Here is a 72,089-nt window from a genome sequence, read left to right on the forward strand (position 1 = left end):
TAATCATTACATCAGGTAATTCTATTAGTAAATCTTTTTACTTATTTTAAGTTTTCATATTTAGAAGCTTCACATATTTAGACTTAATTCTAGGAAGAAGATTTAGGGATTAAAAATTCAATCTAACCATCCAATTGATGAACCAGGGGTGTCTATAGCTCCGTATCATCGAATAGAATGTGTAGAGACAATCTGTTCGAGAATCAAAGGAGTATCGAAAGACACGTCTCTGCATCGAAATTTATTAATAATATTTTATTTTTCTTCATTTCAGGATACTGGAACATCGGGCTCTCATCTACCAACTACTGGAGAGGAGCAGGAGGACGATGAAGAGGATCAGACCTGATTTTCTTTTGTTTTGATATATTATATTTTTTTAATATTACTTGTAAAATTATATAATTTATATTTTTAATATAATATAATTAATTTTTTATTTGTGATTGTCATATTATCTTTGGATTTTAATTATAACGGGTGTTAAGAACCATAATTGATTGTGATTAATTAAAATAGGTTTAAAAAAATATGGTTACGAATTTTTTAAAAAAAATAAAATTAACTATTACCGACAGCATTAGTGGCAGCATTAGCGACAAAACAATCGTCGCTAATTTTTTTTTATTTTTTTAAAATTTAGTTTAAAAATAAAAAAAATAAATAGCGACGGAATTTGATCGTCACAAATACCGTCACTAATAGTTGTTATTAGTGATGGCTAACAAAAACCATCGCTAATAGTGATAATTAGTGACTAGGATTGTTCTGACCGTCAATTAACGATAGCGTCCCATCTCTAATAGTATTAGCGATACAAAATGACTATTAGCGACAGCGATTAATCATCGCTAATAGTAATCGCCATCGTTAATAGTCAGATTTTTTTATAGTATTCTCTCTTTGTTCTTCAATCACCTATTGATTTGAGCGTCAGAGAATCTTTATCGAAAATATTTTCAGTCAGAGATTTTTATTTGTAGGGTCACTCTTCATCCACATGAGACCAGTCATCCATCTCGACTCACTACAATCAAACCGACTTCAATGCCAGCTTGAAGATCGATATCAACAACCACCATTGCCACCATCTCCCCCTTCGACTTCGACTTCCCTGACCAACGCATCATCGAGATCGTGGGCTATGCCATCTCAAATTCGACGACAGCAATGACGAATTGGCCTCTTTTGGAGAGATCAACAGCAAGGCTAGGGATCAAGACGCTGACTATAATAATGAGGGCGGTGGTCAAAAGGCGACAGAGGAGTAAAGAGTAGAGAAGAATGACTTTGATTTGAAGGAGAGAGAGAAAAAAGAGAATTATCGCAACCGCTGCCTTCCCCTTCCACTTCGACTCTCTCGACCACCGCATCACTAAAGATCACGGGGTGCACCAACTAAAAGTCCGCAACAACAATGATGAATTGGCCTCTTTTGAAGATAAGGCAGTGGTTCCTAAGCTTTTTTTTATATTTATGCATAATTTTTTTACTATAACTTTCAAATATATCAATTTTTTTATATTTTTTTTTTATTTTTAAAAATTTAGGAGGGTACAAATTTCTTCCTTTTCCCTTTAATAGATATAGAAGCGGGGTGCGAGGGCCTCGGTTGAGAAAATCCAGCAGGCTACAAATTGCTTACACAGACATCACATACTACGTGGAGAGGGAAATCCAGACGTTCATTGATTTCCTCGTTGATCACATGAAAAATTTTGAGAAAAAAGAAAAGGAATCGCTGACGACCTAATCTCACTTTTAGAGTCCTGCTTGAAATCCTAATGATGAATAATCTCTTATTTGGAGTCTAATAAATATTCCTAGAAAACGAATGCTGCGTAATCCTACGAAATATCCTCTCTAGTCTTTTTAAAAATTTATATTTTTCAGAATAAGTAAAAATTATTAAACAAACAAGTTGTCACACTAATGTAGACACCCAGAGGACCGCAGGTAATGATTCTTTTCTTTGGTGCAACCAGAGTGGATTGTCACAGGCCGAAAGACCTGCGAGTTGTGGTTCATAATATTTACATAAAAAATATAGTATCAATACAATTAAATGATACAGAGAATATAATCAAAATCCAAAAATGATAATGCTACAAAAATTGAAGGTGATAAAACCTTCTGTTTGTTTGTTTTCAACCTGCTGCTAAGTTCTGCTTCCAATAAATGTTTCCCTCTCCCACTCAAACAAGCCACACTGTTCGACATCTTTATGTGAGAGAACTGGTAAATAAGATGGCCTCCCTCCAAGAGCATTTGAAAACAAAAGTAGAAGGTTCTGACAGGCCTGCTCTTCTTCCATCTGCTCCATCTCAGATTGCTCCAAGGAGAGGTCCTTCCATGGTTGATAAAATGACCTGTGAATTGAAGAGTGAAGTCACATGTTAACAAAGCTATAAAAACTACCTTGAGAGCCATAAGAAACTTTGGTCAACATCCACTAACTGCAGGAGTCTAAATCACTTTCCCAGTTATCTAACCAAGCAGTTTAAACATAAGACCGACCGTGCATGCTGGATCATCACCAGGTTCTACCAACTGATTTAGCTTTGTCAACATGATAAGAACAATAATATTTTTTTTATCTCAATCTTTTAAGCCATTGAGATATTGGAAGATTTACTCATTGCAGGGCCATTCAGATGCTTGAATTCGTTGGCTGGAAGTAGATTGTGCTGGATCAGAATTGAAGTCAAGAATTTAGAAGAACAGAGAGGGATCGTCAGATCCTACCAAGCTTCAAATCCCAGTTTTTAAGGATAATCTAATCCACCTGAGAGGTGGCTTTTCTTATCCTCAAACAAAACCCACCCACCACCCCCCCCCACCCCCCCCCCACCACCACCACCAAACCATCACCACAACCCACCCAAAACAAAAAGCCTGAACTTTAAACTCCCTCTTTCCCTTCCCTATGAAATGTAACAAATAGTCCACAGATAAACAGTTCAGGCATACAAACAGTCCCCCGCATCTGTTATAGATGTTAGCATATCAGCCAAAGAGTATAAAATATATTAAAAACAATTTACATAAGTATTCCTATAAAAATCAATTATTTTCAAAATCGCATTATCCAATAAAGAGCAAATAAATATACTGACCGAAATGAGACATTTTTTTCCGTAATCTAAGACTTAAATTGGAATTTCATGGATGCAATTAAAAAGTTATATACAACAATAATGTTATAAATCATTGATGTGAAGTAGCAGATTAAAATTTATCATATTAAAATAAGACTCTTTGATACTACTTAATCATCATCAATGGATACAAAGCTGCAAACATCACAAAATTATCTTATCGTCAAATGACAAAAATTTTCTGATATTATGTCAGTTTAACGATATGTATTTTATTTAACTTTCATGCTGAATATCATCATAAAATTTCTGATGTTTTATTAACTTTTGTACTGAATATAATAAATTATATCATTTTTCCTTTGTATTAGCTTAATTCTACTTAGGAATTTATTTATGCTTAATCATTCAATCTGTAGGAGTTGAGCATTGTAATAGAAATGAATGTTGAAAGATCAATTTATATACTATCAACATTGATTATCACTAGCTCAATCATCAACTATATGACAAGAAGTTGATTGGAGGGGCACACTGACTACACAGATGGTAATGTAAGGTTATATAGGCTGATTTCGTTGACAAAAAAGGGCCATAAATTAATTATGGTCCTAGCCATGGTATAGGATGTTGCAATGAACCAACCAGTTCAGTTGTTATTATAACATACCAACAATGAATCACAATTCATTGTCTTTGTATGGTATTTTGGTCTGAACAAGTGCGAGCCGGTCTTTACCAGGCTGAACCACTTGGTTTCAAGCAGTTCAGCCAAATAAGGGCCCTGTATTGGCTTGGTGCCTTAATAATTGGGAGGAGAAGAGTGTGGAAGAGTGAGCAAGAGGTCCAATCTAGGTATTCCCCTCTTCCTTTATCTTTTCTATAATATCTCACCAATGGGTGGAAATTGAAAAATATAAGAGATCCTGTAAAAAATTTATTATTTTGGCATGATTTTACGATATGTACCAGATCTTAATCAATAGGTGCAAGCACAATTGGTTGACCTTTGCATTGATCCATGGTGACCAGAGAAACCATGGATGGGATGAGACTAAATCATTGGTTTGTAGCACCACAACCCATGGTTGAGATTGAAATGCTTTGGTAAGAAGTTGATCTGAAGTATCGACCCTCTCTATAATGACTTTGTAAATGACAAGGAGGATCTTATGATAGGTTGGCTTGAAAGCCAGCAAGATCAGCCAGAGCTTGATAAGCCAAGATCACCCCCTAGGCTATGCAATCTCATAGCCTAGTAAACCAGGTTGAATGTAGAGGACTGGGTGAATTAACACATGCCACGACCAACCGATGTCCAGCGGCGGCGGCTGTACAAAATTCAGGGAGAAGACAGTCAGGTTCACAACCTGGTTTAGAGTTGGAGATCTCCAATTAGAGATTGAAGAAGGATGTTTGAAAAAGGTCAACACAACACAAGGGCCAGCCAAAGCAGCAAGGCCAACAAAGGACACAGCCAATCAAAAAGACAAAATCAGTTAAGGTAGTCTGCCTATTCAAACCAACCAGAAGAGTCAACAAGGTCGGTTAAGCAAGGGTAAGAAGCCAGTGCCCCAAAAATCCACTTAGGCAAAGCAAAAGAAAGGAAAGAAAGCAAATATATTGGAGAGAATGGATAAGGAGCCGCTTCACAGCGACTCCTGGGACTACCAAGTCCATTGATCATAGATTGCCATCTCGTAATACAAGCAACGATAACAATGACACTTTTGAGTAATGATGAGTTTGATGTAAGGGTGGAGGCAGTAGACAAAAAGGGGGTGACACAATTTCCTTCGCTTGCTCCATTCACTATTGAGTCTTAATTTGAGTATGCAATGTAGGATAGGGAAACAGGCCTAGGGCTTGGGAGGACACCATAGCATACAAGAAGAGGGGACCTAGAGATGTTGGATATGGTACCGATCTCATTGATGAGGTGGTGCATCAAGTGGGAATGTTGGACATATCAAGATCTTCTTGTACTCAGAATCATCATCCTATATTGGATCACATCCTCTTGTGCCAGGTTATGAGCCATAAAGATACATGCCCTCTAAGTCTCCATGTTCAAGTATCATCCTTCCCAAGGTTTGGCATACTGTACCACTCAAGGCATACCATTCCATACTAGCCTGTTACCACTATGCTCTATGGGAGGGTGTAGTGACACTCAATACTCCGAACCAGACCCATGCTGACACTAACAGATTTGCACCAGTACATAGCCCAATACTGAGACAGCAAACCTTAATCCTTCCCAACCTCACTCAAACTATGGATCATATGCTAGTCACTTGTTGGATTTTCACCAATATGCCTGACATAGTAGTACCACATGACCATCCAATACAAACAAGCTATCAAGATCCTACATGGATACAACACCAAGTCCCGAGTCCAATCCCAAGACATGATAAAAAACATGACCAAGATGTGCATAAGGGACATCAACACTCAACTTGGAACTGAAGATGCATGTATGCTGCATTTCAAATTTTTAATGCAAGTACTTTATATTTTCAATATGATACCAAAGTTAATTTAACATGTATTCTATAGTCACACCATTCTTTAGGAATGTAACATAAAAAGTTTAAGTATATTAGATTTAAACGTCAAAAGCAAACTTATAAAAACCTATTGTTCACCCAAAACTAAATAAAGAAAGCTTAAAACCTTTAAAAATAAAATATATATACTTACATATATATATATATATATATATATATATATATATATATATTGATGTACTAATACGATTTGATACAATAAGATACCAATATGTAGTCCTATACTGGCTTGGCAAACCTCTCTCTCGACAATCGTGAATCCTAAGAAGGCTGGACCAGGGATAGACCTAAGCTTGGATATTTTATTTTGCACAGAGTGGCTTACCCAAGACTCAGACCCATGCCCTTGTGTTAGCCCAAACTTTTACAATTACAACATGCAATGGCCCCTGAAAATAACAGGTAATTTAAGATTGCATAGATCTTGATAGGAGCTCTAGTTACAGTAACTCCTATCACTTGTGTAATGCTAATGAACACCCCTGATTGCCCTCAATAGTTGCCACTCAACCTATTAATATTTTGGTCATGGTTCAAGTTTGAGCATTAAGGCTTGCTTGTCAAAGCAGGAGCCACATGTGACTCTGTACCTAAAGCAAAACAAACATGGAAAATAGGGCAGTTATATAAGATTCGAATTGGCAGGCTGTCAAGACTCTAGATAGTTGCAACTAAACATTCCTCAGAACATCAACTTGCTTGTAAATAGAGCAATATAAGTAGCGAGCTTATGTACCATCTCCAAGCAGGATTAACTTCGAAAGGGCAACGTATCTTCGAGCAGAGCAATGATACTTGACCATGATTCACATCCAAATATTCCTTGTCTGCAGCACATACAGAGTCTTATCAAACTCATCAAATCTTTTTACAAATAACATAAGAGCAATTTTATGATTATTTAAAGATCCCATCATATTCATCTTAAATAGGTATGGGCCTACATAAATAGTAACTGAAGGCAGATTAAAGCTCGAAAACAAGACAAAATTGTACCCAACATGGTGAGGACTTTTCTAAACCAAACAATTTGTCTTTCAATCAAATTATTAGCCTTCATATAAATTAGAAATCTTCTGCATTACGCCTACTTTATGTAAAATCTGCAGTATTTAAGCCAAGTTCACTCCAAAATATGTAATTCATTTTCCAGCTTCCTTTCCTTGTTAGGAAAAAAAGAAAATACTCAATTATTGCATAGTGCTTTGCTCTATATTTTTTGTGATGAGAATGTGATATGTGTATTCTATTTCGCATACCAACTAAAAAATTTCTGTTCAAATTTCAAGATTCAGTATTGTTGATTTCAGAACTAAGAAAACGGAAAACTTATTACTGATATTACAAAAGTATATCATATGATTGCCATATCATAATACAGTCATATTTTGGCCCACATAACTCCCAAATATCTCCACTCAATTTAAGATTCTTTTAACATTATAAACATTAACATTTGATAAAACATAATAGAATTGGAACACATATTAAGGCCATCGATCTAAATAATGGAACATCTAAATTGGAACAACACATTAATTGAAATTTTAACTATATAAATTAGGTTTTTCCAAGCACAAAAAGGACATCTTAAAGAATGCTAGATGCATGTCAATGTTAACAGATGACCTAACAAGATGAAAGTACCAAACTAATAAAAATCATTTGTTTGCTAATTTTTTTGTTTAAAACTTATGCCACTATTGCATGGTTTGACAATTATTTTGTACTTTGCAGGACTTGAAATTTATGGTTTTTTTTATTACAGGCTGGTAGCACCATACCAAAGGGCACTAGCATCAAATGTAAATAATGGGTGGTAGCAATGTAGGATGGTAGGCAATGACCCAAGTTGAGGTAAATACACTACAAAGAGAAGATGAGTGGCAGGATGTCTCATTTGAAGCAACATTTGGTGGGCATAGTTGTCGATGTGGTACCACTACCATATTGATTGGTTCTTGCTGAAGTGAAGGACATTATGGGAAGAAAAGGGAAAAAGAAATCACATAGAAGCAAATGATTGAGTTGACAAATATGCCAAGACAAGCATAAGATGATAATGATGATGGTAGTGATGTTTCTAGTGAAGATAATTGTGACAGCTTAGATACATAGATGAATTTAGTAGGTTCACCAAGGCAGGTTCTCATAGCCTAGGGAGATACTAAAAAAATCCTTGCATCATTAGGGAAAGGGATGGTCAAGGCTTCAGATTGTATGCAAGGTCATCCGCTTCCACGGTGCCTCCTAATGCGAAAATAGAGCTTCAAGTCCACTGTCCCATTATGCCTATGGTGTAATGATCACAATAATTAAACCAATATCCAGTAATTCTTTTTTGTAAGTCTAATCATATAGGATGGTAAGCAAAAAAAAAATATAGAAACTGTAAGGAACAACCAGAGCATGTACCTGCTATGTTACACGCATTCGGGAGTAGCAGCAAACATAATGCTAGTATGACAGAGGAAAGACCACTAGAGTTTCTTCCGAGGAGCTGTTGGAGGTACAGTATTTCAATGGCTAATGCCTCATTAGCACCAGAATTATTTTGTTCAGTTTCACCTTCTTCTTTGATTACATCTTCCAGCAGACACTGCAGAGTTTTGCAGCTTGATCCCAAAGAAACATGTGTCTTCATTTCAGAAGTTCTGTTTGAAATGCTTCCTAGGATTACTGAAGCTGTTGCCCATCGTAACAGCTTTGAAATTTGAGATTCTTTTCCATGATCCTCACATGAAATTAGCATATCAGGGTCCGGTTCCTTGCCCAGATAACTCTGATCAGAGAATGACCGCAAAGCAGATGAAATGGTCCACATAAGAAGTTTTGATAATCTTGCCCTATCCTGTGATGGCCACATTGACAGCAAACTCAAAATTGTAGCATGTGCATGTATGGCTGCATATAAATGCATTGTGCTACATGAAAGAATGTAATGACAAGGAACATAAAATACTAAATAACATTCTAATAGCAATTCAGAATATAATATCATACACTTATTTACATACACATTTTTGGCTATGAAGAAAAATGTAGGTTAGATACACCTTAATTATCGAAAATGCATTATAACAAGACCAAGGACAGGTCCAAGGAATCAATTTTATGCCATTGTCTTTTCTATGGCCTGCCTGCAGGGTGCTGGCTTGTGAGGTATCATTTCCCTGCACACTCCCTTCTCTAAGGACCACTGATGAATTTGTTCATCAGGAGATATTCAACCCATCCCACCAGTACCATACAGTTCCGCATAAAGAAGGTCCTTCGGATGGGTGCAGACACTGGTTTCCATGAGAATTGGTATGTCCCGCTCACACCCCCACTGAAACCACTCAGGATAGGCTGATACCTGTACTAGATCCCTTTGTTTTGAAAAAACAATGAGCAAAACGTGGCCTACTGCTGCTCCCTTTTCTATTGTCTTCATTCACAGGTGAGGCTTAGGCTTAAAGCATGAAAGAGAGAGAGAAGAAAAGAGACGGGTAAAACTCAATATTGAATTAAAAACCACATTTAAAGACCTTAAAACAGTTGAACATTCAAATTTCATTTATGACAACAAGAGTTTAAAAAAAATAAAAACAATAAAAAAACATTCAATACTATATCGAGATATGAGTGCTAAAAAATTACTTGTGCGTGCAGGTTTTATATGCCAGTGTTGTGATATTGACACATGGCACTCGCTCCCCAAATATTACAACCATTGTATTTCTAGGTCAGATAAATTGGGCTACCAGTTAAGTGGTGTTCCATCTTGTTAATAGCTTTCAACATAAGCTAATCCAATTATTCTCATTGTGACTTCAATAAAGAAACTTAAATACAAGTTTTGCCATCTTGGTACAAGACCCCATACCAGTACCATCCCATTACAGTATTGGTATGTGGTATCGTACGAAACAGCAAGGCATACCAAATATTGGAATAAGACAAGACTACATACCAGTTCAATACCAGCATTATATAGTGCTAAATGGTATGGCCAACCTTGCTAGTATAATAATTTTATTTCTATCAAAAAAGTATATTTATATCTATTTAACTACAAAATCCTAGAATGAGTTGTCCTCTTTTGTTTTTATCCAAAAGGCCTTGCCACCATCACATACAATACAAAACATTCTTAAAATAATAGAACCTAATATTTTAATAATACCAATATTTTTAGATAGGAAACTTTCTAAAAAATCTTTCGCAACAAAAAATTATTATTTCGTTAAATTTTTTCAAAAAAGAACTTTCCCTAGAAAATGTCATTTACTAATAATAATGGAAACAGTAATTATTAGTAGACATAACAAATAATTTTTCTAAAGTTAATTTTTGTACAGTGAATGTAAATTCTTTACTGATACTTTAATAATTGAAATTTTACCTTGCTACAAAACATGTTACATAATAATATAAATAATCATTATCACATATTTTCTGTAAGTGAAATAAATATTTTTTAGATTCAAATTTACATGCTAACTGAAATTTATTTGATGACTAATAATTTGAAAAAATATGGAATCTTTTTTTTTTTTACAATTTCAATATTTTATTATAACAGCTAAGTATAATCTGATTGATACTTTATAAGCTAATTATCTAATAGAGGATAAGTATGTTTTTCTATCAAAAGATAAGAACAGTTAATATCTTAAATATGAAGTCCTTCATCATGGATTAAATTTTAAAGAGATAAAGCTGCTAGTTCTCTTAACCCCCTCACAACCAAATAGGATTGTGTTCTCAACCCATAGCTAGAGACACTTTGATCGAAAGCAAAGATGACTAAATACAGCATTAAATACGAGAAGCTAGTGTTATGTATCATTACCTCAACACATGTCAGCATGTTAGCCTACACCAATGAGTAACTCTAGCACTCATACCTAGATGCCAAACTGCTCCAAAAGTCAGGATGGTTGCATCCTGGAACAATACAGACCTAGGACTAGACCGTATACAGAGATTGATATTGCGATTTAAACCCTTCATTCAACCTCAAAAAAGCAGCCTTCTTGACCCACTACCTCCAATGATGCCTGCCCATGAAATTGGCGCAAACACAATAACTCGGTTCGCCTTTTGTAGAATCTAGCATTCCTTCAAAAGTTAACTGCAACTTAACTGAACCTAGATTCACGCTCTTATACAGAAAATGATGATTTTTTTCCTGCCATGTTGAGAAATCAGCCAATTTTCCTAGACTCTTATGGCTGAGATGCCAAAGAGTCAGCCCCTTCTTGAGGTGTTTCATGCTAATAAACATGTCAGCATCTTTATAAGCCGTCAATCATCTCCTCTGAAGAAGAAATAATTTGTGAAATTATGCAATGGTATAACCACAAATACAGGACTTACCTCTCTAGGGTTAGCTTAACAAATTCATTTTTCATCATTCAGTAGTATCAAAAACTAACATTCTTTTAAAAAGAAATCCAGTTCACAATTTCCCATTAAGATTATTTTATCTTCTATATTTTTAGCATGCTTGTAAACAAAATACAATAGGACAAAGAAGTCTTACAGTCTTCATCATGAATGACCATACCATCTCCATTTATTCCCACAACCATCCAAAAATAGTGCAAACTCTGGCATACTGATCCTTAAACTTATGCACCCTGGTTTGATCACTAGTAGTACCAAGCTCGTCTTTACGACGCCCACAATCATACCCACCCCATCCCTGCAATCTATCCTAGTATTTAAAGAAGCTAGCACCAAGGAAGGCCCAAGTCTAATAAGAAAACCAAATAATGGATATCAAAGGATTTGGCGCCAATGCTCAGGCATCTGAGTACTGCTAGCGTCCTAGAAAATTCAATCATAGCTTTTTGTTATTTTCTTTCCTAATTCATTTGATCACAAGTCCCTGTTCATTTAAAAATATAGGTCAATTTTTAGTTTTACTAGGAGTCAAACAGCAATCCAAGTTGTATTAGCTCAAAGGATTCTGTGATTAAACAAGGTTAAAGACTAGAGCTATAGGATAGCTTAAGCAAGCACAGGGCTGCTTGAATGGCTATAACTACAGCAACAAGTTCAAAGATTTGACCATTCACAACAACCTTGTGAATATTATACCTCCAGAAGATTGCAAGGGAATGTGTTGGATTCAGCCTAGATATCCACCAAGAAATTTTGATCACTAATCTTGAGACCCAAGATCGAGCTTATCAAGCCAAGGTGATATCCTCACATCAAATCATCAATCCTTCACCAAATCAAGTTTGCTATTATGCAAGTAGAATCAATGAGCTTGTGATCCAGCCAAGGGCAACTTACCGGTTTATGAAGAGGGTCTGAAGACTTATTTGTCCCTCACCACCCCCCCCCCCCCCCCACTCCCCTCCCCCCGCAACCCGCCCCAAAAAAAAAAAACCAAATGTGATCAAATGAGTTACCTCACCATCAACTCCCTCAGCAAGAATAATTTCAACTTTCAGCAATCCAAAATCCAAAGAAGAAATCATAAGAGAGTAATATCTAAATCAAGAAAGAACCATTTGAAAATTCTTCTACTGACAATGGTATGAAGATGCAAAGGAATGGGTCATACTTTCTTGGCAGTGATGAAGATCCAGTCATTCCTTCATCCAGCAGGAAATTAAAGTTGACGATACAAAAGGTTTAAGAGGTCATTTTAGTTGACTAAATGATAAGAGTCAACTATCATCTAATGATTCATTACAGGCCTAATTTTAGAAGCTCGAGGGTTTTAATAAATAGGATCCACTCCTTACCAGCTATCATCAGACATGGCCCTACCCGGCAGATAAGGATCTAGACGGGAAAAGGCTTGATGATTATGATTATGATACTACCATCTTACCAAACATCATTAATCTTTGTCTTGACTAAATCCTACTTTAATGCATCTTAGTTTTCTTAGTATAACTTCAATGTATCATTAAGCTTTATCTTGACTAAATCTTCCTCCAATGTATCTTTATTTCTTGAGTTTGTATTGCTCCCAGTTTCAAATCTAGGCTACATGCCTTTGTGAACCCTAAAATTGTACCTGCACCTTATTACCAAGCACTCAATTACTGAAAGCAAATATGGGGAACGAGGTCTCTTAAACAAAACAAAAGAGGAAGAAAACACTTAGAAAGCGGGTACATGGATAAAATTCCAAGGAGATTCTAGACTAGGTGTGCCACCATAAATGGAAGATTCCTGCTAAGAATTCAATTCATATAATACCATTCATATTAAGGGTCAAGTAAGTTCAGAAACTCTAGCAGAATGGTAAGAGTCATCAGCATTTCTTAGTCTGGACAAAGCATACCAAATTCCACTAGTCCATTAACAAATTATTTAAATTGTTTTGAAACAAACATTACACAAAAGAAGCCAATTGAGAGCATCCAATCTGTAAAAGCATAAAGTTCAGAGAGGGTATATGAAGTAGAGGTAGCTAGGTACATCAAGTAGCGGTAATTACCATGTGAGATACAACTGGAACAGGTGTGCTCATAAGGATGGTATCTATCGCAAGTTCAATGGTAAGATTAAACTCCATGTTATTGAATTCACTATAGATGACTTGGTATAATCGAAATAAGCTCTCCAGTGATAGGGTAAAATGTGGCTGGAATATCTTCCTTTTTTGTGATAACCGGAGTGTTGAAACTATCACATGTAACATAGAGTTTATTAATGAAACATTTTCTTTCAGCAACTTGAAAGCACCCACAAACACTCCGTATAAGTGCGTTGAAAATTCTGACAGCTGCTCAAGGGCACACTCTTGCAGCCACTCAGTGATTGTTCTCGAGGACACCACATCATTAATTACCTAAAGCCAACATAAAAACAGAGCTTACATAAAATTAAATCAAGTTACAAGAAAATTAATAAAGCAAATAAACGAGAATAGAAGGAGACAAAGATTATTTGACCTAAGTATTTTTGTCCAATAAACTTCCAACTATTTACCATTACATCAATCAAGCTATCTGAGACTAAAGAACTATTCACAAAGGGCCGAATTCTTAGAAGCTTTCTTGAAAACAAAAAGGTAACATGATAATCTCATTGAAAATCGTCCATCAAGCAATGATAGAATCAAGAAATGATATAAAGAAAATTGACAAGTTATACCCTTGCTATGGAACAATGTGAACCCTAGTATTAGTAACAATCAAATGTTTTGTGACTCAGCAAAAGAAATATGACAAGCTAAGCAGGAAAACAAATCGCTAAGCAGGGAAACAAATCGCTAAGCAAGGTTTCAAATATCAGTACCAGGCTCCCAGCCTTGTACAAGTCTTTTGCCAAAACAATATAGTACCAACTACCAAGTAGTGACATGGTATGGGGCTGGCTGTGTACTGGTGCTGAAAACCTGCAGAACAGTACCATTCGTGCCATCCCGTTCCAGCAATATTGGAACTTTGTCATTAAGTAAATACCATAATCAATTGATAGGACAATGAGTTAAATGTGTATCCACCTCTCACAAATGATATTGAAAATCAAAGATAGCAGAAGTTTGGAGTTGCTAAATTTCTATCTAGGTTTAGTTCTCATTGTGAGCATCTGAAGGGTAAGTTCGTGACTAACAGCGAGCTTCCTTCTTAGAACTGCATCTACACTAGTCTTCAGTAGTATATATCTCATCTGCTACTCAGCACATAATTGAAAAATCTGCATCTCTACTGGGTTGAGATACAGGTCAAGAACATGGTGGAAGAGATTGAGATGGGTGTGGTGGTCATCTAGGAGGCATAGTGATATCACAGTGGATTGTACCAAGTGGCGCGCTAGTCAGTGCAAAATGCTACTGGGATGTGATTGGAAGGCCAGGTAAATCAAGCATCTTCTTCTACTATTCTAAGCATGTATCTTCCAATTATGATTCATCGATGCTCTCTCTCTCAGGTGACATGGTCTCTTTCTAAGAAATATAATCAGTTTCATTTGTAGAAGTTTTCATCTGAAGACATTGTTAATTAATTATACATTTGCTCATCATGCATCTCATTGTTCACCCTGCTATTGATTCAGGGACATATGACTGGTGCTCTTAATTATTTTCTTCTCTTAACTTTGTAACATGTTACCTTTGCTAGTGATACCTTATCTCCTATTTTTGGACAAGTTTAGGTCCTATTATCAGTTTATATGTCCCTAAGTTTCTGTGCAACTTGTTATCTATGAGAATTCACAAAGTCTTTGAATTGTGCTGTTTTATTTTATCCTAAATTGAAATTCAAGATCTCCATACAAAGACAATGATCAGTTGATCACGTGAGGAAGGCTTATATATTTTCGATCCTAATGGCAGTTCACCTTTTAACCCTATTGAGCTATGAAGAGTCTTTATTTAGGTGGCATTGTCATTCAGGACATTTATCATTTCCTACTTTGCATCACAGTATTTGTAATGGCCCATACCAAAGTGCGTGAATGGTCCTGAACCACCAGATTTGGGGCTTATCAAACTAAACCAGTTGGTTATCGGGACGGAACGATTTATCAATTTGCTTTTGGTTCGGGCTTTCAAAATCCACACTCATCTTGACTAGAGTTTCATCACCACCACCAACAATGACAATGACGACCCAGTATGCATCCCTCTCTCTCTCCTCTCTTGCTTCTCTCTCTCTCCCTCTCCATTTGAGGAAGCCCTCTGCTCTCTCTTGCCTCAACTAGAGTTTCATCACCACCTCCACCACCGATGATCAGAATGATGACCCGATATGCATCCATCTCTCAGTCTCTCTCTTACCCTCTCCACTCTCTCCATTCTCTCTTTTTCACTTGCCTCTCTCCTCTCTCTCTTTTCCCACCTCCCTCCCCCTCTCTCTCTCCCTCTCCCTCTCCCTCCCTTAATTCTAGTATAGGTTGGGTCAGCATGGTACATACCAATACCATACGGATCATTAACCAGTATAATACCCGGTACCAGTTCGACGAACATTAATCCATAAGGAACCTTGTACAAGTCTTGTGAGTTTACTAAGCACCGTTAAGCTATATTTCCCCCATGTGCTAATAAAAATAGGGCTCCAATACACAAGGCTCCCACCATTGTGGGGCCCATGGAGGGTAAGATGTACGCAACCTTACCCCCACCTGTGAAGAGTCTAGTTCTGTGTTTTGAACTTATGACCGCCAAGTCATAATAGAGCAACCTTACTGTTATGCCAAGGATAAACCCTCTCCTCCATGAACTAAAGCATAATCAAAATTCTTTTACTCTTGTGCATAATGATGTTTGGACTTCTAATACTTCATTTTTGGATGGATTTAGTTATTGGTTATTTTATTGATAATTACTCGCAAATGACATGGCTACCTCCTAAAAACAAAGACGACAATGTTCTCTATGTTTAAAACATTTCATAAAGAAAATCTAAATTAGTCCAACATCAACAATAAAATTTTAAGAACCAATAATGAAGAAGAATACATGACAGATGAGTTTTTATCTTACCCTCAGGACCACGAAATTCCTTTGCAGACATCTTGTGTTTGCACATCTCAACATAATAGAGTTGCTAAAAGAAAAACCAAACATTCAAAAATCTTATTTGAGTAATGCAATGTTAACTACATGTTATTTAATTAATAGGGCACTTTCATCTTCGTTAGGTAATAATAGTCCCATTCAAGTGTTCTTCCCTCAAGAACTAAGCTTTCCGGTAGTGCTCCATGTCTTTGATTGTGTTTGTTTCATGCATAATATTAGTTCATACAAGGAAAAGTTACACCCTAGACTCTTCAAGTGCATTTTTCTAGGATATTCACGTTCACAAAAAGGGTACAAGTGTCATGAACCTATCTCTCACAAATGGCAGCATCTACATTCTTTAATTGTTATCATCTATGAAGATATTTCTTATTATTCTCAGAAAGTCACACTATGGGAGATATTCATGAAATCATAACGAAGCTACAGTTTCTCATCCTATACTTCCTTTACCTGTAGATGAGCTATCTAGCATACCTCAAGTCAAGGAGTCCCCTTGTATCATTGTTTAAACCAAGAGGAAGAAGAATATGACATCCAAAGACAATTTTCGATCAATGGACCAACCTAAGTTGGAGGCCGAGGTATAGGTACCAATTTTAGATCTACTCTTGCCCATGATATTGATCCACCCATTGCTCTTTGAAAACCAAAAATAACTGGTACCTCTTGTTGGGACAAGTCAACCGACTTCCGACTCCAACTCTACATCGACCGCATGAACACATTACGCCGACTCACGATCGGTAAACCAACTGACAATCGGCTACTATCAACCATCAACTAACAATTTGGTTAACTCCCGACCGAAAACCATCGGCATATCAGAGTTACCAGCCAATGCTCATTCGGGTCTACTACCGACTTATCAGTATTACCGACATATAGTCAGTCTATCTGCTCAACATACCTTAACCGTTATGAACGGTTATCGACTACGTGTCACGACCATTAATGGAAATAAACAGCCCACTAGTTCTACGATTATGGCCCGATAATTTAGCGCCATAAAAAATAGGACCACGTATTCGACGATTACATCAAAATCATCTATAAAAGGGAGGTAAACGAATAGCATGGGTAAGACAATTCTGAGCTAAGATTCTGCCACTCTAAACACTCTTTATCTGCTGTTCACCAACCTCCTCTCTGACTTAAACATCGAAGGATCCCCACCGAACACAACTCCGATCTATGAAGACTTTGTCTTGCAGATGCTCTTCATCGGCGACAGACGACAGGAGATTAGCCGCAACAGATTGGCACGCCAGGAAGAGAATTACAGTTAACCATGTCAAGAACCAGAGCTCAACATTCGACTGAATCAGCGAGGCAGTCTTCCCGTCGGAAAGATGTTCCTCCACCTCCAGTGGCAGAGCCCAGTTCTTCGCGTCCTGTGGTCACCACAAACGCACAGATTGCTGTACTTATACAACAAATGAAGATTTTGACGGAGGCAGTTCAAAGCCTCCAGCAGCAGCAAACCCAGCAGCAGCCATCAGTGAAGCAACTGGTGGCTCAATCAGTGCCATCCAGGCACAGCCACTGTCTTCCACAGCGCTCACCCTCCTCATCTCCGGAGCGACTGTCTCAACACTCCCACCGAGACGGACAACCGCATTCTCGACACACTCACCGTGCCACCCACCATTCACGGCGTTCTCCCTTTTCTTCCCATCTACGCAGTATCAGGAAGGGAAAACGACTGCAGACGCCTTTTGCTTCACCTTCTTCGAGCTCTTCAGGGGGTTCCACCCCTAGAGTTTCCCAACAACAGTGGTTCGATGACTACGAACGTAAGTTCAGAAAAATTGATCGTCAACTTGTCCGACTTCAGGTGGAAAGTCGGAAGTCATCCAATGACTACGACTTCCACACTGCCCAACTTCTCTCTCGACGCATCTTGGATGAACCAATTCCCTCTCGATTCAAGATATCGCAGATGGAGTCATACGACGGCTATACTGATCCGATCGACCATCTGGAGAGCTATAAGGCTCTCATGATGATCCAGAGGACAACTAACGCCCTCTTATGCATTGACTTCCCGATGACTCTTCAGAAAGCTGCTCGAGCCTGATATTTCGGACTTCAATCGAAGAGCATTAACTCTTTCAAGCAGCTTGAACATTCTTTTGTGGTCCACTTCAACACTAACCGAATGCCGTCACGGACATCCGATAGTCTCTTTTCAATCAAGCAAGATGAGACAGAGACATTGAGAGACTTTGTGGCTCACTTCAATACGGCCACACTTGAGGTCAGAAATCTCAACGAAGATATGGCTATATCGACCATGAAGAAAGATCTAAGGAGATCGAGATTCACCTACTCTCTAGACAAAACTCTCCCTCGAACCTATGCTGAACTTCTGGGGTACGCGTACAAGTACATTCACGCGGATGAAGCTGCTTCTGACCGACGCCAAACAGATGAAAAAGATCAAAAAAAGAAACAAAAGAAAAGTGAAGCTTCGACCGAATCAAGTAGGCCAACTGTCAACAAATGAGCTTCACCTCGACGATGGAGTCCGAAGCCGAACAACTATGGCAAGTATGACTCCTACACTCCTCTCTCTGCTCTCCGTACGCAGATCCTGATGGAGATCGAAGAAGAGTACTTACGACACCCCCCACCAATGAAAGCACCATCGAGGAACCGAGATAGGAAGTACTGTCAGTTCCATCATGATCACGATCACGATACCGAACAGTGTATCCAGTTCAGGGACGAGATAGAAGCCCTGATTAGATGAGGCTACCTCAAAAAATTCTGACGTGATCGTCCGACCCAACCTCCCACCGACCAGCAATCTCAGTCGCAAGCTGAAGAGACTCAACAATCAACCAACGACGGGAGTAATCAACATGATCTCCGGACAACAGAAAAACTGGGGGGCAACTTCCGAAGAAGAGTCGGCGAAAAAACGATGACTCGACAATGTAATAACTTTTTTGAAAGATGATGTTCGGAGAATACAAACTCCCCATGATGATGCTGCCATTGTTTCAGCAACGACAATAAATTATGATGTAAAAAAAATTTTAGTGGATAATGAAAGCTCGACGGATGTTTTGTTTTACTCGACTTTCTCTCGAATGCAACTACCGACTGATCGACTTAGAAGAGTCTCGACGTCATTGGTCGGTTTCGCAAGAGATGCAGTCACTGTGGAAGGAGAAATCACTCTCCCATTAACCGCAAGAACTGAACTACAACAGAGTACTGTTCTCGTGATATTCACGGTTATCCGAGTTTCCTCGACTTATAATGCCATACTCAAACGACCTGGTCTAAATGCTCTGAGAGCAATAGTCTCCACTTATCATCTACTAGTCTGATTCCCGACAAGAAACGAAGTCGGAGATACGTGGAAATCAACAACTTGTCCGATGCTGCTTCCTAGTTTCTACACAAAATAATCAATCCGAAGACTTTATCCGTTGATAAATTGGACTAAAGAGAGAATGAAGAAAGGGATGAACCAGCCGAACAACTGATTTTCATCTCATTAAAAAAAGATCCAGAGAAGACGGTCCAAATTGGATTGCAGTTGTCTGATCCGAAGCAGCATAACTAATAAATCTACTCAGAGCAAATGCCAATATTTTTGCTTGATCGGCTACTGATATGCCAGACATTCCTCCGAAAGTAATAACCCATCGACTAAATATTGACCCAAAGGTTAAACCGATGAGACAAAAGAAAAGACCTTTTGCTCCTGAAAGGCAGAAAATCATCGACGAAGAGGTCGACAAGCTCTTTGCAACTGGCTTCATCAGAGAAGCTACCTATCCCGATTGGCTCGTCAATGTAGTGATGGTGAGAAAGACCAATGGAAAATGAAGAATCTGCATCGACTAGACAAATCTAAACGAAGCTTGTCCGAACGACAGTTTTTCTTTGCCGAAGATTGATCAATTAGTTGATACGACTTCGGAGCACCGACTCTTAAGCTTCATGGATGCCTTTGCAGGCTAAATCAAATTCGGATAGCACCCGAAGATGAAGAGCACACAGCCTTCGTAACCGACAAAAGCATCTACTGCTATAAAATAATGCCTTTTGGTTTAAAAAATGCCGGAGTCACTTACCAACGGCTAGTCAACAAAATCTTCAAGGCACAGATAAGGCGAAATATGGAGATTTATGTGGACGACATGCTGGTGAAAAGCTCTCGAACTATTGATCATGTTCGGGATCTGGAAGAAGCCTTCAGCACACTTCAACGACACCAGATGAAGTTGAATCCGACTAAACGTGCATTCGGAGTAACTTCTGAGAAGTTTCTCGAATTTCTTATGTCCCAACGAGAAATCGAGATCAATCTCGAGAAAATAAAGACTATCATCAACATGAAACATCCAAGCTTCAAGAAAGAGATACAGCAGCTCAACGAAAGGATCGTCGCACTCAACCGATTCATATCAAGATTGGGAGAAAGATGCTTGTCTTTCTTCAAAACCTTGAGACAATCAAATGACTTCACATGATTGGACGAGTGTCGACAATCTTTCGAAAACCTAAAAAGATATTTAACATCTCCACCACTGCTTACAAAACCAAAAGTCGGAGAAGCTTTGTATCTCTACTTGGCGACATAGACGGAAGCAGTTAGTTCGGTGCTTGTCCAAGAAAATGAAAACCAAATTCAACGATCAATCTACTACACTAGCAAGGTGCTTCACAATGCTGAAGTGAGATATTCAAGAGCGGAGAAGATCTACACTGATCATATCATCACAGCGACTTCATCCATACTTCCAAGCACACCATATTGTCGTCTTGACAGATCAGTCGTTGAAGGCAATCTTGCACCGACCTGATACGTCGGGTCGAATGGCAAAGTGGACAATAAAGCTTGATAAATTTGATATACAATATCACGTCCATCAATGAAGGTGCAAATTTTGGCCGACTTCGTCGTCGAGTGTACAATATCTGATAATAATCCTGAGGATGAAGCTAACAACAAAATAAAACAGGCCACGACTCCCGAACCCGACTTAACGTCGGCATGGGTGCTATATATTGATGGAGCATCTAATGCGCAGGATAGCAGAGCCGATCTCATCCTCATCAATTTGAAAGGGATTTTTACTGAATATGCTCTTCGATTCAACTTTAAAGCTTCGAATAATCAAGCCGAATATGAAGCACTCTTGGTCGGCTTAAAAATTGCTAAGGAGCTTGATATCAATAGTCTAAAGGTCTTCACCGACTCACAATTGATTGTTGGACAGATCAAGGACGAATTTGAAGCCCGAGATCCTATTATGATGAAGTATCTTCAGAAAGTGAAAGATCTTGCGTCTATCCTAAAATATTTTGAGATCTTTCACATCCCAAGAGCAGAAAATGCTCGAGCCGACGCACTTTCGCGACTCGCAACCACTTCTTTCAACTCGTTGGGTCGGACATTCGTCGAATATCTTGAACGATCGAGTATTGATAAAGTCGAAGAAGTGTTACAAATCACTGATGAACCAAACTGGATAGATCCGATTGTCCAGTACTTGACTGATGGAACTCTCCCTACGGATCCCTCAAAAGCCAAACGACTCAGATGGACGACCTCACAATACATTTTGATGAATGGTCAATTATACAAGAGGTCGTTCTCTCTTCTCTTGCTGAAATGTTTGGGACCGACAGATGTTGACTATGCACTCAGAGAAGTTTATGAAAGGATTTGTAAAAATCACTTGGAGGACAAATCTTTAGCTTACAAGGTCTTACGACAAGGATATTATTGGTCCACCATGAAGAAAGATGCAGCTGAACTTGTCTGAAAGTGTGAACCATGTCAGAAATACGCAAATATACAATACCAACCAGTCAGTTGACATCAATTGTTGCACCATAGTCCTTCGCACAATGGAGAATTGACATACTTGGTCCTTCCCCCCGACATCTGGTCAGAGAAAGTTCATAATGATCGCCATCGATTACTTTACCAAGTGGGTGGAAGCTGAACCTCTGGCACCAATCACTGAAAGTAAGATGAAAGACTTCATTCAAAAATCAATTATATACAGATTCAATCTATCACACACCATTATTACTGACAATGATCGGCAATTCGATAATCAAACTTCAAAGAGTTCTGTGCGAAATTTCATATTACGCACAAACTCACATCAGTCGGCCATCCATAATCCAACAGAGAGGTAGAGGTAACAAACCGAACAATTCTTCATGGACTTAAAATCAGACTGAATGAAGCTAAAGACCTCTGGATGAAAGAATTATATCCGATCTTATGGACATACCGAACGACTCCTCGCATACCAACAGGAGAATTACCATTCAATCTGACTTATGGAACAGAAGTGATGATCCCACTTGAGATCAGATTACCATCAGCAAGCTCAAATTCGGATGACAGCATATCGACAAAGAGTAGCCCGATATTATAATGCAAAAGTTAAGTCGAAAGTGTTCCGTCCAGGAGATCTGATCCTAAGAAAAGCTGAAGTTTCAAAATCTCTAGATTAGAAAAAGTTATTTTCGAATTGGGAAGGATCTTACAGAATAACCGAAACACTTAGACCGGACGCATATCGACTGGAAACCCTTGAGGGAGCAGCTATTCCTCGAACGTGGAATGCTGACAAACCTAAAGATGTATTATCAATAAAGCTGTTTATATGTACAGTATTCAGAATAAAATATTGAATTTCACAATCACAAAAGCTTCGGCCAACTACAAAATAATTTTAGACCGATAAATGGATGGTCAATTTCTACCGACTATATTTCGATTTTCCACTGTAAAAATCGACATATCGGCTATATTTCAGCTTTCACTGTAAAAGCCAAAATACCGACCATATCTCGACTTTCCACTGTAAAGGCCGACCCTAGTCGAATGACTATCATGCCGACTTAGTCTTAACTAAGCGGAATGCTATGCCAATACGACAAAAATCAAATTAAAATTATACCGACTTGACTACGATCGATCAAAGGATATTCGATTTACCACCGATTATCAAATAATCAGACGTACTGACCTGACTATGATCGATCGAAGGATATTCGGCTTATCACCATTTATCCAAATACCTAAAAGGTAAAGTATGTCTATTAATATTCGACTAACAAATGAATTCTATAAGTACGTTCGGCTTACCAATCGATATTCGATAGTTAAATAATAATTCTACGACATTGTAGAGACACAAGGAAAGAAAATCTATACTTAAAAAAATTTTCTTTCATTCATTAAAAAGAAGATTACAAAATTAGATCGAAATCCGATTACAAAAATTTCTGATTACAAAAAAAATGAAAATATTACATCGATCACCAGCGTCGTCTCTATCTCCTTGCTCCGATGCAGCATTGACGACTGGAACATCTTCTGGTACGTTCGGTGTAACGTCTTCAGTCGGTGCAGCTTCTTCGGCAGCTCCATCTTCCGGGACAGGAGGGATGATGCTGCTCAAGTTCAAATTCAGATACAACTTTCCGACCGTATCTCGACCGTCTTCGTACCCGACGTAACAAAAAGCAAACCCGCCTTCAAGGATTTCTTTAAACTCTTCAGAGTTCTTGAAGCTCTTTATGGCTTGGTTCAAGGCTTCCCTTGCCGACTCTGCTTCCGCTCTCGCCAACTCTGCGTCAACTCTTGCGAAAGCCGACTCATCATCGACCAGTGCCAACCTTTCCAGGGTGGCTCAATGTCTTCCACGTTCGGCTTCGAATTCGTCGATGCAGCCATCCCTTTCTCGTCAAAGTCGGTGGATGGAGTGCTTCTTGCTCTTGATCTGCAATTCAAGAGAAGATGTTCTGACGAGCCGACTCAAGTTCAGCTCTGGAAGATTGAAGATCGAGGGTCAAACGGGAGACTTCCTCCTGAAGCTTCGCCTCCCGCTCGGTCGTCGTCTGGAATTGTTCAAGGGTAGCCATCTTCTCAGCATTGGCGGTCGCCACCTTGTCCATCCAGGTCCGACGGAACTCTGCAACCTTCCGATAGCCAACCTCTAAGTCATGCATATCGTGTGCCCACTGAAAGCAGAAGATAAGTCAGATCAGATCAAAAAAAAAAAGTTGAAGAACTTACCCCGAGTATCGTCGGGTAAAAGAAAGAAAATATTTCGGCTACGGTACGATTCTTCCTGTTCTCCCGATCAATCGGGAGAATAGCAGCTTGGATGAGCCGCTTGGCCAGTACCAGATTGGCCAAGGCCGACTCACCCTCAGAAACTCTAATATCAAAAAAAACTGAGTGACCTGCCGATGATCCATCATCTACCGAAGTCACCGACACCTTCCCCCGATCTCCTGTCGGCAGCCCCGCGCTTGAGAATGTGGGAAAATCAAAGCTCGATTGCGCCCGAGAAGGTTCCGTTGGAAGAACAACCGACGCAGTCGTTGATTGTTCAAGCTTGACCGCGACTTCCACCATGGTCCGAACTTCCACTGGTGGAGCTGCCAATGGTACTGCTGCAGCTCCGTCTTCTTCTGCCGCCTCAGCTTCAACGGACGGCACCTCAGGGAGCGTTGTCGGCCCGGCTCAGGAACCGACGCCGACTGTACGTCGGATTCCCTCACCGGCACAGATGAAGCAGCTGCCCGACCCCTCTTCGACGGTCGGGAGGGTCCAGCTTCGGATGCTGCCTTCTTCTTGGCAGTATGCTGACAAATATCGACAGCCGATACTCGTGCCTTCGGCTGCATAGCTGCAATCAGAACAAGAAAGTCAATATAGTTTAAAAACAAACAAAAAAAATGAAAGTGATCAACTATGCTATACCTCAAGAGGTGACCGAACTAAGACCGGCATCGTAGAGAGCTTGTTCGGTCATCAACTCCCTCTGCCGCGGAACTGCCATGTCCTTTAGTCGATGAAAATCTTTCCGATCGTCGACCTCCACCCAACTATTCTCGTTGGGGCCGATCCTAGGATCATCCCAGCATGAAGAGAGCCCCAGGGAAGAGAAGAAGAAACAAAAAAGAATTAGTTCTTCCATCCATGAATGGACGATGGAAGATCGGTGATGAAAAAAAGACTTTTTCTCGGATTGAAAAACCACCAACCCTTGACCTTAGGATGAGGTCGAAGAACAAAAAAAATATAAAAAAGAGAAGGACGAGGCTCAGTCGGTATGAGCCGACACAACAAAGCAAAACTAATTATCAACCGAACAGAATTCGGCGCCAATTGAGCAGGGCAAAGGCCGTAGTAATCGAGAAGATTTCAGAATCCCAATAAACTCCGGAATCGAAAACCGAAGACCGGCCCAAATGTCTTCGACATAGAAGGCAATCTGGCCCGAAGGAGGGGAGTTTACCCGACCATCGAAGCCAGAAGCGAAGAGCTAATACTGCTCCCGAAACCATTCAACATCAGGTCCGGATAGGGAAGAAGCTTCCACTTTCGGACCCGATAGAGATTCGTCAGTCGAATTTTCCGATCGACTATCTCGAGAAAAAAAAGCCCTAGCCATAAAGAAGGAAAACTAGAGAAAACCAAAAAGGAGACGGACCCAAGAAGAAGGACAAGAAAATTTGATCTGAAGCTAAGAAGGGGCTGAGAGAAAACCCTGGAGCTCTAGTACTGGGGCGACCTTCCGGCAAAGCTTCCACAGCAGAAGATGGTGACAAAATGCAAAGTAAAAGTTTGGCTAAAAGCGATCCTATATATAGGATCCATCAACGGTCCAAATGAAATTGGTCAAATCGAAATCTCATCAAATAATGACACGTGGCAACATCCGAACCAACCATTGGTCGGACAGTTCGACGCACCTGCTCCTGATCGTGCTATATCACCGTCATCCACGTGAATAGCTCCAACCCAATGATGTTCGAACACGTGGCCAAGATCTACTAGTCAGAATAGTATCGTCCAACGTCGAATTATCTTCCTGAAATGACGTCCGATACCGAATTATCCTGTCAAAATGACAGTCCAATAATGATTTTGCAGCTACCAAAATGACAAAACAGTCGGAGAACTCTCGTACTCGAAAAAGACTAGCAGCCAAGTCGGGGCTCGAGGCAACACGTGACAACTTTCTTCGTCTAACGTGACAGACCACGTGATAATGTAAACGTTGGATCACTTTGGACTTGAGAATGGAGGGCAACTGTTGGGACAAGTCAACCAACCTCCGACTCTGACTCTACATTGACCGCATGAACACATTACGCCGACTCATGATCGGTGAACCGACCGACAGTCGGCTACTATCAACCATCAACTAATAATTTGGTTAACTCTCGATCGAAGACCATCGACACATCAGAGTTACCAGTCGATGCTCATTCGGATCTACTACCGACTTATCAGTATTACCGACATATAGGCGGCCTATCTGCTCAACATACCCTAACCGTTATGAACAATTATCGACTACGTATCATAGCCATTAATAGAAAAAAACAGCCCACTAACTCCACGATTATGGTCCGATAATTTAGCGCCATAAAAAGTGGGACCACGTACTCAACAGTTACATCAAAATCATCTATAAAAGGGAGGTAAACAAACAGCACGGGTAAGGCAATTCTGGGCTAAGACTCTACCGCCCTAAACACTCTTTATCTGCTGTTCACCAACCCCCTCTCTGATTTAAGCATCGAAGGGTCCCCGCCGGACACAACTCCAATCTGTGAGGACTTTATCTTGCAAGCACTCTTCACCGGCGACAAGCGACGGGGGATTGGCCGCAACACCTCTCATCCCTGCTATAAATTTGTCTATTTGATTCTATCCCATTTGAAAGTCTTGCTCCTGCAATCTCTCCCATATCTGCAACTAAGAATTTTCAAGAAGTTCCCTAGCATCCTAACTTGAAAGAAGCGATGATAGATGAGGATGGAAGCAATGCACAAAAATAGAGCATGGTATCAATATCTTTTCCTAAAGAGCAATGAACAATTGGATGTCATTACATGTACACAACTAAATATAAACATGATGGTTCTATTGAGAGGTACAAAGCAAAGCTTGGCTTGTAGCTATGGGCTATGCCCAGACTTAATTATTAGACTAATTTAGGGCCTCTCCAAAAGAAAAACTAAAATCTATTTGAGTTGTTACTTTAGCATCTATGAAGCTTTGTATAGTATTATTATGTCAGTAACAATATTCCATGTCTTCTCCTGACAATGCATGTTGAGGTTCAGCAACATATAGTGTTCATTCTTTACTCATACACTTTTGAACAAGATTTGTTGTACTGGTATCGGGACCTATACCAATTACCCGATAGTACAGTATGGTTTGGTACCATGCTGTTCCCTTCCAAGTCCGTACCAACACGACGGAGCCGGCAAGGGAAGAGGAAAGAGAGAAGAGAGGAAAATAGAGATGGAGGGAGAGGGACATGGAGGAAGGGAGCAAGAGATAAAGAGAGGGAGAGAAGTTCTCATGCGCCAAAGGAGATGGGAGCTCAAAAGCCTCTCTCTCTCTCTCCCTCTCTCTCTTCCCCTCTTTTCTTTTCCCTCTTACCCTCCCTCACCAATTTCTCGAAAAAGGGTGGAACTATGCCATTCTGCCCCTAATACAACTTGGTACACCCCAAACCGAGCAATTCAGGGTAGTACAGCATTCCTTGCTTTTGACCCTTAGTGTAAGATGATCCATCACAAAACTTAAGACTAACATCCATGAAACTACTCATGATATAGTTTTCTACGATTCTACTTTACAACTATCAATTTAATAAATGACTATGCAAGGAACTGGAACAATTCAAGCATGTGCCAAAATGAAGGTGCAATAAAGAAATGCAATCCAAAATTCCTTAAAAAATTGTTTGTCGATTTAGTTTCATTTAAAAAGATTGTCCACATGAAAGTAAATTTACCTCTAAAACCAACTCCACAGCTCTTAAAGAAGATTCTTTGTGATCTCCACCTAGTCCCTCGCAATAGAACAACAAAACAGTTGATAACCAGGGAAGTAAACCACATTCCTTCACTAAATAATGAACTAGCATGGGCAGTTTAACAGATTTCTTCATTATCTGCATCATAAGTTAAACGTCATCAATAATTTTTTCTAATAGATCAATTGGTGACTTCAAGTTCCAAGGAACTAAAGGAAAAAAATCATTGAGAAGTAAACAAGAAAACAAATTCCACTCAAGATATAAATAAATAATCATTAATTCTGGTTTCATTAATCACCTAACATTATACATTGTAGAAAGCTTTTAAAAAAATACATGATAAATTCATTCCACAAAAACAAAAACAGCTATCTGCAATTTATGCTGAGTTAGTTATATTCATAGGAAAACAGTAAAGAAAATAGGTAGAGATTTCCCCCCTTTCTTGTGGTAGATTTTCCTTTTTCACTGATAAACTGCAAAGTTAAAATGTTTGAATAACTTTCTCCATAGACACCTGAGACTTCACAGAAACACAAACTACATTTAACATCATAAAATGTATCTTGTCTCTCTTTGCAAGACAAATGCATCTTGTCTCTCAAAACCATGCAATTATCGTCTGAGTATATGGCGGTTGCCATGTCCATCTCTCAAATTTATAGTTAGTGGCATGACAGGTTGGGTCAAGCAAATTTTAGAAAGGATCAGTTTCAGGTCAGAAATGTTAACTTGTACTCTAGACAGGTGGATTCAAGTATAATTGCATGATTGGAAAAAGGTTATAACCATAAATGCTAATCATTTAATGAAAGTCTTGCCATGTCTCACCAATGGTTCTACAACGCCAATAAAAAAGGATGGTAAATCTGGTACTGTACCATTCTGATAGCTTGCCAGTATTGGTAGCATGTGTGGGACAACAAAATATGACCAAACAACTATGTGGCGACCAAGGTTGGAAGAGCTGATACCAACAAGCATGCCACAACCAGTACAGCATGGTATCAGTCCGTATTGTACCAACCACAGTGTACTCAAATCATGAGGGAGAGGGAGAGGACCAGAGAGGAAGAAGAAGAGGGAGGGGGAGAGGAAGAGGGAGGGGGAGGGGGAGGGGAAGGGGAAGGGGGAAAAAGAGGGGGCCCATCTAAAGGCATGGATCCATGGTGGCCGGAGAGACACCTGAAGGCATGGGGAAAGTCCCCAGGCTTGCTCAAGAAGAGGTTGGAGTTGCTGGTGCTCTTCAATCGGAGATCAGGTCATCAAATGATGGAGTTAGGATGGAAAAAGATGGTAGAATGATTTGGGAACAAAGAATAAGAAGCCATTACCCTAGCCTAGCTCTCTATGAGGGAGGTTGAAGGGAGCGAGGGAAAGGGGAGGCGAGGTTTCTTTCTTGGAGAGAAGGTGAGCATTTTGAAGTGTCAGGACAAGAAGGGAGAAAGAGAGGGGAAGAAGGGGGGGGGGGGGGGGGGCTCACCTAAGACAGGAGAGAGCCAGATCTAGAGGAGGTGCTCATCCCATCTTGTAGTGGTCAGAGAGGACCAAATCCGAGATTGGACAACAAAACCCTAACCCCAACCTAGCAGCTCGCGCGAGAGAGAGAGAGAGGCATACCATGATGGCTGGGACGAGAGGGGTGAGCAAGCAGTGGAAGGTCGATTGATACTGGTGACCAGCTCTCAAAAAGGGGGTGAGAGAGGAGCGAAGATGCGAACTATCAAAAGAGCTGGGGATTTATAATTGAATGGCTGAACTGACCCAAATGGCTGAACCATCCTAGGTCAGCATCGATACGGTTCGGCATGGGTCAAACTGCCCAATACGGGTTAGTTCAGCGACCCCTGATAATCACTATATTGGTTGGACCAGGTGCCAACAGAGTGACAGACAAAAAATCAGGACACGTCAAGAGATAGTACATGCCAATTCTTTTTTATTCTTGCTGATGCTGACCTTCTTGTCCCTTAACCACACCAATGCCATACCGATATTGTTTAATTTGAGTTCAAAATTACCATTAGGTCTAGTACCAGTATTTTAAACCATGGTCTCACCAAAACCCCATATCATTAAGTCACTAATCTACTGCACCACAATTACTACTTTCATAGAAATAAGCCATTTACCAATAGCTTTTCAAAGCGGAAGGTAAAGCAACATGCTTATGCCATACAGAAAGACAATGTCAAGAAAATTGCTTCTAATCTTCAGTTAGAAACAGAAAAAGCAGAAAACATACTGATTTTTTTTCATTATCTTCTCTTAGATGCATTTAAGAGGAAAAAAGAAATCAGTTCACTTTTGCTTCTCTTTCTTGTTCTTGCGACATAAGATCATCGATCCATATTTTTCAATAAAATCTTTGTTTCTTCTTTCTTCCTGTGATGACAAAATTTCTTATTCCATAATTGCACCTTACAATATCAGTATCAGCATCATCCATACTTTTGCAACAAAGGTCTTTCAAGATCATTGGCTTTTTATAGTGCTCCATATGCCAATATTACAGACTTCTTCTTCAGAAATTTAAGGGTAGGTGTCTCTTCCTTTTTAAAACGAGTGCAGGCTGAATCGTTATCTTTGATAATCTGTTTATGACAATTATAGTATATAATGCTTTTGAGCACTTCTTTTTCTTTTTTAGCTTTATAATTATTTTTTGGTACAAAGCTTCATAATATATTTTTAGTTTCATTACAATATTTTGTTTTGCATTATGGTCGCATCTTTTTTGGCGTTAAATCATTTTATGCTAGTTTCTGGTTTCACCTTGTACCAAATTAAGTAGTATGTAGGTTTGGTTTATCTTAATCGAGTCAATATAGGATTGAGCACATCAATGCTAGGCCTTTTCAAGTATGGATCATCAAATAACATTTTAGCAGATAACAAAGATTTAAGTGCCAGTGCCAGCAGTGATGCCGCGAACAGGCAACACCGTATTGAAATAAGAAAACTACAAAAAAGGACTTGAAACCCTTTTCAATAAAAATGCCAAAAAAAATTAACAAGCAGTGTGCTGATATATGCTTGATGCCAGTACTGGCCCAGAATAACATGTGCCAGATGTCACCAGCCAGCACTTTCTACCTTGCCAGCTATACACTCGAGCAGGTTGAGACTCTAGAGTCATGTCATTTGCATCGCATGACTAATCATTTTAGCACTATACATATGCTACCAAATTAGCCTTCTACCTTATCTGATATTACCCACTACATCATATAGATTAAAACTACATTAAGCCAATTTGCAAACAGATCAGTTCAAAGTTAACAGAATATATCTGTTTGGGTTGAGCCTAGGTTATGCATGGTGACCCTCTGATGAGTTTTCATAGCCTTTACAGCATGCAGTGTTCGGTTGCCTAAAGATTAAGGTTACCAATGGGCCAAGCCGGAGGCCTGACTTTCCATAGTTTTGGGCAAGCTGACCCTTTAAAAAATTGATTTTCTCTACACAGGCCAATTAGCAACTCTGCCAATGAATTAGAAGATTAAATTCCAAGTTCTAGATTTCTTCTTTTGTAAAGCATGACAAGCCTTAGTTGCAAAAGATTTCTATCTTAACTGTCTCCATATCATATGCACCGTCTCATTCATCCAATTGAAGAAGCTTCCTAACTTTCAATACATACTACTAAATACAGCTATCATAATATTTTAGCATGACCACAAAATATCACTTTTAATAAAACAAATTCCGAATTACCTGAAGAATTAGCATTTTTGACTCAGGATCTGAGAGTGAAGAGGCATAAAAGCTCAGCAACAGCTCTAGAAATTTGTTTCTCATATATATTTTAGCATCACTGTTTAAATTCAGCCCTGCATATATTAGTCGAAGAATCCACAAACGGTCCATTTTGAAATGGATGGAACTACTTTCAAACAAAGTATGGAATAATGGAACACTCTGCATGCAAACAAAGGCACCACATAAGTGGTCTGAAGTTAGTCATATAGTAGTCGCATCAACTATGTCATTAACACAAAACATTAGCCAAAATCTTACATAAGAAGTGAAAACAACATCAGTGTATAAAAATAAAAATACCATCAGGTTCACTTTAGAAGAGTGCATCAAAAGTTTGCTAATTGTAAAGAAATGATTCTGCGATGAATCCAATAGTGTGAAAGATGCTTCCGCAGTGAAAATAGCAGTCATGGAGGGGATTTGCTGCCATGGTTCTGTTATCCCATTTTGCAAATATGTTAGAAGCAGTTGAAGCTGCAATGCATCCTTGCTTTTTCGATAATTCTGTGCCACATAAAACAAGTCAAGATTGTGCAGAAATTAAAAGCATCCGAGTGAATAAAAGCCTCCCATCTGAACCATTTTGCAGTCCATCCAAATTATATGTCAGGATGCTAGGCATCACAAAGCCCAGAAAAATGGTGCAAAGAGAGAGAGAGAGAGATAGACAGACAGAAAGAGAGAGAGAGAGAGAGAGAGAGCAAAATATAGCTAAGACATTCATCAAAAGGTATGTGTCATCACAAAATGAAAATGCATTAGTAGTTTAGTACTAAGGCATAAAGATATTTACCAAAGAATCCTAAATATCAGGTCAATGAAATTAATTCCAGAGTTATTTATTTTTACATCGATATTGTATACCTTAATCACCAGTTCTCCACCCATTTATATAGGTCAGCTTCATCGATCAAGATCTGATTCTCCAGAACATGAGAACAAATTCTAAAGCAGCTTGCTACCCAAAATGAAATCCCTGTAAGTCGGTACCCCGTTCATGATAACTTTGAACTAAGAGATGTTTATCGTACAATATGAACAGCTGATTTGCGGCTTTATTCACTTGGATGTTTTATATGTGTAAAATTGCTTGACAAAAGAAACATAAAGATTAAATTGAAGGCCTTATACTATGCATCCAAGGCCAACTTATGGATCCTATTTCACCATTTCTTCTGATCGAAAGCCAAACCCACCAAATGAGAATGTGAAATAAACTACCTTTTTGGCCGCTCACCAATTTCATCCAAGCCTTCTTTCTTTTCCTTAACCCATCTTCTGAACCATCTACACCAAACCACTAACCCTCCATCTAATCTAGGTGCTGGTCCTAATTTATCCTAGTGAACTTCTTTCTACCATGCTCTTTATACTTGTATCCTACTATGCCCAATTTACACTTTTCAGGTAACGGTATACTATTGCGCATTTAGCAAATTGAGTTCCCTACAGGCATTTGTTTTGCAAGAACAAACCCGAGTTCCAACAAGTTTTGCTATTTGTTTTCCAAGAAGTCGTTGAAGGCAAAGTGCAACTTAGCTCACCTAATCACCAAACAGGACCTCCGTGCATATATAAAACACAGGTAGAATGTATCTTTCTACATGTGACTTAGATTCTAGGTCCTTATTCATGTCTGACCATCATGGTCAATTCAAGCAGCATATCATCGTCCTCCAAAAGTTTCTTTTCTTCAATACAGAATGGCTTTGATTTCAAACTTCTGCAAAAATTATTTGTTCCATACTTCACTTGACCATTATGCCCGCATCCACAAATTAAAGCACACATCTAGCACATCCCATAATAGCCGACACATACTTATTGGTAAGTAATAACACATGGCACATGTTGATGCACGCATAACATGTTCTTATAGTAGTGCCAAAGGCAGGGTTGTAAAGGTCTAGTAAAGTCAAAAACAGAGTTTAAGGGGAAAAACATGACCTGTTTTGCAAAAATTTGTTATCAAACCAAACTGGCTCTTATATGAACAGTTATCTTGTTTTTTCTCTAAATCTAAAAGGCCAACTTTATTCCATTTAAACAGTAAACAGTCTTTAATCCAAGATTTTAAATCCCACAAGACAGAAATGTCCTGGTATCTCCATGGAACGGGACATCCCGTTATCCCGTCCCGTCCCAATAGCCATCTCGGTCATACATCCCGATAGATATCCTCCATCTCTCTCCACTTCCTTTTTCCTTTATTTCTTTCTTTTTTTCTTTTTCTTCTTTTCTTTCTTTTTCTTCTACCTTTCTTTTTTTCCTTTTTTTCGTTCTTTTTGTCGTCCCTTTCTTTTTTTCTCTTTGCTTTCTTCCTTCTTTCCTTCCTTTCCTTTTTTTCTCCCTTCCCTTCTTTCTTCATTTTTCTTCTTCTTCTTTCCTTTCATTTTTTCCTTTTTCATCTTCCCTTCTTTCTTTCCTCCTTTTCTGTATAGATAGGTTTCGAAATCCCGACCATGTCCCGATTCCGTTTTCTCGTAGGAACAAGACGGGACGACCGGGACATGCCCCATCCCTACAGGACGTAAAACCTTGCTTTAATCTTTTACCATATAGTCCATAGTCTTGATCTAGACCTTCCATGGAATTCTACTACTCTAGAAAGCACCAGCAATCAAAGCCATGATCATATCCCTCCGCAACCAGATCCAGAAAAACAGTACACAGCAAGCAAGCAGAAGAAAAGTTTTTGGGTTCACAAGTTAATTTAAGCTTAAGAAACTTAAAATCCACTCTTATAAGAGATTTATTGAAGAATAATTCTTATTGATCTTCTCATTATAAATCCCAAAAATCAGCCAAATTTTCTTTCCTCCTATAGTGCTGTTCTCACTGGAACCTGAAATCATAAAACCATTTCCTCTGTTCCCTACATCAGGTTTAACAGATTGCATGCATATACATGTATCTTTATCATAGCTTGTGACAAGTAGTAAAGCATCAGGAATTTGCTGATCTTGCAAGAGTTCACATAACATTTGGATAAAAAGCATAGATAATAACAATTGAAAATGATTAGCATCTAAGTATTGAGTGGAAACAGAATAATGGCAGCACCTCCAAATACTTGACGAATCATGTTAGCAAGAACTTAAGTCCAGCGCAAAAAGGAAAACAAAGATATGGATAGTAATCTTGAATTATTTTGATAGTGCCTTTACCCATGTTTTCATGAAAGAATATTACCTGCAAAGCCATCTTGAAGTTTCCAAGGGACTCATAACCTAATTTTCGCAAACCATCATCAGGTGAAGATATGCTAACAAATGTTATCGCAAGCAAGCCTAGTCGGGAAAATTCTATGGCTTCAATGTAACCCATCAATAGGCAATGAATGGAGAACCTCAGTATAAAAGCAGGATCATATTGTTGAAGTAGGTGACTGTTTGAAGATGGTCTCTGCTTCAAAAATCATAAAAGCATCACATGAAATAACTGCAAATTAACAGAATAAGAAAGCAAGAAGCAGATCTTACAGAAAGCATAATTTTCTCAATCAGAATAAGATAAACAGAAGGTTAAAAGATGGGAAAGATCACCTCTGTGGTATTAACAAAGTTGTCATCGAGAAGTTTTTTCAGTGACACGGGAGCAGCCTGTGAAGATCTATCATAGCAAAAGTGTAGAACTGTCTTCATGCATAGATTTGTATCAACAGGAATGTTCTCTCTGAACAGCATTCTGCGCTGTTCTTCAGTTGTTCCACAATCAACTATCTTGTTCAATGATGCTAATTTATCTGCTGTGAGTTCTTTTTTAAACTTCAAGGCAGAAGTACCCCACATATAATCCATTTCGGCAATTGTATCATACTCTGATCCTTCAAGTGATTCAATCTCATGCATGAGATGGAGTATCTCTAGATCAGTTTCACTCAGAGTTGCACCATAGGCAGATAAGAGCAAGAAAATCAATTCCCTTGAATCCATGCCATCAACTTTTACAAGCCCAGTATTGTTTTCTCTATTTCTAAAATGATACAATACTCTGAGCAACTTAATTAGTTCCAACCTTCTCTTTTCTCGAGAACAGTTATCATTTTTCAGCTTGGACAACCTATCGCAGGTGACCCTGCCCTTTTGTGTGTTTTGATCAATACAAACAATGTCAACTGATTTCAAAATACTAGGAAATGTTCCACTGGGTGCAAAAGCAGATGAATCAAGAGTGGCATCAGTGCAGAGAATTGTTGATACAAACTGAGAGTGTCCAAGCAAGAGATCGAGAATTTCAGTAGAGGAAAAGTTTCCTTCTGATAGTGCAGCAAGAATGCAGCGAATTGCTTTTAAAGTAACATGATCCTCAAATCGATTGAGGAGGCAAGATCTAATAAATAACTTCAGAAAAGGAATAGATGGCAACTGGATAAGATAGGTTTCAATCTTTACTGACAGCTGAATAATGTTCCTCAAAATGGAATGTTCTAAAAATCTAAAAACACGACAACTGTCAGCACTGCAATATGTTGCAGTGCTTTCCATATTTTGAGGAAAGCCCCTGACAATCCGGTCCAATGTCCTGACCAGAATGCTCATAAACCTTAGTTTTGCAGAATTCATTCTCTCAGATTCCCATTCAACAGTCATCTTACCAAGTCCTATTTCAATTCCTGAAATCTGCATTAAACTTTCTGGAGGAAATAACAATAACCTTGTCAATGCTATCTTTGCAGAAATTTCATTAATCATCTTTAAGGACTCCTTGTAAGAGCAGGTACTGAATGCTTTGAAATCACAATCAAGTAGATCAGATGAGTGGGAATAAATATCATCAAATATTTTCAACCGCTGTTTCTTTCCAACTGAATTTCCATTTATGATGAAAAAGTAATGCAACATAGTGATTGCTTTCCCAAGAAGAGAGCTGTTGAAAAGATTATGAAAATCCTCCATTGACGTCAGTGAAAATTCATCATATTCTTCCTGAAAATTTCTTCCAGAGACATAGCTCTTCCAATTCGAGAACCCATCTATTAGAATTCTGAAGTAAAATGTTGGTATAGATCTAAAAAGTTTGATATCCTGCTTATTATATTTACATAAGCTAGACAACAAGTATGATAAAGCAGCTGGCAACAGAAGCACAAAGTCATCCTCTGAAAGGATATTGTTACAGTCCATATCAGTCACTTTAACCCAAGATGCAGATGCACCATCCACATTTAAAACATCCAGAACAGTTAAGTCTTTTCCTAAAATACCCAGGAATATCTTCCCAAAAAGCCTCATATGCATAGGGCTCACTTCAATAAGCCGAAACAAAGTTTTTGCTTTGATCTTACTTGTTGGATACAAGCAGTGTAGTAGAAATTTCACAGGACTGTTGATGATCATCCTAGGCAACAACATATACAATGGAAGCAGAGTAGGGTGAGGTTTTGCAACTCTCTGAATATAGACAGCATTAACAACACTGAATAAAAAAATATCTGCACTTTCTACATTGAAGCTTATGGCAAAATCAAGAATCTTATAGAAAACTCTTTGAACAATTGCAGTGTTGAAACTCTTAACCTTCTTTTCCCAAAACAGATGAGATTCTGATTGCAGCTTTGGCTGTTGTAAAAGATTGCATAGCGTACTCAATGAGCCATTGGCAATATACAAACAGAGAATAGCAGCAGATTTCAATACTGATGTACAGCCAGAAACCTCATTTTCTAGTTTAGAAAACATCCAGAATACGAGTTCGAGCAGTTCAAAAGGAGATATAAAATGCATGAAAGCATGAAAGATGTTGTAAATTGGCATAAGGGGCTCTAGATCTCTTTTCTCAACACAGAGATCGAATTTTTCCCTAAATAACAACACTACCTTCTGAACCAGAAGCTTGGGATCCTCTAAAACTGATTCAGTAAAAGGATCATGGACTTTAGATGCATAACCATTCTGATATTCCAGAGCTAGCAAAAACTCAAAAACCTTAATCAAAAATTGCAGCATAAGATTGTTCATTGGATGAAAGTTCTGCTTTAAGGAATTCAAAAAGGCTTCCTCACCGTCCCCTAAGTTTTCATCTGCACGTTCCCGGCTGCAGCACAAAGGTTGTGACACAAACAGACTCACAACAGGGTGATGGAAAATCAGGTCAACGACATCTTGAACATATTTTGTAATACAAGATGTTTTTTCAGTTTGAAATTTAGCAGGATCAGAGGCCAATACCACAATACGGTCAAATATATAATCGATGAGAGGGAAACAGATTGCACAAAGTTCTCCAAGATTGTCAGATGGCTTAGCTTTATAGGATGACAGTATCTGATAACTCCAGAATAGTGCATATCTCAAATAAGTGATTAAGTCATCAAATGTGCCTTCAGCTATTTTAGCTCTAAGTAAATCTAGCATTCTGGTCGAATGCTTTTGCCAACTCTCAAAGCTCAAGAATGCAGAAAATAATGCATAAAAAGGAGCATGCCTCAAAAATAAACAAAATGCAGAAGCAGCTGATTCCTTGGAATCTAAATGTTTTCGAGTCACTGATGAGACACATTCATTGCTATGAATTGAATGTCCATTATCCGCTCCGCAGTCATTCCTATCTGAACCCTCAATCATTTCCAGACCAGAAATGAACATATCTGGCCACAGATTAGACACCTTAGCAAGAAACTTCTGTTCGGAGAAAAGTACCAATGATAAGAATGGGATATGAGATCTAAAATGCTGTCGGACAATGGTAAGAAGGAAAGGGAAGTTTTTCAATATATCCTCAGGAGAAGCACATAAAATTGATGATGAGAAGGCAACGGCCATTCCAGCTAGACCACCAGCATTTCCCTGATGTAAAAACTCCTTTATTTTAGCAAGTACTAAGAAGAAAGAGTTACCATGCCCTTCAGGAGCACCTTCTGAGACTGAAAAGAAACTACAACTCTGTTGATGAAGGATACTCCTTGCAAAACATAACAGATTCTTCATTGGCCTCCATTCGCAGAGGGAACTCTTAGAATCATTAGCTACTGATATATGATCAATAAACTTTTCAGTTAAAACCAAATTTATCAGACCAGGTAAAGTTTTCATGTCTACCTGCCAAACATAAATTAGTGCATAATGTCATGTTTATCACAGAGATGGATAATAAGAAAGGATTAACAGAAAAATTCATACCTGAGACTGCAAAAGTAAGCTTAGTGTATTGCACACATATAAAGCAATCATAGATCTCTCATACACTCTAAAGGTTCCAGAATCTGACTCTAACAGCCTGAGGCATTTCTGTAGGATACAAACAACGAGAGGACTGAACCCAGGAGAATCATCTATAGCAAAATGATACGTTCAATTAAAATATTGTAGTTAAACAGAAAGGTGCAATTCATTGCATACTGAACACACAAACAAGAACCAGCCTAGGTAAATATATATATATGAGTCAAACCTAAGATTATCTGAAGAGAAAGCAATATTGGTAACAAAATTAAATTGGAAATAGTACAGCTTACAACATATTGCAATCACAACAGGCTTGCTCAGGTGGAAGAACACTCCTATAATCCAATATACTTTCCCTTCTATCGCAGAGTTCTGAGCATCAGAACCGGCATGATCACAGGGGGCATTGGATTATAACACCACCATATGTTGCAGTAGAAAATATTTCCACATAAATTTGATTGACATGTGAAAAATAATGGAGAACATGTCCACTAATGAATTAAAGCCCTTTGAAAAATGCATTCAGGGACAAAAGAAAAAAAGGCATACATTATGCTGATCCTCTTAACCAAGCCCTTTACACAGCCACAGTCTTCCTACTAAAAAAAAAAAGAAAGGCAGAAAGAAAGAATGAAGGAAAGAAGGAAAAGGAAAGGAAAAAACAGAGGAAAGACAAACAAATACAATGCAGCAAAACAAAAAATGACAACATGCAAGCAAACAAATTACGCCGTAGTAACTAACATTCCACAGCTATAGGTGTATTACTCATCCTTTCTAGGTATTGCCAACAGCAAGATTTATCTATAGTTATACCAAAGTTGTAGGACCTAGAAACCAAGATTTAAACATTAGAATGACAATTCTGGAGTCAGCATTTAAAGAAAAAAATCAAGCATACGCAAGTGCACATGTCAAATCAATCAGATTGCCAAAGTGGGCTTGACTTTCCATAAAAAAATGAGACATGTTATTGTTTTTAAATTATTATTACTGGGCTGCTAGCAATGGCCCATGATTTGGTTATTTAAGTCATTCTGTAATTGCAATTCATTTTGTACAACACAAGCTTCTGATCTCCTGCAGTTCCAGCATCATTTCCTTCCCAAGGACTATTAAGATGAAAGTGATAGCAGCTCTTGTTACTTCTCACATGCAAATCACATGGGATTCACTGAATGTCTAGCTCAATAAACAATGGAAAAAGGAATTCCCATCATATACACCAGGATAAGTGGAAATAACTAGTCTCATAAGTTAACTGCCGCATTTCTAGTCATGCAATGATTTTATAAGCAAACCTACATAAATGCGAAAGCACAACATAGTAATCCCAGTTAACCTGATGCTATCATGAGGGCATCTAAACTATAGATATATAATTCCTTCAAAAAGCATCTCTTAGGAATTAACAGAAAGAAAAAGGCATCTCTTTGTCACATCTACTAATTAATTTATTATTGTATGCAATAGAAATATGGAACAGAGAACCTTCTGCCAAAAAGGAAATATACAGACCTTAGTGGAGAAAGAAATTTTGCAATTTCCCATGCTTTTCAAATTTTTCAAGCTTCCAAACTCTTCCTAGATACTGATATTCTAAATACACTTTTGTACAATATAACTCTTGTTAGTTGTGTGAGACTTTCCTTGAAGTATGTTTCATGCATGATATGATTTAATTATACTCCATTCATCTTACTCTCCCTTGCTTTCGGTCTTCTACTGACATGCATCTTCCATGTGTTTGTGCCTCATAAACACAACATAGGAAACCATTTTTTGAAACAATCTCCTTTTTAATTACTTGGCAAATCTATTCTTTAAAAATAAGTTCAACATGTATTTCAGTTATTTAGCACAACCCATGAACCATCAAAATATGAATAGACAAATTTAGATTAAATAAAAAAGACTTTTTCAGAATGTATAATGTGATGCAGAATACCTGTGCAGATCATAGTATATCAACAGAGAACTACCGTAAAATTTACTACTATTTGAGATAATGATATTAGATTCCTTGAAACTATGGAGTTTGTACCCACAAGGACTTGTCAGCATTGCCAGCACCATCAGCATCAACTTCTCGACCTTATTGTGGACTCTAAATCAACTGACAGTCATGTAGCAACTTAGCCTAGGATTTCTTGGGTTTGTATGTCATGATTAGCTGAAATAACCAGTTGTGGTTGGGCTTTGCTTTTGATTCCCTCATTAATATTCACTTATCCATTTCTGTGGACTCATACAGATGTCTAAATATTACAGGATGTACCAGAAAGCAAATGTGAAAGTAAATAAAACCACAGCGTGTCTGCTTGTTTACAAGACATTACTATATTTGCATGATGATATCTAGAAATATATTGGTTGTGAAGCACCATATACCTTTAGAGTCATCTAATCTAGAGATAAGCTTTTGCATATGATCCAAATACTTGTACAAGTTATTTCCAACTGTTGAAACAGAATCACAAAGAAATGATATGACAACAGCAGATAAGTCATGAAACATTTCAGCTCCTTGACTTTCGACAGAATACTTTCTTATGTTGTAACCAGGTAAGAAGAATAACCATGCATCAATCTCCAAGAAGTTTTGATCAAAAGCACCAGTGCTTATCATAGCTGCCTGTGCCAATATATAAGCTTGACCTTTTACTGTTTTGTCCTGTGAATATATCAACACATCAATCAATGGCTGCAAGTGTTTGTACATCAAATCTGGGGTTCTTGCTGAACCATTGCTTCCTGGAGATTGTCCAACGAACTCAACTAATAAAGACAATAATGATTGTTGCTGATCAGTGGACAGACTTAAAGGATTAATGGGTAGAATTTTGAAGAAGTCGAACGATCCCTCAAAAGCAATGGGCATTGTACACTGCAAAACAACATGTCCGAATAAGTCATGTATGAATCTGGATCACTTATGAATTATAGTGCCTCTCTCATCTAGATGAATGCAGCCTTATACTAACATATAACATTATAATGCCTTTCTCATGAAGATGGAAGTTTGGATGTACATGTCAATTCCACCATAGTCTTGCATTAATTATCAAGATGCAAATTTAAGAGAGTTTTATTCAAGGATGCAACTTGCACTGTACCTAGATTTCTTGTATAAAAGAGAGTATGTATACATATATTCAAGCCAGAAGATCCAAATTTCAGACTTACAAAAACAACTACTTGCTACATCATGTCGAAACTGGTTCCATCCATATTAGCTCAGAAAATTTGGAAGCTTACCAGGAAGATAAACCCCTATTGAGTAAGTGATGCCTCATTTTTACATTGGATGATTCATATATTTAATTAAGCTCCTTTCCTTCACCCATGTATTTTTCTTGACCAGGGATGGAAATCAACTTCTATCATTTTGAGGCCTATCAGATCAAGCATCCTCTAGGACGTGTTTGGACCAAAGCAATTCAGGTTTGAGTTGACTTGAGCCAGACCTAAACTCAAGGCCTGAAAAGGTCGGTGGCTGGTCAATCCTTGCCTGACCCAAGTCAGTCTCAGAAGCCTGAAATTTAATTATTGGAAAGCATACTCTCTTGTGCAGTATATTTACCTTTTTATAATCTCTCTCTAGTGTTATTGAGATAGACAATCATGGACTTGAATATATATTTATGAAAAAGGATAAATCTGATTTTGTCTTTCCTTAAAACTATACACATTACCAAAATATACATGGTGTGGTTCCTCCTTCTATGACTTCTTAACAATCATAAGCTGCCAATAACTGTAGTTGTACTACTGCCTACTATCCTTAGAGCTGCCAGTTGTTGTGCTCACACGCCCACCCTTGCACTTCTCATCATTGTGACCACCTATTGTCCTATCCACACATCCACTATCACTTTCTTCACACACATATCACATGCGTAGACATGCATATGCATGCACAAGCACATGCATGCATGCATGAACACATAAACACCCAAAGAGTTCCTATGCCATGTAAAGACATAGAGGCTGGAAACACTCAGACCCTCTCCTACCATTCTCATCCCCATTTTTCAACAGCTAAGTTCTGCCACCATCATGGTTGCCCGCTACATCCATCACTAGAAGCAGTACATTCTCAAATTAGAATACTGACCTGTTGTGGTTGTTGAAAGGATCTCCTTCTCCCTAATTTTTAATCTCTTACTAGGCTTCAACCACTACCCTCCCATTCCCCATATTCTTACACTTATAAAATTAAGACTAACTTTCTTGGACAAGCCTCAAGCCTCAAGAACTAGGTTCAGCCTCATAGTAGCATCCACCATGAAAAATTAATTTAGGCTTAAGCTAGGGCCAACCTTAACTAATTCTGGCTAAGCCCATAAAATGGAATGTTAAACATGAGCACCAGTCATTCCCAGAGCTGCTCTTGATATTATCTAGAGAAAGAAGCTTCATACTTTCTATTTATATCATGGTTCGCTGAACTAGCCCAAACCAAGCAGTTCGGGACATGCTGAACCGTACTGGCAACTAACCGGTGTGGTTCGGTCGTTAGATTAGGAACAAAAGAGAGGAAGAGAGAGAGGAAGGGAGGGAGGGAAAAGGGAAGGCAATTGGTGGCCCACCGAGGTCACCGAAGGACCATCGAGACTCCAGGTCATGGTCCTCCATGAGAGACTGAGAAAAGAGAGAGAGATATAGAGAGAGAGAGAGGGAAAAGGAGGGGAGAGGAGGAAGGGAAAGGTGGCCAGGAGGCCGCTAAAGACCCGCTAGGTGGTCGCCATGGCAATCGAACAGTCCAAAACCCACTACGGCCGCTGCGGGATTCGAAACAGGGGCTTGGCTTAATCTTCACATTTATGGTAAGTTACCTTGTTCTTTTAAGTCACTCCTCACATAAATATCAACAATAAGTCTTAATCCTCACATTATCAAAGAATATGGTAACTTGCTCCTTAGAAGTACCTTGGTTAAGTTATTTTAAATTATTCTTAAGATACATTCAAATAAAAGTGCTACTTTTATTTCCTATATGAAATTAAGTTCCTATATGAAACTCCAAAAATGCATGCCCGGTGCCGAAACTTTTTCCTAGTGTAAGCTGCAATTTCTTAAGTGGAGAGTCAAGCTATGCCACATCAAGTGTCCAAACAGTCAACATATCCAGATTCCTGAAAATTGGAGCATCCAAGTAGCACAGCTTCTCACAATCCAACTATCTACATTTATGACAAACAAAAATATACTACTTTCACATAAACAACCAATTAGTTTAGAGGAACCTAAATATTTATATATCATGATGATGTAAGTCTTCCAAACAAAGCAATAATGAATTTTTTGATAACAAGTCCAACTCCTCTTCCTCAGCATCTTCTAATCCAAGTTGCCTATCATTTTTTACAATAGTTATGGTAATTGGATAGTCAACCATGCCAAACCAAGTCTAAAATAACTACCAAAGATGGGAATTTATAATGGATCAGACACCTGGAAAAAGGATAAATAAACACTTCCAGAACACAAAAAGTAACAGGTGGCAAGTAATTTACTACGCTTAAGAAAAGAGATAACAGCCACAAACTTCTAAGAACTCAAATACTCAAATAAGGCACGTATATTACACAGAATAGGGTTATTAGATGAAAAATCAAAATTAGCAAATAACCAAATCAAAGTAGTTACCAGATACAACTTGAGAGCGTCAAGTAGTTTTGAGTGAAAAAAAATTTCTGCATTCCCTGGTTCATCTGTGATTTTTGCCTGCTCATTCAAGCCCCAGAGTTCAGCTATTATTGTTGTATGATCCTTCTTTACATCCATATTTTGCTTGCTATCTTCTTTCTGCTCATCAAGGGTATCATTGGTAGGCTCAGCATCAATCCCACCTATAACTATATCAATATTCTCATCAGGTGTATTGGATTTCAATTTCTTCACACCAACTACAGGCAAATCTGCAGATCTCTTCAGATTCTTCCTTGGAATTTTGGAATGTCTGTGACTTAGTGAAGAGAGTAATTTCAATAGAACTTGAGGATCAGGCAGAACTGCTCTGACCTCATCCTGAATGTACTGCTTTACAAACACCCACTTTTTGACCCCTGGTTCATCCATAAGAGAGCAACTTTCATCTCCCAAACATCCATGAAGTTCTACAAAGCAACTGAAACCTGGAAGACCATGAAAGTTAGCAATCACTTCCCTAGAAGCATCTATTCTTTTTCTCACATGCATGCTCTCTTCCATGTCTTCAATTGCCTTGATAAGATTTCCTAGTGACTTGAGAGATTCCAAAATAAGCCTTAAAGAACCATGCTGCACAAGAATGTCAGAATGAAGCAAGCCCTTATTTATCACTGACCGAGTACATGCACGGGGAATTATGCACTTCAAGACATTCTGCAGCTCATTATCATTCACAGTTAATAGATCATTGGAATGGGAAGCAAGACACATGACAGCAGTATTAGCATTTATTGAAGAAATCATGTCAGCTGCAAGAGAAATGGCAGCAAACCTGCAAAAGAAATATTGAAGAGATAAAAGAATGGTACTAATAAAAGAAGTGTAAGTTCAGTAAAAAGAACTAACCACAAAGAAGATGGGCGGGGTTCCAAATTGTATGGGAAATCATCCATGTATGCTGAGCATAGATATGGCCTTTTATTCACAATAGCCAACAGTAACTCCCTGTGATAACCAACTTCTGTAGCCTTCAACTTCTTCATGAGCTCCAATAGCCGCTTCTCATTGCCCTTTAAGTTCAAACCAGGCATCAACCCATTGCTGGGGTCAGTACATACCAAAATTAAAACCTCATGTGCAATATCTGCACCAGGGCCTGCCATAGAATTTCCTGAAATATAGCTCAACTGCTCGAGGGTGACACTTCCAAAGAGAACACTGCGGAGTCCCGGAGGAATGAGAGAGTGTTCACTCAAAACTTTATCTCGGAGTGTGGATAGAGCATAAACAACGGTCTCGGTGTCATCATTTCCAAGCCCGCGAAGCACCCCAGAGTACATTTCCCTTTGCTGGATGATCCACCTCAACAGTCTAGGATTCCCAACCTCCAAGAATGAAATAGCAAACCTAACAAATGCCCGCCTTGTGGAACGATTTTTGCCATGCCTCGCCCCTTTTCCTCCCTTCTTCTGAACACCTGAGAGCTTGGAAAGCACTGGAAGCTTAAAGTCAAAAATTTTAGCAACCTCAGAAGCTAAGCCCATCCCACGCTTAACAATCGAAGACAAAAGGGATAGTGCAGCACTCTCACGCCGTGGCTCTTGGCTACTCAGTTCAGTATAAATATCATCCAACTTTGACTCAATTATCAAACGGGCAAAGCTGTCAAGACTTCTGCTGATCCCACCGGATGGTGACTTCCCATCCCGGTGCTCAAGAATCACTGACACCAGTGACAATATATGGGACATCCCAGGCTTCCCTTGGTGAAGTCTCCAAGCATCTGCAAGCTCGGAGCATTTGGGCGATAATTCCACATACTCACGTAAAATCTCACAACCAGAAACCCCTCTTAACAAATCAATAAACTCCTTCGAGGCTTCAGAATAAATTTTTACCTCCGGGGAGTGCAAGTTCTTTAAGATTTCTGTAAGTTTTGGTCTGTATGAAGCTACAGTTGGAAAACTAAACCCCAAATCTCCTCCCACTTTCTTGTTTTCTTCTTCCCGACTCTCTTCATCTTCTGATAAACACCAAAAAAAAAAAGCAATTTTTTTGTTAGAAAAAATAATTCAAATTGAACATACAGTTCATAAAAACACATACGGATCATGGGGGGTCAAATTCATTATGGAAGGGGGGAAAGGAGAGATTGCGAAAGGAATAAGGATCGAAGGGAGTTTTAGAAGGAGAAAACCTTGGGAGAGGTCCCCGGGTGCATCGAGAGGCGATAGATGGTCGAGGTCCTCCTCGTGGATTCCCTCGTCGTCTTCCATTAGGGCTTGAGACTCCTCGCGCTTCCCGTGAGAGAGAGGGCAAGGGAGGCGAGAGTGAGAGGAGACAGGAAGCGGAGCGAAGGGGAGGCGGGGTTTTTGCCGGGATGGCAATTGCGAGGGGCGTGCACCGTCGGATCGGGTTGGCGTCAAGCGAAAGTCGAAACCAAAACGATTTAAGCCGATTTTCTATAACAAAAACTAAGGGTGGCAATTGGATCGAATCGACGGATTGGGTGCGGATTATATAAAAAAATTATCAATTTAAATTAAATTTATTTAGTAAATAAATTAAAATTTTAAAATTAAATATAATCTATTTATTAAATAAATAATCTAATTCAATATATTTATTTTATTTATTAAATAAATTAAATAAGTTAAATGAATTAAATAGATTATGATAAATGAGTCTAGATTAAGAAGATTTTAAATAGATCTTAAATTGATTAAATATATTAGATGGGTTAAACATGTTATTTGGCTCAATCTGATCTGAATATTAAATGGATTAAACAGTTCAAATATCTAAAATTTAAATTCGATTTAGATATTAAATAGATTAAATGGATCAATCTGTTTATAACTTAAATCTATTTAGGCTAAATCCAAACCTATTTATGACGTGTTGAACACAGATCGAATTGATGAGTCGGATCATATTTTATCGATCCTAACAAAAACTAAAGCAAAACAATCGTGTATAAAAATTATTTGATTTTAGATTTTCTCAAATTGAAACCAAATTAAATTAAAAAAAAAATCGATGTAAACCTAATCGAAAAGATCAGTTCGAATCTATGTTATGATTTGGCCCTCTTTTTGTACATCTCTAACAATTATAACTGATCCATTGGATATCCAACCCAAATAAGGCGGGTTTTATTCTATCCAATGGGATGATCCATTGGATATCCAACCCAAATAAGGCAGGTTTTATTCTATCCAATGGGATGAATTTTATCCGATGTGATTAAAACTTAGGATGGATATAGGTTCTGAATAAAATACCAGAAGTAGATCAAGTTGAATATAGATAATGATATCAATCCAATATAACCTTAATATAAATCTCTCATTTCAAAATTATGATTATTTTATAATATTTATACGATGGGTTTCTTATCTTATCGGATCCACAACTATCTGATCCAATCTAAGACAGATACATAATGGGTATGGATATAAAATTTTTAATTGTATGATAGATATGGATATTGGCCAACCTCACCTATATCCAACTAATTGTCATCTTTAGATTTTAGAAAAGAGTAGGGTTTTTAGACAGATGCTATCAGATTAATAGTTGAACTAAATAACAATAAACCATTAACCACTATCATGTGAACCGAATGGCTTGTAACTGAATTCTAATTCAATGTAGCCACCCATGCATGCAGTCGAGCCAAGAAAAGCCTCCCTGCCTCCCTCAACCCCATTTCCATTTTATCTCTGATAAGACTGTAAATGAGTTAAGTTGAACCATAACCCCATCTTATCTGCTTATTTTATGGGTCAACAACAATGAAAAAGAATAGACTTGGATAGTTTCCTAACCTTAATCATGCCATCTTGATTGCTTTCTAAAACAATCGAACATATTGAACTTTCACATTTTGCATCCAATATTGCCAGAATAGTGTTGCTTGTTTGCCATTTTCTTGTTGCTCATTTTGTTAAAATAAATGATTATAGAAACACTTGCCATATTCATGATAGCTCAATGTAATGATGTAATGATAATGTATAAAATAAATCATGGTTGTACGGAAAAAATCCAATGACCGAGACATGGACTAATAATATCACTGGTCTTTTCATTGAAGCATTACAACCTTTTGTTGTAGCTTAATGTATGTGTGTATGCATATATATTACACAAAATAAATAATAATGATTACACAGCATATAGAGAGATGGCTAATAAAATATCTGGTGCTTCAAACTTTTTTTTTTTTTTTCAGTTTTCTCCAGTATCTCATCATCCTATATATATCTTTGTCATTGCATTCATAGTTTTCTCTTTTTTAAAAAATATATCGAGGGATTTGAATTATGTAAATCATGCTTCTCACACTATGTGTGCAAACTAATGTCATTGAATAATAGCAAAAGGAATATAAATTTATGAAAGTTAGAGCTTGTTACACGTGAGAGGTAAAAGAGAACACTGTATGGCCAAAAAGAAAAGATTGGGAAAGTGAAACTAGATAGTTTTGAAATAGTTCAAAAACAAAGTGGAGCATACAACATTATATCATGAATTTGCAGTTATTTTAGATTAACCATGACTAGAGTCTATCTTAACCTGATTAGATTCATACTGTCCAAATCTTGTTAGATGTATAGGTTAAATTTGGTTTTGAGTTATCACCCATTTGAAAATCCGATTTACATGTATTTTTCTAGCTCACTTAGGCCGACTGCTAACGAGCTAATTGCATGCAGAATGGCTTAAACATGAAAATGCCTAGCCAAATCCAGGGGTGATAATTGGGCAGATATTTCCAGATATCCGATCCATCCCAAATCCTAAAAGAATCTATTTAGCATATCCCATAGGGTTTGAGATGGGTTTGGGATTCAACATTAAAATCTGAATGGATTTGAGATTCACCTCTCGGATATCCACTATCCGAATCCGGATATATATATGTATACTATTACTCTAACCCGATTCATCTCTTTTCTACTACTCCAAACTCTCTTCAAGCCATAGTCTCCCATCCGATCAAGACTCCTATGGAGGATGGAAAAAATAGTGAAATCGTGGAATACGATTCCCATCCCACTCGATCAAGATTCTTGAAGACATAGGCTGTCACGTTCCTGACTCGAAATTATGAGCCGAAAGTCATGGCAACCGCTGCATACTCATAGAAAACTCTCCCCACAAGCATGCAAGGCATCTTATCATGCTATCATAATACAACAGCAGAATAATTAGTCAATAATTTAAATTAAAAATATAACAATCCAAATTTCACTTTTAATATCTCAATAAATTTAACAATATTCAATAGGCCTTACATCAAATTCAATAAGACTTTCAATCTAAAATAAAAGTATAGAGGTTCTGCTTCTAATCACTCTCCCATTCATATTTTGTATCATCTTAATTTCTTACTATTTGTAAAAATAGTAAAATAGGAGGTAATGAGCTAGACAGCCCAGTAAGCAATGATCACTTTAGCTAGACTAAATCAGATAATAAAATAAATAATTATTTATAGAAAATAATATATAGAGTTCATCAATTCGAAATCAATTTTAATTATGTAATATAGTTCATGAAAAATTCAATTCTTTTTCAAAATTCGAATTTTTTTCAATATTTCAATTTCTTTCATTCTTAAGTTCTTTTCATCAAACATAAGCTATGACCATATTTTTTTCTGTGACAGAATCATAACACCGCATATCATCTTGCGGTAAGCTATGGAATCATCTGACAGTAAAGTTCTTCGGAAGTACTGGTCTCGCTGACGGTTTGTCGCTGGTCTCGCTGACGACATGTCGCTGGTCTCACTGACAACATAAATTCTCAGGATAAATTAATTGCTAACGTATTTGCCCCCATTGGCAGGATTCTTTATATAGTCAGGTTGTCAGTTCATATTGTTCTTATATCAAATTTTTTTATAAATCATGCTTCTTATTCTAATTCGATAAGAAAATATATAATCATGTGGTATCAAAATCAATCAATATAATACATAATGAAATCAATATGTTCAATCATGCTTCATCATAATATATCAAAATAAGATATTTTTTATAATAAAATACCATTCATCCAATTTATGCATCATTTCACAAATCATATCAGAAAAATATATTATAAATTATCAATAAATCTAGAAAAAATAAAGCATTACTTATCTTATATGCATTCCAATAAATCTACATAATTTTAATTTTTTTTTTCAAAATCTTTTATTCATAGATCATATCTCGATATCCCATGATCAAACATCCACAACTCTATATAGGATCAATTTCAATAATTAAAAAGAACATAAATAATTAAGAAAGATAGAATTAATGGATACCCACATCCTATAGTCCAGATTGATCCATTCATCTAATTTCATCTGGTCAAAATTTAATTAGGACATAGATGGTCCAAAGTTTGACTATTGTACCAAATCAGATTTTCAAAATGATAGGATCGAGTTCTTTCATTGAGTTCATAAATCAAGTAGAGAGAAAAAATTAGAGGAGAAAAAATTTATAAGATACAATTCGAATTAATTAGGTGACATAGTCCAACATCTCGATTGGTCCAATCAAAATAATCTAATCAAGTTATGGTTAAATCAGTATATAGATGATTCAAAATAAAATCATGGATGATCAAATCTAGTGGTTCATAATCTGATCAAGATACTGGCATACTGTCCGATGATCATGGATCAGGATGCTTTCACTAGAATCATTCAAACTCATCATTATTCTTCTCATAATTCTAAAAAATCTTAGGAGAAAAAAATAATCTAGAGAGAGAAAGTGGATAGAGAAATTAGAGAGAGAAAGAGAGGAAGGAGAGAGAGTCTTTCTTTTTTTTCTTCTTTTTTTTTCTCTTTCTTCCTTCTTCTTCTTCCTTGGTTTAAACAGAATAGGGGACTGTGGTCCCCCTTTTCATTCTTTGGATCGAAAGCTCCATTCGGTATGGGGGTGGTCAGTGATTGTTGGGGCTGTGATGGTGCAGCCCAAGAAATCCAGACCGACGGTCGGCAGTGACCATCGGCACCGAAAATCAAAAAGAAAGAGGGGCGGAAACAACCCGAAACAAGGGATGATTTTTCTCAAAAGAAATTCGACAATTGCTGATCGAAAATTAAAATTTAAAGGCTGAGAAATATGGCAAAATAAATTAACTTCTAGATTAGAGGATTTTATCTCTTTATCCAGTGGTATTTGGCCCAGATTCTATCGGCATAAAGAGATTCATTCAAAATCAATAAAGGAAAAAATGAGAGAAAAATCGACAAGGGAGAGAGGGATCCTAGCATCTTTCTGGCGGTGGATGCTCATGAAAGCGAGGGAATGAGGGTCTCATTTTATAGAGGAGCCCTAGAGTTTGGTTCAAACTCCTTTTCATCAGAGAAAAGGACTCCCGTTAGGAGTCTTCTTCCTATTGTTTCTTCTTTTTTTTTTTGATGCTTCAAAATCTATGTAAAAAGCCTTATTGGGTCCAATTTAAAATGGGCTGAGTGAAATTGGGTTAGGATATTGCATTCTTCCTCCCTAAGATAAAATTTTATCCTGAAATTTTCTATCAAAGATTTTCAAACTTTAAAGTTTTATAATCATGATCTCATTTCCTATAAGAATAAGGTTCAATACCTCATGACTTGATTCTTCTTATAGATCATCAAAATCAAACTCATCTCTTGTAAATAGAAAAAAATCAATATCTTAATTCTTGAATAAGAATTTTAATTTTTTTTGCTCATCAAAATATCAACTGCTCTTAATTAATCAACCCATCATAAGATAGGATAATATGCTTATATGAATCATATGGTGACATCCCAATCAATCAAAATTTAAAAATATTTTTTCTCATTCATACTTTCAAAAGTTAGAAATTCACCATTTTAATCTCATCCTTAAACTTTTAATATTTTAATTTTCAATACAACTTCATCATTAAATATTTTATAGGGAAAAGATCAATATCACCAATATTGATTAGAATCAAAACTACTATTTCTGATCATCGAAATTAGTCTCTCAATTCTAGATAAAGATATCAAATTTTTCATCCAAAATTCTTAACTGCTCATGATTTGATCAATTTATCATAAAATTATAAATAAATTTTACTATACTCTCCGTAGATAAATATTTGAGTATAAAAATCTAAAATCAAAATCAAGGATCGATAAACAATCAAATTTTTTTTAAATAGATAGAAAAGTATAAGCTTCAAATATTTCAAATCTAAGATCAAAAATCAATGGTCCACTCATTCAATATTCAAGATGCTGAAAATTTTTTTAGCATAGTAAAGAAGAGACCGACTTGTGAAAATCACATAGTGATACCAAATTATTCAGAATCAAAATATCATCCTTTCCATTAGTGACGAACTTTCTCTATTAGGGATATCAAATCATATCTTCTATTATAAATTCTTAATTTAAAAGATCAATATTATTTACTAGCTCAAATAATCCAGATTATCATGCCTCCGCTATGCACTCTGATTTAAACTATCAAAAGTTCATAGGATGTAATAACTTTCAATAAACTATTACTTCGTATTGAGAAGATTCAAAATTTAACTTTCAAGTAGGTTAAAAGAAACTTTCAAGTCCCATCCCTAATACACAATGAGCACATTTATCTATATCAATCTTTAAGTCAATTGACATCCCAAAACTATCATATAAGTTTACTATAATTCAATATGAATTAAATCTTAATTCTCTTATCAATTCAATAAGATAATTTCAAATAAAAATCTTATAAATAAGATCAATAAGAAAAATCTTTTGATACTCTACCAAGTTAGAACTTAAATTGAAACATATAAATAGAACCGACTCAATCATCTCTTTTAAATTTTTTTTTTCTCTATCGAGATCTTTAACATCTATTAAAATTTTTCTATATCAATCATGCAAGTCTCTTAAAATCAAACTTCTATATAATGCCAGATTTTGTTAAGGATCTCAATAAGAATATCAAAGAACTCCAGATCAGTTCCTCAATCCAAAATTTTAAATTATAATTTCATAGTTATCCCAAAATCTCGAATAGCTATAAATATAATCTTTTATCTTGATCTAAATACAGAAATCAAGGATTTCACTTGCAATCTCAACAATAATGATAATAATGGTAGAAGATATCTTGATCCACTTAGATATGTAATTCTTGAATTAAAGTTTCATATGTATCATATAATCTTCAATAGACAAAAGTAAGATCTATCATTTAGATCCAAAGATACTAATAAAAGACTCTACCAAATAAATATCTACAATCTCAGAATTAATTTTTTCAATGACAAATAGACTTCTTTACAATATCCACAATTATATGTTTATTTCTATATGCAAATTTCATACATGATCAACATTCTGATATAAACTTCAAAGAATATTATAATCAAATATCATGAAAGGTCTTCTTAGACCAACTTGAAGTAACACTTTATGAATAAATCTTCATCTTATCATTAAATAATTAATTTCAAAATTAAGAGCAATATCACAGTATTCTCTCATGTCAAATTTGAGCTTACAATTTACTTGAACGACTAATGATCAAATTAATAATTATAATACATAATAAATTTTCATGATCAATTCTCATGCAATTACTTTAGATCAAATCCAGTAAATCATAACATAATCCATAGATTGTTCATCATATTCTAAACTCTATATGTTATAATGTCTTGTGATCCTTTCATACATAATTACAATATGTAACCATAAATCATAAAGATACCCCATACTACAATCATCATAGATCTGCACCACAATGTCTCTAATGTCTACCCACTTACACTAATCCTATATTTGATTTTATATGCCATAGTTCATCCACTAATATTCTGATATTACTTTAATTATCACGCTCCTGACTTGAGATTGTGAGCCAAAGATCATAGTAACCACCGCATACTTATAGGAAACTCTCTCCACAAGCATGCAAGGCATCTTATCATGCTATTATAATACAATAGTAAAATAATTAGTCAATAATTTAAATAAAAAATATAACAATCTAAATTTTAACTTTAATATCTCTATAAATTCAATAATGCTCAATAGGTCTTACATCAAATTCAATAAGACTTTCAATCTAAAATAAAAGTATGGAGGTTCTGCTTCTAATGACTCTTCCATTCATATCTTATATCATCTTAATTTTTCACCATCTGTAAAAATAGTAAAATAGGAGATAATGAGCTAGACAGCCCAGTAAGCAATGATCACTTTACTTAAATTAAATTAGATAATAAAATTAATAATTATTTATAAAAAATAGTATATAGAGTTCATCAATTCGAAATTAATTTCAATTATACAATATAGTTCATGGCAAATTCAATTTTTTTTCAAAATTTAAATTTTTTTTTAGATTTCAATTTCTTTCATTCTTAAGTTCTTTTCATCAATCATGAGCTATGACCATATTTTTTTTTGTGGTAGGGTCAGAATATCCCATATCATCTTGCGGTAAGCTACGAATCATCGGACAGCAAAGTCCTTCGAAACTGCTGCTCTCGCTGGTGGTTTATCACTGGTCTCACTGACGACATGTTGCTGGTCTCACTGGAGATAAATCCTCAGGATAAATCCATTGCCAACGTATTTGCTCCCATTGACGAGGTCCTTTACATAGTTAGATTGTCAGTTCATATCATTCTTATATCAAAATTCTTTATAAATCATATTTTTTATTCTAATTCGATAAAAAAATATATAATCATGTGGTATCAAAATCAATCAATATAATACATAACAAAATCAGTATGTTCAATCATGCTTCATCATAACATATCAAAATAAGATATTTTTCATAACAAAATATCATTCATCTAATTCATGCATCGTTTCACAAATCATGTCAAAAAAATATATTCAAAATTATCGATAAATCTAACAAAAATAAAGCATTACTTACCTCATACATATTTCAATAAATCTATAAAATTTTAAAAATTTTCTTCTAAAATCTTTTGTTCACTGATTATATCGTGATATCCCATGATCAAACATCCACAACCCTATATAGGATCAATTTTAATAATTAAAAAGGACATAAATAATTAAAAAAGATAGAATTGATGGATACCCACATCTTATAGTCCAGATTGGTCCGATCATCTAATTTTATCTGATCAAAATTCAATTAAGACATAGATGGTCCAAAGTTTGGCTATCGTACTAAATCAAATTTTTAAAATGATAGGGTCAAGTTCCTTCATTAAGTTCATAAACCAAGTAGAGAGAAAAAAATCAGAGGAGAGAGAATTCATAAGGTACAATTTGAATTGATTAGATGACATAGTACAACATCTTAATTGGTCTAATCAAAATAATCTAATCAAATTATGATTAAATCAGTATACAGATGATTCAAAATAAAATCATGGATGATCAAATCTAGCGGTTCATAGTCTAATCAAGATGCTGTCATACTGTCCGACAATCATGGTTCAGGATGTTTTCACTAGAATCATTCAAACTCATCATCACTCTTCTCATAATTCTAAAAAATCCAAAGAAAGAGAAATAATCTAGAGAAAAAAATTTAGAGAAACAAATGGATAGAGAAACTAGAGAGAGAAAGAGAGGAAAGAGAGAGGACAGGAGAGAGAGATCTTTCTTTTTTTTTCTCTTTCTTCCTTCTTCTTCTTCCTTCGTTTAAATAGAACAGGGGATCGTGGTCCCCCTTTTCGTTCTTTGGATCAAAAGCCCTATCTAGCATGGGGGTGGCTAGTGGCTATTGGGGTTGTGATGGCACAGCTCAAAAAATCCAGATCGACGGTCGGCGGTGACCATCGGTATCGAAAAATCAAAAAGAAAGAGAGGTGGAAACAACCCGAAACAGAGGACGATTTTTCTCAAAAAAAATCTGACAATTGTCGGTCGAAAATTAGAATTTAAAGGCTGAGGAAGATGGCAAAATAAATTAACTTCTAGATTAGAGGATCTTACCTCTTTATCTAGCAGTATTTGGCCCAGATTCCATTGGCATAAAGAGATTCATTTGAAATCAATAAAGGAAAGTTGAGAAAAAAATCGATGAGAGAGAGAGGGATCTTGATGTCTTCTTGCTGGTGGATGCTCACGGAAGGGAGTGAATGAGGGTCTCCTCTTATAGAGGAGCCATAGAGTTTGGTTCAAACTCCCTTTCATTGGAGAAGAGAACTCCCGTCGGGAGTCTTCTTCCTGTTGTTTCTTCTTTTTTTTTTTTATACTTCAAAATCTGTGCAAAGGGCCTTGTTGGATCCTATTCGAAACAGGCTGAGTGAAATTGGGTGAGGATATTACATAGGCATTTCATGAAAATAAAGGAACCATGGAAACAAAATTAAAAGTAAAACCTTTTCCCACATAGATAGATTGTTTTCATTTTCTTTTCTCATGATTATTTTTTCTTTTGCTTCTTTTTCTTGTCATTGCATTCCCTATTTTTGAGTTCCGTGGAAAGGGAAAGCACATAAAAAAGATCGATCATAGGTTCTTTTAAGACTTGAGGTTTTGAGAGCTTAATCTTGGTAGAAGCATGATGTTTTGTAGGGTTTAGGGATTTTTGTTTGAAAGATTTTTTTTGGCTACAAAAATTTAATTTATAGAGATTTTTGTTTGAAATGATTCATCTATATTTTACACCTCTTTCATGGCCATTTAATTTGGATCATCAATTATAAATCATGGGAAACATTCAAGGAAAGCATTGTTTTTCCATTTTTTTTTGGAGGAGGGGGGGGGGATGGGGAACTGTGGAATCTGGATTTTTTTTCAGTTGTTTTTTTTTATCTCTCTATATTATCACATGAAGACTACAAGAAGTGGGTTTTGAAAAATTAACAGTGGGATGGGTATCCGGTGGATATCCTGATATTATCGCGGGATGGGTTTGAAAATTTAGATTGATTTTGTAATCGGATTTGGAATGGATTCGAATAGCTAAGAAGTTAATCGAGTTCAGATATGAATAGGGCAAAATTTATGGGTACCCTACCCGTTGCCATCCCTAGAAAAGGATAGAGTGAGAAAATTTTGAAATTTATTCCTATTAATTGTTTAGTTGAGCAGAGCATCTTTAGTACAATTTAATTGAAATTTGGATAAAATGATGGATGAGAGGTGGATTAAAAGATGGCCTTATGGACCATATCATGACCCTTAATATAGTTAGTTTGAAAAGTTAAATATTAGCAAATATAAACAAATTACAAAGCATGAAAATAAATAACTAGTTTGAAAAGTTGAATAATTAATAAATATAAACAAATTATAAAGCATAAAAATAAATAATAACATAAGGAATCTAAACACATACAAAAATTAGTGAACAATAACTATATAGAATAAGAGACATGATACAAATATAGTAGACTTCTATTGTGGTAATTTTCAAAACAAAAAGTAATTAATTTGATCTGTATTAAGATCAAGCAAATCCTGTCTCTTCTTCATGTTTGGTCCTTGAATAAGTGTTAATAGGAAAATTAAGCAAGAAAAGACTTAATTATAAGATATAAATGTCTAGAAGAGTGTATTCTAATCCAGAAATTCAAGCATTGCTCAAGCCCCTAATATTCTCCCTTCATGTTCATGGTTGAGCCTACCAAAGAAAATGGGAGCAGTTATGTGCAAAATCTCATCTTTCCTTAATCGACAAATGAGACCAGACGGTCAAGAAGAATTTTTTTTTGTCTTAAAAAAAGAGGAAGTCTTGCATGTAGTTCCAGTAGGAAGTCAAAGAAAAAGGATGCTCCCACATAAAGTGGAACAAAATCTCCACCTAGTTACGAAGGAAAATCTTGGCGAGCCATAAAATCTCTTGAGCTTAGTGGATCAAGTTAAGTTTCAAATTCTATCCTGCTAGTAGTAGTAGCTAGAAAGCTCAATAAGTAAAACTTTTTTGAACATAAAGATCCGGTGCCTAGACGATGGAAGAGCCAAGCGAGGACGAGTCATTTGATGGAAATGGAAGACTTTTTTCGAGCAGCTTATTTATTCCTGTATGGAGTGAGCCAATATTGTTAATCCAAGTATTGATTTTGATGATTACAAAATATTTAGAGGGATATTAATAGTTTTAAAGTTTATGAAGTTAGATTGAAGAAAGATGCATAAAGAAGGCCAAAGATTCAAATTTTTCAAGTTGGAAAAAAGGATGATAGCTTTTAAGAGCTTAAAAAGTATAAAAAGATGACTTTGGATGGATAGAAGATGATTTCATGATGTTCGAAAGTTAAAAATATAAAAATCAACAATCCAGACATGAAGACTGACCTCTAGAGCTCAAGGGGTGACCCTTGAGACTTTTTCCTTTAAAATAGGATGTTGGCACACTTGGCATGCTGCAGGATGGAAACACAAGCTTGCTTTTTATTTTTTGTCCTCATAGGCTATTACGACTAGTTTTTTAGTCTGAAAAGTTATATTTATACTCTTCAACCACTCTTTAATGGTCCTCAATGGCTAGTATTGATTTTTCAATATTAGTTGAGCTTATAAAGGCTTCCAAAAAGAGGGAAAATACATCAAGAATCCAAAAGAAACTACTTCCAAAGAGATTGAACCATTCATTGCATGGAGTATTTACTCCAACTCCAACCACTGCCCCAAAGTGCTTTCATTGCTCTTCTCCAATTGAAAGGTGCATTCAAGAGGCTTTTTCATTGATTTGTAAAGTACTTTAATTGTCATATTATGCTCATCAAGGAGATTCGATTGTTTTCATTGTTTTACTCTCATACTTGTGAGGACAAGTTTTCAGTGAGCCACAACTTAAGAATAGGTTGATCTGCACTTTAAAACGGAGTATATTGGGCATCATATCTTTAGTTACTTGGTTCAGCACCAATAGCCTTCCAACAACACCCCCAGGGGCTATTTCTGTTAGATTTTTCTTTTTCCTAATCCATTTGGTTGGAGAATGTGCAGGGTTGGAAATTAAGATCAATTTCGGCATTTCAGGCTACCAATACGAGTTGGATTCCGGAAAAAAAGAGTTGATAAGGTGAATTATATTTGCTTTTGACTTCATGTTATATACTAAGATCCTATTTTTCCTCTCAGTCTATTTCCAAGCTAAAGAAATAGCTCAGGCCTAGAGGAGTGTGTTATAGGACAAAGAATGTCATGGAATACCAATAGAACTGCACCAGGCTAGGTCGAAGCACACCCCGATCCGAGTCCAGTCCAAAATATTTTTTGGGCTTGGGCTCTAACATTGTTTAAAAATTCAGGCCTGAGCCGGCTTGCATCCAAGCCCAGCCAAAATCTAATTGGACCAACCCAAATTACTTATTTGGGCCGAATATTGGGTTGGCACGGACCTACAAAAAATGAAGAAGAAATTATCCATATAGTACGAATATTGGGTTACTTGAGAAAGAATACGAGATTTTGTTACACTTTGTTTAGAGGGTCCCGCCACAACTAAATTGAACCCTGCCTAACTAACTACTAATAACAGGTTTGGGAAAATTGTTTCTGGGTGTCTTGCCTTTGACAACAATAACCAAATCCAGCGGTGAATATAGATAGACTTGTAATGGTACTAGTACAAAAATACGATTCTATTTCTATAACTTTCAGTTCTTGCTTCTACTGGTGAGGACATCAACTCAAATTCATGCATGGAAAAAAAAAAAATCATGAGTATCTGATCCATATAGAATTTTCTACATCAGATTGCCTATCTACTAATCCGCTGACATGTGAATGATTGTATGAGCTTATATATACTAGTTAATGATTAATGAACGCCTTGTATATATATATATATAGCTTGCATCCAAGATTTGTTCTTTTATTGATCAAAAGATTACCTTTAACCATGATAGCATACTTCTTTCAAAAGATCATATGGCGTTAAATTAAAATATATAAAGAAGAAATTCTAAAATTATCCAATGAATCCATCTAAAAGTTAATAAAAATAAAGTATGATCAAATATCTAAATAAAATATTTTCCAAATCTAGCAAACCTCTTTCTTCCATCTCCATTCATCCATTACCGTGATAAACTATATTTAGAATAAACTAAATAATTGGAAGGCGAAGAAATTTAAAAATGAAAACTTGAACTTGATATAGATAAAAAAATTATAAAGATAGTTATATAATATTATACCCATATCCCAACTTTACAGCTCGATCTGTGAGAACCGATCTAATTAGACCCGGTTCAATGGGAAGTCGGCAAGGCTTGCCAATTTCACCATAGCTTTTCAAAAAAAAAAAAAAAAATCAATTGGAATAGGGGAACCTTATCTCGTGCTTGACCTTCATCCTTGGGAGAGAATAAGGTCGCGAAAGCACTGGAGGAGAGTCGTACGCTGGTAAGGGACGGCCAAAGGCCATTTGGATTGTATGACTATACGTTTATTAAATAATATTTCATAATAAAAATGATCTGGAATCCTTTTTATTATAGTATTTTTTATGAAATAATTATTTAAAATAATAGTATATATTTTAGAATTCAATTCTCATTCAAGAAGGTACTTTTCAATAGCATCTTTAATTACAAAACTTATATAAGAGTATGTTATTGTCTTGAAACTAATTATCTTCTTATACAGAATAAATTCAAAATCAGTATAATATGCCGTGAGAAAAATATAATCGATTTTTTAATTTGATATGCAAATATTACTAATGAAACTAATCCGAGAACTTAATTTCTTAATGCTTATACAATTTTTTTTTCTGCTTGATACAAAGTTATACAATCACTTCTTATTATCTTATGACCAATAACATTAAATAACGATTGAATAAATCTCATAAAACTTGAAAAAACAGGATGCTCAATAATATAAAATAAAAATTTCACACATATGATAAATTTTGTAAGAAATTTTTTGTTCTCTTCTTAGTTGAATTTAAAAGATTTCACAAGATCTTTTGAACTTACTACTATAAATATTTAAATTAATCAAATTTTTTAATATTTTTTATAAATATTTTCAAGATATTATTTTAGATGATTTATTTCTCTTTTACTTTTATCACTTAATATCTTTTTATAATATTTGCATATAGCTATTTGATCCATTAAATTTTTTTTCTTCACGAAGTTATTTCATATCTAGCTTTTTCTAGAACCTTTGTCACTTTTAAAGGCTTTAGTAGTATCTTCATTTTTGTGATCCTCATCATTTATATATTTTATGATCCCATTTTCATCCATTTTAGAATAAGATATTAGTAAAAATAAGCTACCAAATAAGAACATAAATTACTAAAAAACTCAATATTCATATAATCAATACTTGTAAAAGCATGTATGTTAATTGGCAATAATGTTCCTTTCTATTTATTTGCATGTACTACACTTTAAAACATTTTCCCTACTTATACATCAAATTGTTGCAACCATATGTACAACTAGTTGGCACTGTACGATATTTTGATATTACTTACAATCAGAAAAAATCCAAAATAATTAAATTTGAAGGTAAAGAAGCACAATTTGAAATAAAGAGAAAGTTAATTGATATGATATCTAATGTTACTCGGACCTAGCTGTCATGAGTCATACGCTGTTACCCAAGCTTGTCTTTGGTGAAGCTTAGCCAAGCTTTTTCCAGAGCTAATTTAGAGAACTCAGTTATGTTGGCTATAAACTTTGGCCTCAAGAAGTCACCAAGATGTAGTGAAAATCAGAAGCATATGGCCATTAATATGTTCATGATTAGTGAAGGATGTTTCTTTATTCTAATGGGGAGATGGTGTTTCTATTCACTTTGTGTGAGAGAATTTTTATTGTTGTATTTTATTTCTTTCTCTATCCCCTCATCTTTTGGTTGCCACTACTCATCCACTTTATGGGGAAAATACATTGTTTATCTAATTATATATAGACTTGTCTTGAAAATTTCTACTACAGAAAATTAACTAGATATGCTCTGAAGACAAATGATTATCGAATCTCAGAAAGATCAAGCAGCAATGAATTTTGATTCTATACGCAACTAAAAAATATTATAGAAATTTGAAGTTTAGATTGTGCAAATACTTTCTGAAGACAATGTTCCAATGTTCAAAAGAGAACAATGATGATTCCATGGAACGCAGGCATCAATCCCAGCAACCCAACAATGACTTTCGGCAAAAAAGGTCCAACTTTGGGAAGGTAAATAGATAAATCAGGCTATACACCAATCAGAACAATATACATTGAATTCTTATTAGTCAATGGTAGATTGAATAATACACATGCTCTACAAAGAATAAACATTAAAACTTAGGGCAGGCGTGGTTCCTGTCATAGAACTTTCTGATGACTTTAGCTAGATGACCCTAGATTGTGACTTCACACCATTTTTGGCATTTTAGAATTCATAAGGTGGAAATTGAGAAACTCAAAATCACTATCACCTTTTCTGAGCAGTGAGCAACCTCATGTATTAATCTTCGAGCCCAATACTCCCTAACCTGAAAAAAATAGAGAGCGAGCGAGAAAAAAATAGGCTAGAAAGTACCTGTTAGGGCTAATGAATGATGATTAACGAATGATGATCGACGATTGATGATGACAGATGAGGACAACCGGTGACGAGAGAATACCGATGGATCTTAGAGCGGTCAACTGATGGTGGAGACGGAGAGAACTTCAAAATCCTGAGTCCCAAATCTCGAAAAGATGAGGAATCGAGGAACATTGGTGATAAGAAAAGCTCGAAAGAAGGAGGAGTTGGTAGGAGTCATATCTGTTTGAGGCCTTAGGGTTAATGAATGATGAATGGTGAATGATGACCGATAATTGATGATGATGGACGAGGAGGACCAATGATGAGGGAACATGATGGACCTTGGAGTGGCCAACCAGCGATTGAGGTGGAAAGAACTTCCATGACTCCAGAGGATGAGGAATCAAAGAATACTAGCATCGGTGATTGGGGAAGACTGGAAGATAGGAAGACTAAAGAGGGATTCTAATCTATCATCAATCAGATATTCGGACGGAGTAAGACTCTTCAAGACGATGAGGGGATGAGATTGGCTTAAAGTTAAAACCAATAAGCTAACTGGCTAATTGGCTAGGGATTGGGCTAACTTATGATTCATCCTAAACAACTAAACCCACTTGGCAAAGGATAGGGCTTGCATCGAATATTTGGGCTATTGTTTGGGCTTGAATTTGGGCTCGGGTTAGATCTAAACTGGGCCAAAGAGCCGAGCCAAAGGTATACTCGAGCTAGTCCGAAAAATAGACAGACCCTATAATTAGATCTAAGTTTGATCTGAACTGTTTAGGACTTAGTCCGAAGCTTGACCCAAATTCGGACCAGCTCGAGCCTAGTTTCAGCCCGAATGTCAAGCAACTTTTTTTTAGCCATGGTCAAGCCTATGTGCATACTAAGATTGGGCCGAGAATAAGGGTATTGGATCATAGTTTTCTTTCATCTCTTTTGCTATTATTTTAGCAGGTTTCAATCCCACAGTTTCATGAAAAACTAATGTAGATGGTTCCATCTAATTCTATTAAGCTAAAGATTTAGCCCCAAAAGGTATGCTGTTGTAGCATATAAATCACCCATTGGATTATTTTAGATTGGTATCATTCTTATTGTTGTCGTCTCAGCATTGACTTTCATTAAAAAAATAAGGTAAGTGGGAAAACTATCATTCCATACTATTTTTTAGCACTTTACACTTGTATAATTAACCAAAAAATCAGCTACATGGTTTACTTCCCACATAATGTGCCGACAATAGAAGTTAGGTAATATAGCACAAAGAGTCGTAATATTTCCAAGTGCTAGATGCTGAGAAGAATCATGACTATCAAACCAAGACATTATAGTCTCTGAGTCTCCTACTAAGATGATTCTATTATTCTAAAAATTCATCGAATAGTTCTCGATCCATACCAAATCAAAAAAAAACTTTGCACTAGGTGCTAAAGGCAATCCTCAATTCTGATGATAAAACCTGCTTCCGCCATGACCTAATCAAATGTTACAATAGAAACCTTTCATTTTTCTCCCTTCTTTTTTTTTATATTTTCTTTATTTTTTATTTGTTTCGTTTTCTTTGCTTTTCTTCCATATTCTTATCTTATTTTTTATTCTTTCTCCCTTTTTTCCTCTTTTTTTTCTTTATCTTCTCTCTTCCTTTTATTCTTTTATTTTTTTCTTTCCTTTCTTCCTTCTCACATTGATTTTTTTTTCTTCTGTGTTCCATCCTTTCTTTCCATTTTCTTCTTTCTTTCCTTTCTTTTTTTCCTTCTTTCTTTCTTTCTTTCTTTCTTTTTCTCTTTCTTTAAATTTCTCCTCATAAATGGGTTTCAAAGTTTCGCCCCTATCTTAGTCCCATTTTCTCACGAAAATGGGATAGGATAGTCAGGATGCCGTGGATAGCCTTTATTCTGCCAAGACTTGAGATCTTGATCATCATTCTTTGAAACATAACCAAGCCATCAATCAAAACTTTTGTATACTATGACTCTATCTATTGAAATATATACATTAAGCATCCCATTTTGAGTCTTTTCTAGCTGTTGGGTATAAAGTACCCCCCGGTCGAAGTTTATAAAAGATCGATCCCTCCAGGGCTCTTCCTGCACCCAACCTTATGTGTGGCATCTCTCCGAACCCCCTCAACCATCCGGACTTCTTTGACAATGAACTTCTGCATTCATCCACTGGGCCACCCCAAAAGCCCTCAGGGCCCCACTGTTAGCCGATCTTCTACAGCAACCGACTACCCCCGAACTTCTTTCGAACTTCATCAGCATTCGAGCTTCCCCAACAGTGAGATTTCTACAGTAACCAGACTCTGTCCAAGTTTCTACGACGATCGATCGCCTCCTGGATCCTAATTGAGCTCCCGCGAGAGCCGAACTTCTGCTACGAACGGTCTACTCTGAACTCCTACAGCGGGATGTCTACCCTAGATATCTCCTGTAAGCAAATTTCTTCCGAACTTCTGTTACAGGTAGACTCCAGCCGAGCTACTCCGTAGCGAGTGGGTTCTGGATGAACTTCTACAGTGGGACACTATTTCGAGCTTCCACGACAACTGGTCCTCATCCGAGCTCCTACAATAAACGGCCCCCTTTCGACCTCTCACGAGAACCGAAGCCCGTCCGAACTTCTCCCGCGGATGGATTCCAGACGAGCTTCTATGACGGACGAGCTCCAGCAACTGGGTCCCTGCGATAGCCGATCGCCTCTGATGTCTGTCAAGCCTCTCCAGTGCTATCCGAAGTCCATCACCGGCTGATCTCCTACCAGGCTCCCCATAAAATCGAACTTCCCCGGCGGACGATCTTCGGATGAGCTTCCACATTAGATAAATTCCAGACGGACTTTTCTAGCGATCGGACTTCTCCGAACTTCATCAACAAAAAAATCTCCATCCGAGCTCCTACAGCAGGTGACTCCCGCCTGAAAGGTCAGCACCCGAAGCGTTCGACAATAGTAGATTCATCAGCGACCTCGAAACATCCGAGCCTCTCCTAGAACGACGATGTAAAGAGCCATTTTGCTCCATCAGGCATCCCAGCCGAGCTTCAACCGACGGATCCAAACTCTCTGGCAAGCCACAACAAGGGCCACTACCTTACTCCACTCGCTGCAACGGATTCCACGCGGTTCCATCACTCTCTGACAAGCCACGACAAGAGCCGCCATCTTGCTCCACTCTCTGCAATGGATTCCATGCAGCTCCACCACTCCTTGGCAAGTCCCGACAACGGACACCACTCCACTCTCCGCAACAAGCTCCACATGGCCCTGAACGACCCCTGACGCCACTACTCTCCGTAACAAACTCCACGCGGCTCTGAGCGGTCCACTACCAGATGGTTACAGACATCGCTGTCGGTCGGTTACCCCCTCCGTCTATAAATAAAGACCTCCAGATACGTTCTTCTAGAGGCTGGTAACTCTATCTCAAAACTCTGCCAAAATTTTCACTCGAGCACTCCATTTCTGTTGAAGTAGAGTACTGACTTGAGCATCGGAGGGTCTTGCCGGAGCACCCCCAACTCCGATTTAGACTTTCTTTGTAGGTTCCGACGGCGGCCGCGGTCATCCCAGTTCCAGCTTCTCCGACTTCGACAGAATTTTGCACCAACAGAATTGGCGCTAGAGGAAGGACGTGTGTGTCTTTGCAGTATCCTTATTCTTGAAGGAGTGTTCAACGGGACTGATTTCGGTCATCTTCTCCGACATCCTCTTCTCCTTCTTCTACTAGATCTTCACCCGATGCCTCCCCGCAAAGCATCCACCAGGCGATCCATGGCCTCCGCGGCTAGATCTCAAGCTCTGGCCTCACCTCCGATTTCACAGGCCCCTCCTCCTCTGGTAACAGTGGTCGACAGATTCATCCGATGCCGGCCTGAAGGTAGGGAGAATCGGCCGAGGGCCCTGCCACGACCAGAGCCGTCGAGGAGGGAAGAACAACCTAAAAATCGGCCTCCAATCGGGATCGTCTGCACCATTTCTGGAGAGCCTCGGAAGGGAGCGGCCAGCGGATCGATCGGACCGTCCAAGCGACAAAGAACTAAAGGACCGATAACCTTTACTGAAGAAGACGCCCGAGAGATCCAGTTCCCCCATAATGATGCGGTTGTAGTTTCTTTAAATATTGCTGATTATGATGTACGCCGCATTCTTGTTGATAGTGAAAGCTCGGCTGATATTTTATTTTACAATGCCTTCTCAAAAATGTCCATCCCTGACGGTTGTTTGGGGCCGATTAGCTCCCCTTTAGTAGGGTTTACCGGTGATGCTATCCCGATGGAGGGGGTAATAACCTTGACTATAGTTGCAGGTCGATATCCAAAACAATCTAGGGCTCTGGTGGATTTTCTGGTGGTGAGGGCGCCGTCAGCTTACAACGCAATTCTCGACCGACCTGGCCTCAATGCCCTCCGGGCTGTAGTGTCAAAATACCATATGAAATTGAAATTTCCTACTAACCAGGGGGTCGGAGAAGTCAAGGGAGATCAAGCCCTGGCAAGGCATTGCTATAATATAGCCCTGCAAAGAAGTGATCAGCCTGACCCCTGTCCGGTTGATGGGTTGGACACCCGTGATGACTTGACAGAAGAATGGGGCGGGCCAATGGAAGATCATGTCTCAATTCCTTTGCATGATGGGAATGAGGAACACATGGTGAAGATCGGCTCCAACTTGGGGAAAGAGATGCGGACGCAGCTTATCAATTTTCTGCAAAAGAATGCGGACATTTTTGCTTGAACTCCGACGGACATGCCAGGGATCGATGCTGAAGTTATACAACACCATCTGGCCATCGATCCCAAGCACCGACCGACGAAAGAAAAAGTTCGAAGTCATGCGCCGGAGAGACAGGTGGAAATAGCCGAGGAGGTTGATAGACTCCTGAAAGCCGGATTCATCAGAGAGATCAACTATCCGAGCTGGGTTTCCAATGTGGTCTTGGTTAAGAAGGCGAACGGCAAATGGAGGATGTGTATAGACTTCAAAAAACTAAATAAAGCCTGCTCGAAGGACAGTTACCCTCTGCCCAGAATCGACCAACTAGTAGATGCAACCTCGGGCCACGAGCTTCTCACCTTCATGGATGCGTTCTCCGGCTACAATCAGATCAAGATGGCGCTAGAGGACGAAGAAAAAACCGCTTTTATAACTAACTGTGGCCTTTATTGTTACAGGGTCATGTCTTTTGGCCTCAAAAATGCAGGGGCGACATATCAGCGGCTAGTGAATAAGATTTTCAAAGAGCAGATCGGCCATAACATGGAGGTCTACGTGGACGACATGCTAGTAAAGAGCAGATCTTTGGTGAACCACGTCGCTGACCTTGAGGAGACCTTTAGCGTCCTTCAAAAATACAAGATGAAGCTGAACCCAACCAAATGCGCTTTTGGAGTAACCTCAGAAAAATTTCTGGGCTTCATGGTATTGGAGCACGGGATCGAGGAAAATCTGAAAAAGATTCACGCCATCCAGGAGATGACCGCCCCGAGGTCAATAAAGGAGGTTCAGCGCCTCACCGAAAAAGTAGCGGTTCTAAATCGCTTCATCTCGAGATCGGTCGAGCGATGCCTACCTTTCTTTCGAACCCTTAAGCAGCCCAAGAACTTCTGTTGGACCGTTGGATGTCAGTAGGTGTTCGAAGAGTTGCAGAACTACCTTGGCTCATCACCATTATTGGCAAAGCCCGAGCCTGGAGAGGAATTGTTCCTATACTTGACAGTTTTCCCTGTGGCCCTCGCTGCAGTTCTGATTAAGGAAGAAGCGAAAATTCAATGGCCGATCTACTACATAAGCCGAGTATTGAGAGATGCCGAAACCAGGTATACTAAGTTAGAGAAACTAACTTATACCTTGTTGATTGCAGCTCGAAGGCTCCGACCTTACTTTCAAGGACACACCATAACACTGCTCACCGACCGACCGATCAAGATGATTCTGCATCGAGCGGATGCCTCTGGGAGAATCGCAAAATGGGCAGTCAAGCTCACAGAGTTCGACATCAACTATCGACCTCGGTCAGTGATCAAAGCTCAGATATTAGTAGACTTCGTGATGGAATGCACTATCCCAGAGGAGGCCGAACTTGGACAAGATGAAGCCGATAATCCAGGGCTCCGACCGAACTCCCCCGAAGAAAGAGCCGATCTCCCTGATGGTTCTTGGGCCCTCTACGTGGATGGTTCCTCTAACATGTCAGGCGCAGGCGCGGGCCTGATCTTGATCAATCCAGATGGAATTGTCGCGGAGTATGTACTGCGCTTCGAGTTCCCCGCAATAAATAATGGAGCAGAATATGAAGCTCTAATTGCAGGACTGAAGGTCGCCAAAGAATTAGAAGTAGATCGGCTTTAAGCCTACAGTGATTCTCAATTAGTAGTAGGACAGGTCAGTGAAAATTATGAAGCTCGGAATGACAGTATGGCTAGATATCTCGAAAGGGTAAGGGAGATCATCCCTACCTTCGGCAGCTTCGACATCAGGCAGATCCCGAGATCGAAAACTGTCAGGGCCGACCTTCTCTCCAAGTTGGCTACGCTAGCTCCGATCGAACTGCCTAAGAAAGTCTTCTTTGAGGTTCTGAAGTGCCCAAGCATGGAAGAATCACAGTCTGTGATGGAGATCAGCTATGAACCCAGTTTGATCGACCCACTAGTTACATACCTCAAGGACGGGGTTCTTCCTCCTGATGCAAAAGAGGCTCGGAAGCTTAAGAACCAGGCCTCTCGATATATCCTCTACGAAGGCAAGCTATACAAGAGGTCGTACTCCTTGCCCCTCTTGAAATATCTCCGGCCTTCCGAAGTCGACTTCGCCTTGAGGGAGGTACATGAGGGAGTCTATGGAAATCACATGGGGGCCAGGTTTTTATCCCATAAGCTGCTCTGACAAGGTTATTACTGGCCTACCATGTACCATGACTCCGTCGAATATGTCTGAAGATGTGACTGGTGTCAAAGATATGCCAATATACAAAGGCAACCTGCCTCCGAACTTACACCATTGAGTGCCCCATGGCCGTTCGCGCAATGGAGGATGGATATCCTCGGATCTTTTTCCATGGCATCAGGACAGCGGAAGTTCCTCCCGGTGGCAATAGACTATTTCACCAAGTGGGTCGAAGCTGAACCTTTGGCAAAAATCACGGAAGCTAAAGTGCAGGACTTCATCTGAAAGTCGATTGTCTGTAGGTTCGGCTTACCCAGAACCCTCATTACTGATAATGGGTGACAATTTGCTGGAGCAAAGTTTGTCGAATTTTGTGAGGACCTAAACATCTCCCACAACTTCACTTCAGTGGCCCATCCTTAGGCAAATGGCGAGGCCGAGGTGACCAACAGGACTCTGTTGCAGGGCATCAAAGCGAGACTTGAAAAGGCAAAAGAAACTTGGGCTGACGAGCTCTATCATGTGTTGTGGACATACCGGACTACTCAGAGATTGCCCACGGGGGAGACCCCCTTTGCCTTAGCTTTCGGGATAGAGGTCGTGATCCCAATAGAACTCAAGCTTCCGTCAGCACGAGTCGTGACGTTCGACGAACGGCGCAACCCACTGGATCTCAAGGCCAACCTCGACTTGTTAGAAGAAAAGCGGAAGACGGCTCAAGTTCGGATGGCGGCTTACAAACAGAAAGTAGCCCGCTACTACAACTCCCGGGTCAAAAATAAAGTCTTCAGAGCGGGGGACCTAGTGTTACGACGAGCCGCTGCCTCACAACCTCAGAATCAAGAAAAACTTGCTCCAAACTGGGAGGGTCCGTATGAAGTCAAGGAGGTAGTCCGGTCCGGAACATACTATTCAAAAGAGCTCGGAGGAGCAGAGCTTCCTCGACCATGGAACTCGAAAAATCTACGAATGTATTATCAATAGCTTCGCCTTAAATAAAAATTTCGTATTTGCATATTTTTCTTTTAGCATGAATTTATAACGACAGGGAATAACTCTCTCATGCAATTGAAATTAAGCATGTTAGGAACAGGAGGAGAACCTCGTCCTAACATGAGCAAAGTCGAAAGCCCAGTTTCTTAAAGACCGGATGGGGGGAGAGGCCCTTACAACGGCCCTGATGTGCCCCCACAGCCTTATTAGGAACAGGAGGAGAACCTCGTCCTAACATGAGCAAAGTCGAAGGCCCGATTTTCTAAAGATCGGATGGGGGGAAAGGCCCTCACAACAGTCCTTATGTGCCCCCACAACCTTGTTAGAAACATGAGGAGAACCTCGTCCTAACATGAGCAAAGTTGAAGGCCCGATTTTCTAAAGACCGGATGGAGGGAGAGGCCCTCACAACGGCCCTTATGTGCCCCCACAGCCTTGTTAGGAACAGGAGGAGAACCTCGTCCTAACATGAGCAAAGTCGAAGGCCCGATTTTTTAAAGACCGGATGGGGGGAGAGGCCCTCACAACGGCCTTGATGTGCCCCCACAGCCTTGTTAGGAACAGGAGGAGAACCTCGTCCTAACATGAGCAAAGTCGAAGGCCCGATTTTTTAAAGATCGGATGGAGGGAGAGGCCCTTACAATGGCCCTTATGTGCCCCCACAGTCTTGTTAGGAACAGGAGGAGAACTTCGTCCTAACATGAGCAAAGTCGAAGGTCCAGTTTTCTAAGAGATCGGATGGGGGGAGAGGCCCTCACAACGGCCCTGAGGTGCCCCCGCAGCCTTGTTAGGAACAGGAGGAGAACCTCGTCCTAACACGAGCTGAATCCGACTGTCGAGAACAAGGAGAAGATCTCGTCCTGACGCAAACAAAGACTCTATTGATCGACAAGGAGGAAAGCTTCCTCAACGACACCTCTACGCTTTCACGACCTCATTAAGAGCAGGGGAAAAACCCTCACTCGAACACGAAAGAGAAAGGGGAGATGAAAAAGAAAAGCTGACGAACTACTTCCACGACAAATAAAAACAAACTACATCAAAGACATAAGGAACTTCATCTCAGTCGCTAAGAGGAAACCTGACATGGACCGAGGATAAATCGACCTTCTCAAAGTAACGAGAAGTTCGGACCCCCAAGCTCGAGCACCGGAAG

At 38.0% G+C, this 72,089-nt stretch overlaps 1 protein-coding gene across 2 annotated transcripts; it reads right to left on the minus strand.

Moving 5' to 3' along the window:
- Positions 1-1,986: 1,986 nt before the first annotated feature.
- LOC105042129 (uncharacterized) lies at positions 1,987-47,004 on the minus strand. Of its 2 annotated transcripts, none has more exons than XM_010919230.3 (14): positions 46,787-47,004; positions 45,496-46,612; positions 44,587-45,421; positions 41,326-41,821; positions 38,887-39,038; positions 35,311-38,805; positions 34,958-35,170; positions 32,066-32,269; positions 31,721-31,924; positions 27,980-28,138; positions 13,125-13,478; positions 8,087-8,522; positions 6,408-6,498; positions 1,987-2,369 (listed from the first exon to the last, which is right to left on the minus strand). In XM_010919230.3, the coding sequence occupies exons 1-14, from the start codon at positions 46,863-46,865 to the stop codon at positions 2,159-2,161; spliced, it is 8,046 nt and encodes a 2,681-aa protein (XP_010917532.1). In that variant the 5' UTR covers positions 46,866-47,004; the 3' UTR covers positions 1,987-2,158. The 2 variants fall into 2 exon arrangements, with proteins under 2 accessions (XP_010917532.1, XP_073099472.1); XM_073243371.1 differs by having other exon boundaries at positions 34,958-35,173.
- Between the last annotated feature and the right edge of the window lie 25,085 nt (positions 47,005-72,089).

The sequence above is a fragment of the Elaeis guineensis genome, chromosome 9 (assembly GCF_000442705.2).
Source record: "Elaeis guineensis isolate ETL-2024a chromosome 9, EG11, whole genome shotgun sequence".
NCBI classification, from domain to species: domain Eukaryota; kingdom Viridiplantae; phylum Streptophyta; class Magnoliopsida; order Arecales; family Arecaceae; genus Elaeis; species Elaeis guineensis.

Bases quoted from the DNA above. Each gene is read 5' to 3' on its own strand.
- LOC105042129 (XM_073243371.1), bottom strand. From the start codon at position 46,865: ATGGAAGACGACGAGGGAATCCACGAGGAGGACCTCGACCATCTATCG. The intron at 31,925-32,065 runs GTATTTTTATTT...GTTTGCATGCAG, and splicing joins CTTCTAAAGTGAACCTGATG to AGTGTTCCATTATTCCATAC. The intron at 2,370-6,407 runs GTACATAAGCTC...TTCAATTCACAG, and splicing joins GTTAATCCTGCTTGGAGATG to GTCATTTTATCAACCATGGA.